The 72089-nt window shown below is 40.1% G+C and overlaps 1 protein-coding gene across 1 annotated transcript; it reads left to right on the top strand.

The window, feature by feature from the left end:
* Window positions 1-21913: 21913 nt before the first annotated feature.
* On the top strand, window positions 21914-52117 carry LOC308107432 (leucine-rich repeat and fibronectin type III domain-containing protein 1-like protein; the record flags this gene model as incomplete). Its single annotated transcript, XM_080459751.1, has 3 exons — window positions 21914-22562; window positions 31476-32515; window positions 51485-52117. 2 exons carry the CDS (start codon window positions 21914-21916, stop codon window positions 31481-31483), a joined length of 657 nt encoding a protein of 218 aa, XP_080315877.1. The 3' UTR covers window positions 31484-32515; window positions 51485-52117.
* Between the last annotated feature and the right edge of the window lie 19972 nt (window positions 52118-72089).

The following is a 72089-nucleotide window of genomic DNA, read 5'->3' as shown; positions in this document are numbered from 1 at the left end:
GACAAACAGCAGGTTTTGACCAGAAAGCAACCTGGAAATGTCAAGTTGACAGCTGGTGTATGGAAAAAAAAAAAGAAAAAGGTTTGAATAATTACTGAAACTCGTGTTGAAGAGTCAATGTCAGAGAAAAGCGGTGGAAACGGTCCGCGGTTTCTCACTGAAAACTGAGATAGTAGCCTCCATACAAACGAGGGGAAGTGAATTACTCTTCAGTGATGCAAGTCAAACTGTCCGGATATATCAGATACAGAATGAAGCACAAATTCACTTGAGATTCAACTGCTTCTGTCTCAAAGAACGTGACACCAAAACTCAGGAAGTCTGCTGACATCAGAGTCCAGTGCAAAATCTCAAAAATTACATCAGCCACATCACGACCATCCATTGTGTTTACAGAGGTGGCAAAAGTACATTCTGTACTTGGCTGGAGGTAAAGAAAAGCTGATTTACCTTTTACGTAGAAGTACTTACGAACCATTCAGTTTTGTATGACGTATTTAAAATATAACATAATGAATGTACGTATCTTAATCTAAAGATCTAAAGTTACCAGGTAAGACCATCATAAGGGATAAATCTAATAGAATCTTAATATTGTTTTTGGCTGTATCACAATGTGGAGGCTACTCCTTCTCTCCATGGCTAACATTCTTCCTCTTTGTTGGTAAATCCACTTATCAACTTAGTAACTGTAGATGTGTAGTTAATAAATAAATAAATAAATAAGGACCTCTTCACACAAGAACACCTTATCACGTAAACACATCAGCCCAAAAACTTTTTTTTTTTACACGGGTGCCACAGTGGGGAAATTCTAAATCGCCAGCTCAATTTTGAGGTGTGGACGGTCAAAGACCGTCACAGCTACAGAAAACAATGATGTCCCCCCCCCCCCCCCCCCCCCCTCCAACACTGTGATCCGCGGTGTCACATTAACCACAACAATGGTGGACTTGGTGCTTCCGATCGAGTTGCAGAAGCGACTGATACTAGTCGGTTTAATAAGGTAATATGCTGGATTTATAGAGTACCAGGAGGAGTGGGAGTCAACTTTTATATTTCTATGTGTATCTTCTACGTTTTGGGATGTATTTAGTGAATCCCAGCGCCCCTAAAGGCCTCGCATGTGTACTACATGCCCTTAGGCATTGTGTTGAGCCGTGTTCACGGTGACGCGTAGACATAACGTTTTTGTAGAACGCAGAGGAGAAAGAAAAAAAATCTTTTTAACTTGTGTGGACGGGGCCTTAAGCAAGAGATGATAATACCACTGAAAACACAACAGTGACACTGAGTACTCTGTACATATTTTCCTTTGTCTGGTTACTATTGTGAGGTTGATACCATGTCAGTACACTAGCTAACCACTCCTCACTTATGCATGCTCCAACGCAATAAAAGCCTTATGAAATATGTAGCATACACACTGTAGTGTTTACACCGTCTACACATTGAGAACATGGGATGATAAAAGGGTCAGCACACTTCCTGCTACCTAAAGTGCAGCGCAGGTCAAAGCACACAGACAGGATATTTTAGGTTTAAATGTCTGCCAGCCAGCTTGACAGCCTCGCAGCCATTTCCGACAGGTCCACATTTTAGTGTCTGTCTTGTGCCTCCGTGTCTATTTGGTTTTCCTCTTTCTGTCAAGCTGTCCGTCACTCTGCTTGTCTTCGGATCTGCCCACCGTGTCTCTGTAGCTTGCTTAAATCCATCCCTGCATCCACCCTTACCTCCATCCATTCATCATCTGACTCCGTGTTGCCACGGAATCTGGCGCTTCCGCCACAGCAGACACAGACACACACACACACACACACACACACACACACACACACACACACACACACACACACACACACACACACACACACACTACATACAGTAGACACTAATCTCACAATAATCTCTGCTCAGATTATCTTTCTGTTTGCAGGGGTGACAGAATGGGAGGCAGTGCAGACGGAGAGAGGAGGAGAGATTAGAGTTATGGGTCACTGACTTCTATCTGCAGTTCATGCAGGCAGAAGATGTTCTCAGTTGGGTTAACTGTGCTGTGGTTTTTGAAGGAGCGGCACAAGGCGTTATTAGGGAACATCCTGTGATCGCCATGGCTCTTTCTGACTTCGTGTACAAATTCATTGGATCTGTGAGTCCACGATGGAAAGAAAAATATATTTCCCTTTATTACTTTATATTTTCTGGATGAAATGATACCTAGTTCGAGTGTGTGGTTTCTTAAAAAAAAAAGAAAAAAAAAAGCAGAATTTAAAACAAATGTTTTATTTCATTAATATGCACTTTTCCAAAAGGCGGTGTGAAGACAAAATCGAACACAAAATGAGATCAGTTCAAAACCATGAGTTCAGCAAGCTTATATATGAGGACGTATCTACTTACATGTGGATCAAGAGATCCCAACAGGTGTAACAACAGTATATCTGTGAATGGCATGAGGAAATGGGGCACCAAAATCGACCTTAATATGAAACTATGAATAGATCACACATGCACGCACGCACGCACGCACGCACGCACGCACGCACGCACGCACGCACACACACACACACACACACACACACACACACACAAACACACTTTGGGTTCAGTTTCCTTAACTTTTAAAGGCATTACATTGTTAAAGAGAACCCTCAATCCTCAATCCTCAATCCTCAATCACTAAAGATTTTTTTCTTCACCCATGAGCTAAAGTCGTGTCACGCAAATACATTTTATTCTGTCTCAGATATACTTTTTTAATAAAATTGACTCTACATAAGGCAATAAAAAAACTGTATTATTATTATTATTATTATTATTATTATTATTATTATTATATTATTATTATTATTATTATTATTATTATTATTATTATTATTATTATTATTTCTACTGACCCTTTTCTTCAAGCAAAGCCCAATCCATCTCAATTTGACTATTGAAAATAACTTAATTCAGGATTAACTTCTGAAAAATGTAGATTTACTGCAGTCCATTAATCATCCTGAGCAAAAAAAGCAAACGTGCCAAAGGAAAAATAAATCTAGGTAATAGAAAATTGATTCAGAAGTGACAATCTATAGACATTTTTAATCGTCAGATAAATGGAACGACAAGTGGCATTGTTTCTTGCTTCTGTTGTTGACGTGTCATTATACATGCGAGATAATGACTAAATTAGTTTCAAAGAGATTAGGGGCTGCATGGTGGTGTAGTGGTTTGTAGGATTCTTTCCCAGCAATGACATCCTCAGCTTGATTCTCTTTGTGCCGTTTGCCTATGCTCATGGCGGTTTCCACCCACAGATTAATAACATCCACACTAAGTCAACTGGTGACTCTGAACTGGTGGTGGACATGGCCACATGGTTTTCAGCCTCGCTTTGTCCTGCGATGGACTGCAACTGTACAGTATTCACAGAGTGTGCTTTGAAAAATGTTTTTCCACCGCATTCCCCTTGATGTAATCACTGTAAAGTGCTATTTTATTCGATTTTATAGAAACATCCTGCTCAAGCTTTAAGTCTCTAAGTCATTGAAATGTTCTCATCTGTTCTCAAAGCTGAGCATTACATAAATCCTATATGTCTGTGTTTTTGTAACAGATTACTTCCCCTGTAAGACATTCGATAGCATAACTGAGTGGTAAGGATGAAGAATTTAAACTGAATGATGACTGGTAGTGAAGAATGGGGATTATCGCTGACTTTTATCTGATGTTGATTATCCTTTGACCTTTGGCCCAATGAGAAGGTCAGACCTCACCCTTTACAGTAATAAGTAGTATTGATTTATTTGATGTTAAAGGACTCCCTGAACATATGGAAGATTAACTTGGTTCAATAAGGAAGCACAGAGACAGAAAATCTATGCATTGTCATTTTATATGAGCAATTTCCCAGCCATCTTTTGGAGATTGAGTGTCAGTACAGGGGAAGAGCACCATTGCACCATTAAATAAACTGACCTACTTATGGCTGTGCTGAAGTGCTCTTTGTAGACGCCATCCCTGTGCCTGCGCTTCCAATGGGCCGAGAAACACGTCAGCATCAGTTCCACATCCAGACGTCACTCATCCGGCTGCCTATCTTGCACCCCTCAATCACTCTGCATTGTGCATCCCACTAACAACCTGCCCCCCTAAGGTCTGTTCCATATTAAGGAGCAGGATGTCATGCTCAACTCCCGTCTGCCACTGAGGGAGGTTATTTCCTTTTCCCATGCATCCCATATTCAGCACATGGTGTACCCGCACGCAGTGAGGAACAGATTATTCAACTCGATGTCTGTTCATAACTCTGTGTGATGATCATCATCTCGTTCACTCAGAAATCATTTTTGGTTTCTGAGGGCTCAGTGCAATGTTCTCATCAGAGAACCAAGGCTGCCGTGACCCTTTCTGGTGAAAATACTACAGACAAAAATGGCACTTACATTGATGTAATTCTTTTTAAATTAATGCTGGTTTTGTAGATACACCAATTATCTTATCAAAAGTCGGAAACTATAATTATTTTTGGGCATAATGGGCAAAAGGAAAGGAGTATATTGTTTCAGTGATGTTTTAGGTGACGACGTGCCACCAGCAACGTTTGTATACATTTCCAGCAACAAGCACCTATTCCAATATCTGGTGATGATGGTTGAGACAAAGCAGAAGGTGGGATGACTTTGTGATGTGTAACAATTACAAAGAGGACTTTAAGGTGCATTGAGTAAATCATAAGTAATGCACATTAGGTGTCAGGTTTGAGTTACTATCGCATCCAACTAGTATTTAACCTTATTTAACCTCAAATGAGCAGGGACTGAGTAAGAAATTGTAAATACTACTGTCCTGGCACTGTTGAACTGTGATTATTGTAAATATTAATGCTACTATGAGCATTTTTCCCCTTGGATTCATATATGTATATATACATACTGTATATATGTATTTATTTATCTATCAGTCTTTAAGAACTTGTGCAATGTTGAGCTGCTGTTATGACTGAATTTCCCCGTGTGGGATTAAGAAAGTCGTATCTTATCATATCGTATCTCATCTCGTCTTGTCTCATATCATCTTATGACATATATATATATATATATATATATATATATATATATATATATTTTTTTTTTTTTTTTTTTTTTTTTTTTTTTTTTAGCCAACAAATCAGTATGGAAAGATGTTTTACTTTGCTGACATGTTTTGACTGTGTCCGCAGTCTTCCTCAGAGCGTCGTCTGACACTTGACGTGTCGGTCAACATGTCAGCAAGGTAAAGCATCTTGTATTACTAGTTTGTCGGTGAAAAAGAAACAATATCAGAAAGTTAAAATGACAATTGAACATCCTTCAGTGTTTACCTGTTTAGTTAGTATATACCAAAAATTCTGGTTATACTCAGTTTTTTTTTTTCAAACTGCACGACAAAACTACAGATCCTGGTTTTACGAGACTGGATAGAATGATATTATACTGTTCTGGACCACTGAGATGAAAGTTGGCTCTCTGTGGAACCTGAACTCAAATGAGTTTGACACTATTAGAGTGGAGTCTCACACGGAGGTTGCAAACTCTTTACTATCAGTCTGGCATTTCTACGCAGTCTAAATCATTTTAGTGATGCCTCATTGCTCCACGATTGGGGAACTGTCATCTTGAAAGGGGTAGCTTCCTACAGGATAGACATGTTTGATCATCGGATGAGGATGAGCCTTCGCAACGGCTTTGTATTGATTTCCCTTTTAGAAAACAACTCTACCTGCAGCACGTCTGTAATTATCTCTCCAACACAAGAATCCCAATACATGCCTTGTGTTTGTATTTCTTTTTCCTTTATAAAGGGGTCAAATGTTCATGAAATATCCAACAAACACTTTAAATGTCCAAACCAAGTGATCAATGATCATTGCTCAGTGTGGGGGTAATGTTAAACTTTCATTGAAAGCATTTTAGTCATGGTTATCAATGTATTTGTAATTTTAAATGGGTTTTTTTGGGGTTTTTTTGAGACCTTTGAATCTTTGAGACTAGCAAGGTTACAGAGTACGTTAAAGGTTGTCATACCAGACATTGTAATGCGGAACTTGGATTGTTTTTCCTTCTCGGTTACACTGGATTTCAATAACTGGAGAGAGCAGCACCAAGGAAGAGGAAGGTGATACTGTTAAATTTAATGTTCAGATAAAAAAAGATTCCCTCTGTGGTTCGTCAGCAAGTTCTTGAAATATGCCATAAAAAAAAATTAAAAAAAGGAAAAACGCTGTCGGATTCGATTTGAACAGGAAAAAAGGGACATATATATTTCACCCCGTTCAATTCACTTCATGTTTGAGAATACAACAAGGAGAGCAGCAATGGACACGTCTTTTTCTATAGCGAGCGCTCTTTTCTGGGGGGGATCCCACTGTGTTCTCCTGCCAGCTGGAGCCCCCTCTAGCTTGCCTTTCCAGCACATCCCGGGCCCGCCGCAGGCTGCACTGTCAGTCAGCTGAGGCCGGTATACATTCAAAGGGACGCACATGAGAGGTTGGCGTCACCCCACCGGGTGCCAAACAACATCATCTGGCTCCCTTCAATGCAGAGAAGCCGGCTTAACTCGGAGGCCCTCTGGACTGTTTGGCTCCTCGCTTCGTAATCGATACTCATGCCAGTTAGCTCGTGGAAAAACCTCATTTTCCTGCTCAAATCCATATTCATATACTGTCAGTCGCTACCCAAACGCTCTTTGAGCAAATAAAAGCAAATAAGCAAATAAAACCTGGCTGGTAAATAAACGTGGATGCATTTTTTTTTTCCTGAACTATCTGCTGCTAACCTTGATCCCGGTGTTTCACTCTCAATTGTCACTATCACAATGGCCCGGTGCGTAAAGGAAAACCACAGTGTGTTGAGCAGTGAGTGAGGACATTGGTTGTGAACAGAAATATCCGTAATGTCACGGAGCTGGACACTCTCGGACTACGGTCAACTTTGAATTTCCTATCCATGTTCTGCACACACTGTGAAGAAAGGCGTTGAGGCCAAATGCCTCCTCATCACAGAATGTGAAACAACACATACACCCAACATGTCTTGATGCCCCTAGCGTGCTGTAATTATTTTTGGCACCCTGCCAGATAAAACACAAACAAAAATAGAAATAGAATCACAGCCTTCCGGTTATATGCCTCAGTCAAAAATATTGACTCTCGGTTTACATCCTCATCCCTCTAAACTCATAAAATATATATGGTGAGGATGACAGAGCGCTTCAAACGGGCACTTTGACATTTGAAAAGTTTCATCAACATCTTCAATCCGACCGAATATAAGCTCTGTATGGTTAAAAAAAAGTTTCAAGGAGAACACTAAGGAGTTTAAGATCTAATCCAATGTGTAGAGTGTGATCACAGCTCTTAAATCATGTCTGGGCAAAAAAGGCCCTTCGCGCAAACGCTATCTCCGCTGATCGCCTTCAAAACACGATTAAATGACAGAGGAGACTCTCCTGCTCGATAATTCTGTTCGAATTTTGACGTAGTCGAGAGGCTTCGATCTTATTAGCCGTGAAAGCTCCGAACGCCGAATCCCAACGTCTGCCTCCTCTCGTTCAAACAACATGGGAAAAAGAAAAACCCTCTCAAGAATCTCCCCTGATAGAACACCTCGAACAAGCGGAGACTGTGGTTAAAGAGGGGCTCTGATCGACAAAAGCGAGCAGATCAGAGGCGCGACAAGAACCTGCCGAACAAGACGATGGAACATATGTGGGGAAAATTCCATAAAACGAGAGAGAGAGAACAATGCTGTCATTTTTCAAGCGACATTTATCATTGAGTCGGATGGAGTGAAATCGTGCATCTGTGTCAAATTGCGCCTCCTCGTGGCTTAAGTTTCCATCTGACGGCTTCTAAACGCACCCAGACTGAAAGACAACAAATTTTCCTCTCAAGAAATGATCATTTCATGAAAATATTTACCCAAAAACCGTGGATTCTGAGAAATTGTTTCCAAAATATGTAGTTAAAATCCATCTTGTCTCCCACACTCTGACATCACCAACTGCGTCCATCAGTGTTGCATCACTCACACCAAGAATTACTCAATACCATGTCAATCAAACTGTGACCACTTGACCTGCATGTCCTGACTTTCCAATAAAAGCCCCAAACTCCTTCAAAACAAAAGTCCTTGTTCATCAAAATTTACAATGTTGATTTCAAAATGGATATTAAATGTTCATCCCAGATCGGGGTAAGCTGGTTTTAAAAATAAAAGTCCCCATTTTTTTCTAAATAAAAGTCCTTGTTTATTTCAAATGATACCAAAACCTTAAAAAATGTATATTTAGGGATTTGCTATATTAGACGTCTGTTGGCTTTCAAATTAAAAGCCCCTCATTTTTTTTCAAAATAAAAATCAGTTTTTGTTAAAACCTATAAAATGTATATTTTATCGATATTCAATGGGGCCATAAGCCATGATTGGGACAGAAGCCACAATTGGGCCGACCCTGACAGGCCAGAGGCCAGAGTGCGAGGTCCCGATAAAGGCTGCTTGCAGCTTTATTTTTTGTATTTTTTTTTTTTTTACCTATTTGCCTATAACATGTCATACATCTATTAGTTTCTCCAATGACACTTTTGTGTATTTTGTTAAATGTTTGTTTACTGAGGGAACGATATTTTAAATGTGTAATCTCCTTTTAAAATGGGTCCAAACATAATAGAGTCAAAGGAGTGACAAAGAGGTTAAAATGACAGGCATCAATGTGATTACAGATGAAACACATTGCATCCACAGTGAAGCCAAAAATACCTTGAGGAAAAACAGCATATAGACTAGAGGCCTTACCCATAAGGACATGAGAGCTTTCCAAAGGCTGGAATCTCTACATGAAAGTAACTGAAGTTTGTAATTCAGTTACTGGAAATTGCATTGTTTTAGTGACAGGAGCAGACACTACACTACATTGAGACTCGAGCCTGACATATCAGTGATGTATCCATGTAAGCAAGCTACCTTACTGACAAAGTAGCCTTAACAGTAAGTCCATGAACTCTTATGAAAGATGGTATACGTAATGTCAAATTGCTACTTTTGTTGTTCCTTCAACGACTAAACCATCATAACATGTGATGTTGTCCAATAATTTGAATTCTAAGGTCATGTGCTACCATCCAGTAATCCAGTCAACTTCAGATCCGATCAGTTTGTATGTGGTCCAGCACTAACATGAATTTGACATCCCTGATATATAGAGAGAGTATTAATAACTACTATCAGGGGGAGGTGATCAAACAGGGGCTGTTTCATTGATAACATCAACAGTCCCTCAAGGTCAGGAAACATAATCTGCCTAAATAAAGTGAATAAAGGAAAGTATTTGATGTCGAAAGGTTGATTATTTCACTCAAATGGGGCTTTGAAGAAAAAATGAATGCCAATAACAGGTGGATGGTATTTATTGACTCAGTACCATCTGTGTTGAAAAAAAACCCCAACAACAACAAATAAAAAGAAACAGAAGATATTTATGCAATAATAGAGGGTTTCAACAGAAATGTTTGAGGTACAGTATTACCCCATGATTATCACTCTTATCGCAATTCTGATGTCACAATCCACTCTTTTACTAAAGCCTAAAGACTTTGGATGGGTTTTCTGGTCAAAATCTTTTGAATCCTGCAAAACATAATGCAGTACAATCTTTTGGTTGTTGGTGAATAAGTTCAGAAGGTTATACTGGTGAAATAATTTGTTTTCACAGAATTCCTTGCATCAGTAACTCCAGAAAAACCTCATGTTTTCTCCTCATTTTATTACTTTTGGAATTGCACACAAGTTATGTCATCAGTCCTGAGGTTGCATTTTTATCCAATAAAAACATTTAATGTCATTGTGACCTGATTTATTTATTTTTTTCTAAGAATATTTCCAGTAGGAAGTAATATATTTAGGTTAAACTGTTGTATTTCTATGAAAATCACATTAAACCTTTACCGGGGAAGTCATAAATTGGGAAGCCTGATTAGACAATTCCCTTTGGGTCCAAAGAATTGTAACGGATTATGTTGACAGATGAGAACAACATACTGAGGGTAAAATGTCTGAGCAAAAAAACAATGACATTAAAAGTGCAGTTAATAGAATATGAAGGTGTTTATCATAAGGCCTGTGGGAGGGTTTAGCCCACTTAATGAACTCGCAAAGTGTAAAAAATTGCTGGCAGTACGTTAAAGATGCAGTATATAAATGAATTCTATCAGGTGGTAGAAGTGAGTCACTTTAGTACACATCTTGTCTTCAGTTTGGCAGTTCTGAGTTGTATTCTTTTTTCTTTTTTCTTTCCAGTGAGTAATCACCAAAAGCTCCAGACTCGTTATGTTCACTGTTCAATCTGCCATTTCTCGTTTTGGACGGAGGACAAACCTCATGCTGGATTTGCAATAGTGGCTGACGTCAGACGTTTGGCTCTCTTCACATAAACATCAAAAGACTAACATGGACGCTGTTGTTTTCTTTCATCTGATTGGGTTTTTTTTTTATTCAAACTTTTTTACATATTCTCTTTTTAACAGTGAAAAAAGTCATCATTTCATGCTCATGTCAATACCTATTTTTTGTGTGTTTACCGGCACATACTAATGTTATGCCGATATCATTGTGCGTCCCCGGCTGTGTGTCTTATATCATTTATGCACATTTCAGGCGGCAGTATGGTGTACAGGAACGGGAAATTGTAGATATCCAAAGAATGAATTGCGTTTGTTGAAATACATTTGAAAATTCAGTCTCCATAACGCAACCATTGATAAATGTAGTCTCGTAAAATTTTGATATAGATTATCTAGTTTGCAATGTCAAACTAATTTTAGTTCAGTGATCACATACAACCGGGTGTGATCTCAGTGTGGCCCAGGCAGCAAAAACACGGTGTAGTAATACTAAAATGAATGATGACAATGTCACCATTTTCTATTTGATCATTCACAAAGAAATAAGAGTCAATTCTGAATATGTGTAATGAATGAACACCTGATATGAAAGGCCTGAATATTCTCGAGGAACAGAGTGACATTGGTCAGGAGCTTCCCTCGTCGCACGATATCTCAACACACCCTCATCTCATGGCTTTCATGCGGAACCTGTTTTGGTAATATGGTAGCTTGCTTTACCGGTGAATTACTTTAACTACGCCGCTATCTTCTGTTCAATTATGGCTGTCAGTGGTGCGCCATGTCCCAACTCCTCTAGTGGACAAATAAGAAAATAACACGGTCATTGAATAACTGAAGATTATTTCTCTCTTTGTCATTTTCACATCATGCAAGGTCGTTCTGCCACTGGAACGGTCCTCCAAGTGGTGCTGAATGTGTGATATCCCTGTTCTATGAGATCAAACAGAAAACAAATACATATATTAGCTCCTGACACAAGTTTTTAACTCTTTGGTTTTGTATTCCAGCGAACTCCTTCCTGTCAAAACCATCAGCAAGACGCACAAATACGAGAACAGCTTTGTCCTTGAGGACGGCTCAATCTGTCTGTTATAAAAGTCCTTGTAAAAAAAAAAATAGAAAAAACTTTTTGTTTCTCAATAGCATTCCAGGTTGAAGCAAACCTAAGAAGGCTTGGTGACCTTGTAAGAACATATCAAGGCATTAACTTGATGTTTTGTAATGAGGGCCAAAGCAGCGAGAGAAGTGGAGAAATTGGAATGAAAGGAATCAGTGGTTAAGGGGGCGAAGGAAGAAAAAAAAAACACTTGCCGTTTTAAAACAAGCGACACATAACAAACCCAAAGTGCATGCAGAGGAGTGTCATGACATGGTATCCCAACACTTTCACCCTCAGCAAATCCACATAGGTCATTGAGCAGCCAGTGTATAAAGGGTTAGACTGCCATCTTCTCCTTGGTTGGCATTGGTACTGATTTTTACTGATGTGTCATCACAGATGATGGTAAAAAGAGAGAAGATCTACTCTGGCAGAGATCAAAACATTCAAAGACTTTCAATGGCCAAGTAAAAAAAAAAAAAAAACTTTATTCAAATCGGTTTACTGAAATTACTCGCAAGCTTCAGTCATATTAATTGATCCTGATTGCCGAGCAGCATCATTGTCTGCGACATTGTTTTCACCTGTCAGAGAAAAATAGAACTGAAAGATGATGAACTACTTAAAATACTCCTATACACACACCAGTCTCACACAGGATGCTATTAAACATGCACCGCCTGGAGTCTCTTAGTTTTGCTTTTTTTTTTTTTTTTTACCATCAAAACACAAAGTCCCACCTCTGAGAATAACCACCAATTTCAAGCCACTCCGGCTGAAATAAACAGGATGCAACTGATTTAATCCCATCTCAAATTAATGCATGCTGATTAATATGTCTTAGCCAAGGGAAACAGTGACAGCTCATTTCTCTGCTTTTTCACATTTTTATTTTTTCCTAAGATATCCTGCCATATGATTAGACGTTTGCCAAACATTCCGCGAGGCTTGCAAGGGTGCGCAGAAGCAAGCTGATTTGATACTTTACCGACTCCGCACACTCATTTATAGTTTTCAAATTAGACCAATTTCATGCGAGAGTCAAGCTTCAACCTCACAAGTTGCTTAATGATCTCTAGCTGATCATCTACTTCTACTATAACTCATGAGTTTAACTGGCCATCTGGAAGCTGGATATGAGCAGGAAAGGCTCCTAATGAATCAGGGTCATTGCTTTACTGCGGATAGTTACAAAGAGTTATGACAGCAACTAACTGCTTTTCTTCAGCAATGACAAAATGATTAAAGGATAATGCGGCGGTGGCTTGGTTGGTAGAGTGGGTCGTCTCTCAGTTGGAATGTTGCAGCCGTCTCCTTTTGTCCATATGTGTGTGTGTGTCCTTGAAATGAAAATGATGAAAGAATGAAAGCGCAGCTTTGATTAGGTATGTAGAGTATATTGTAGAGTGTTGCAGGGTGAGCCCCCACTAACTCTTTCTGCTTTTGTTTGATTCGAAACACGGATTTTTATTCAAACCAGAAGTTCTTATTGATTATTGGATTCTGCTAGTGCCAGATGAATTTTAGTAATCTAAAAATGTCTTTTAAATCTTTACAGATTTCCATTGAAGTTAATTGTATCGTTTTATTTCATCTTTACTTATGGAACATACCTTACTAGTACTAGTAGTAGTATTACAGTAGTACATTTTGGTGCTCACGAGTAATACTAGTGAGGTCAAACTTGCCGTACGAGTGCATCCAGGAGGATGCCATTGAATGACACATGCCTACCAGTTGGGCCTAGTAGAGTTACTAGTGCAGCGCAGTAGTTCACTAGTAAGGTTTGATTTCATAGTCGTCGGGCAAAAGTGGTAATAGTAGTGGAAAAAGAATGTTAGGGATATCTAATGAATGCTCAAATGGGTTACCGTATGTACACTAACGATAAGTTAAATTCCTAATATATGTGTCTTAATATAATAAATAATAAGACACGTCTGATCCACAGATTTTTCCAGGGTCTCTCCTGCCGCTTCCTGGTGCCTGGTAAATCAGTCGAAGCCCCCCCACCCTTCATAAACACTTCATTAAACCACTGCATTAGTGCAATCTTGAGATTTGTCTTCAACTGCTGATTTAACAACCGGTGACTTCTTACATCCGAAATGTGTCTCCGTCTCTCCGTGTGTCACACACAGACGGAGAGACGGAGACACATGTTGATCGGAGGAATGAAACAGAAGAAAGAGAGATATCTCAGGAGGTTCTCGAGGGGGGGGACAGAAAGAAAAGAAAGGCTGTAGCAATAAAACCTCAACGCATTCAGCCAACCCGCTTCACCTTAAATTACTGAGTCAGTTCCCTACGGAGAGCCGGCTTACCGCAAAAGGGCAGCAGGACAGGACCCCGAGCCCACGAGGTCCCGAAGGGGATGTCCACACACAATGATTAATTATGTGGCACTTATTTTTCTTAATTACAGTTTGTAACATCAAATCCTGTCCTCGGGCTCTTGCGAACGTCTACTCTGCAAAAAAAAAAGATAATCTCTACAAGTGATTTTATGAGATTGTCATGTTTTCAGCTGTGAATTATTTCTCTGGATAATGTCAAACACCTGTTGTTTGCAGCTTTTTAAAGTGCAATAGAGGTTCACACATCCCTCCATCAGTCCATGTTGAGTTACGTGACACAGCTCGTGTCCCTTTTCGCAGTGTGTCTAGCCACGATGGACAGGGTGTGTGTTTGCTGCAGGGACTCTTCTGTTAAACCTTTGCCCTCTTCTGTTCTGGACTGCCTGCACTGGAGGAATAATTGGCACATTAAATTATTCAAAGCCGGCCAGGGCACATTTTCATAAATACTCTCCTGACGTTTTGCTTAGATCAACAGTCACAACCCAAAGCCCTGGATCCGACTTTGTGACACAGTGCGTGCGTGTGTGTATTTTGGCCGCCCGCGAGCTGCTTGATGGACAGTATTCCCAAACAAAACGTCCTCCCATCTTCAGTCAACCTGACCGAACGCAGACAGCATGAAAATGTCATGCTCATGCACGGACAGATGTGAGTGTATGTCCACGCTGGGCATGGAAATGTCAGGAGTGGGCACAGCCACTCAAGAACATGCACACGCACACACACACACACACACACACACACACACACACACACACACACACACACACACACACACACACACAGACAGACAGGACCAAGCAGTGCGGCCCCCCTCGTCAGCCCGCTGCTGTAACAGGAGCCTCTAACGAACCTGTCACCGTACCCGCCTGAGACAAGACAATAATGACATGCGAACAAAGCAGCACTTCTGAGAGCAGGTCTATTAGCATCTATTAATGCCAATTGTGACAACAGACACCAGGGCCCACACCTCAGTGGACTTGGCCCGGTGTCCGATTTTGTATCACTGTGGAACTCATTTTGACATATATTGTAACACTCTTTTTTTCTTGTTTTTTTTTATTTGCACAGTTACATCCCCTTTGTAATTTAATTGTGTGAAAATAAAAACTATAACTGATGCTAGGTACCCCGACATTTCACTTTCCACTGCTACAGACATAAAGACCAGTATGTGCTTCATTCAGCTGTTTCCACACTGATCTCGCAAACCACCATAATCCTGAACCACCTTGGTGGGTTGCGGGGTCAGTGTGAACTTGTCTAATCAGGCGACCCATCTGTCTGGCAGGCTTGGTCGTGGGTCAGACTTTGATCAGCAGCTCTGTCAACACAGGATGTGGAAAACCTTCTCAACTTGAAGTGGAGACAGTGTTTGAAAATGCAGCTGTTGTCAACTGAAGCCCGACCACGTCCGTAGTGCGAGTAGATTGTGCGGAAAATTCAGCATATTGAAACCATAGCTCCATTGAACTGAGATGAGAGAGCTTCTGCTGCTCCTTGAGGTGGAGGCAATTTGTCTCCAATTTTGTGTGAAACACAACTTAACCTTTGTTTACCTCGCTTCCACACGCCGGCTCAAAGATCTAGATCTAGAGCATGTAGATCCGGTGTGAAAATGGTCCAGATGCTCTTCATTGGAAAGCATTTCCAGTGGCTCAGTCAACAAGTCAAATTGTGTTTGCAACTTGTGTGGCTTGGAATTTAAATGAAAAGCGTTTTGAGTTGAGGTTGGAGTGGAGCACATCCATCCACCCATCCATCCATCCATAGAAGTTGTATTTTGGATTATTTCCTCGCTTAAAGTAGCAAAACAAAATACATACAAATTATTTTTAACAGTCTCTCTAGGGATTTTGTTTTCCCCGTTTAAAGCAGTTTGAAGAGGGAAACGCGCGGTGAAGTTGTGCTCTGTAGCACACAGGGAAGGAATAACCCGGGGAAGAGACAGCAATCTACTGTAATCACTCTACTCTGTACGCAGTTGTGTTGAACGCTGTTAAGAGATGAAAAGCCAAGACAACAAAACCGACAGGGTGGGGTATGGGAAGGGGGGGGGGGGGGGGGGGGGATCATGTCAATATGAATCATCTGTAGAGATAGGTGCAAGAACAGACCTGATGGCTTTCAAAGCACATTATCTGGAGAAGGAAGACGACTCCAAACCAATTTCTCTAACAATATCTTTCCTCAACAATGCATGCGGAGATAGCGACATTACCACCATTCCTCTGCATACACAGACATACATGTGCTGTGACAGATTGCATTCTGTCACAGCACACAGGGGGTAGGAATGTCTTGCTCCCCAGTTCCAAATGGTCAGTGTGAAATCTCATTGGGCTCTCAGTGGAGATTGAACATAGTATTTTGAGAGTGGGGAGTAATTTGCAGGCATCATTAACACCATGAGACTTTGTAGTGAACGGGGCCAGTTTTTTATGTAACTGTAAATCTACGCAGTCGGAGTGGGTCTTGAATAGAAATGAGAGTACAGAATACCAGCAAAAAATAGAAACTGTTATATGATGAGGACGAATGATCATTAAGTCTCCAAGATAATTCGGAGTAATGAGTTTGCTTTGCCCTGCAAAAAATGCTTGACTGATCAGGCCCCCTGTATCCTACTTTCTTTTTTTCTTATTTTTTTTAACTGGTAATGGTTGTAACCATGCTGTACATGAAAATGTCACCATTTGTCCCGCTAATGAAAGTGAGGGTCTGTGAAAAAAAATACAGTGCGAAAGGACATTGTTTTGTAATACAAACAGTGATGTGACATTTCCAATATTTTGGGGGTTTTTTTTCTTTCGAATTTTACTTTAGCAGGAAAATCTAAATTACAGATTCGCAAATATTGAAATATTCCCTGAGATCAGATGTTTGACCTCTTTTATTAACATATCTACCCAAAATATACGCTTCAACGAAAGTTGTCATTAAATTAGATGTTTAATTTTTATCAGACAAGTTAGTTTTGAATCTTTTATTTTTACAATTTTTCCTTTGTGTAAAGCACTTGGGTTGGATTCCTTGCAGGATAACTAGCCTACCAATAATAGTCACTGTTGGAGTATTATCTTAATCAAAAAAAAGTTTAAATCATATGCAGTCATCAATCACAAAACATATCATGATCGCAGTCTTTTTGTGTACACACAGGCGGATCACATAGCGTGCCGTAATCCATTCAATTCAAACAGGGAAAATGTTTGTTTGTGTATTTAAATGGGCCCCGTCTCTTAGCTGCGTGGAGGCACACACTCATGTGTACTGTACGTGTGTTTGCATGTGTGCCTGTGAGTGTGAGAGTAAACTGAGGAGTGACAAAACATAACTGACTGCTGATCTCTTCGTGTGGTGTGAGCACAACAGTCATGCATACCCTTACTTATGTTTTTGGCGTGAGTGTGTATGTGTGTGTGTCTGAGTAGTAGAGAAAAAAGAATCCATTAAGCTGTTTAACTCTGTCTGAGTGTGTGTGTGTGTGTGTGTGTGTGTGTGTGTGTGTGTGTGTGTGTGTGTGTGTGTGTGTGTGTGTGTGTGTGTGTGTGTGTGTGTGTGTGTGTGTGTGTGTGTGTGTGTGTGTGTGTGTGTGTGTGTGTGTGTGTGGCTGAACCCATTAACTGAATAAACCATCCAATATGATTGCAGTGTCAAATGGGTTTGCTGAAGCACTCCTGCTTGGCTCAGCAGCCCTTGTCCTTTTTGTTTTATGTATTTTAAAGTCATGACACACTTACACAAGACCCAAAACTCCCAGCCACAGTTAATTATTCATTGGTCAAAAATGCTGCATCAATCGTCTTGCATCTGCAGAACTGTTGAAGTACAAAACACAAACAGATGCTGACCGATTTAACTACTCCATCCCATTCCACTGACCATTTACACCTCATCCCAACGATGTCAATGATCTCAATTGAAGTAGTTTCCAGAATAATTCCAATTTTGTTCTAAAAACCCATGTAAGTTTATTCATCCAAAATTATGTCATAGTTCTTGTGGATATCTCAAACCCATCTCATTGTAGTTTTCATGGATTTGAAAATGTGAAATTATTAATGAGCTCTCAGCATATTAGTCTGGTCCACATGTACTTCTTTCATGAGCTCCTTTTTTCTTGTAATGCTGGATTTGGAGAGACATCCTGTGTTTATTTGGTCATTCTCAAGTGCTTGTCTTTGATGCAAAAGATTCCCAAGCATCCAACATCCATAGTTCATGTAGCAAATGTTGGTGGAGTCTTGAGTTCAACGTGCAGGTAAACCTCAGGCAAATTATACGCCACCTTTCTGTAAATTATGTGATATTCTTGCAAGATATTTCCAAGTTAATCAAATTACTAATTCAGTGTGATTCTCAGTTAAAATTGTTGCAATCAGAGACATAGAGGTTCAAGATTCGAATATGGCTGTTTTGTAATGAGCGATATCAAGAAATGTTCAGATTCCATCAGCCATGACCTGGTTGACTGAAGGTAAATGAATACTTTGCATGAAAACAGATTTGTTTTAGTTTTTTTTATGATGGACTCTCAATTGGAAGTTCAGTGTCTTTGAGCAAGACACTGAACCCCAAACTGCTTCCCAGTGGATGGATTGAGTAGCCTGTATGGCTAGTATGGCTCAGTTGGTGTGCATGTGTGTGAATGGGTGAATGTGTATGACAGTGTAAAGCTCTTTGTGGATTGCTCAAGTGGTAGAAAAGCACTATGGAAGTGAAATCCATTCACCATTTACCATTTTACTCCTGTGAGGAGATGGGGACAAAAGAATGAAACGGCGTGTTTACTTGGCATTGGCTGCGCCCGACTCAGTTTTGCTGACTCATCAGTCGCAAGTTGTTGTACACCCTTAGATAAAAAGTTCTGCCCATTAGATGAAGTGTCTAGATCAAGTCCCAAACCAGGGCTGTGAATAAAGTGTCTTATTTATGATAAGGGCGAGATGTCAGTGGCATCAAGATTTACAGACGTCAGGCAGAATAATGGAACAGACTCCATCTCACCAGGTCAGGACTTCAGATGCATGATGAGCAGAAAAAATGAGGCTGCATATTGACGTCAATGTTTACCATAGTTAATTAGCACCTGACTTTCACAATAAATCAAGTGCAAATGAATCACTTTCGCATTTCACTAAGTTTAGTCTGTACTGATTCTATCTACACTTCGATTATAACATCACCTCCATGTGGGATTCTTTTTTTTTCTTTGAATAAGTCCCTTCTCTCTATCAGTCGATTCGTCCGTCCTTTATTTTGCCATGTCTATTCCCAGCTCAAAGTGGGTCAGAGGTCCTGTCACACAATTAGAGGTTCATGGAATAGGCATGTTTTTAAAACCATGGAGGAGACCACCGCACCCTCGGAAAACCCAAACATGCACTGGGATAACATGAAAACATGCACAAACAACACTGTGCAGCTCACCATGGACATACCCTAGAATTCTGCTTCTTCTGTAGCCTAAACTCCTGCAGTTTCCTTGACACAGGGGGGTTGTGACTGTGATAATTTGTTTAATGAGCCACGTAATTGTAATGTGGAATAAAACTAATCAAATCAACACGACAAAGAGCTCACTGAAACAAAACCAATTGACAACAAAGTGGGAAATGTCAACAATTGGCTCCAGTGTTGGCGTCACGCACTTGAGCGTCTCCATCCGGCTCCTGTTTCTGTCAGAGTAACACCTGCTGGTACTCTGTTAAAACTATTCTGTTTAAATGCTTTCACTCTCTCCTCTTGTGGGCATACACTTGTATCTCGACAGCTTCTAACACTAAGAGTTTTCACTAATTCCTAACTTCAGCCTTCGGATTCACTTCAAAAGACTTTGCCATCTTGAACTTTTGGTTGTCATGGTGGGGTGTCTTGATGTGATGCAGAGTTACCACCAGATGATGAAGTCACAAGTCGTGTAAACCGGCTTCCCCCCCCCCCCCCATGTCTCCATGACGATTTAATTATAATCAGTCACGACTTTTACATAATGCATTTTTGAGTCAGACCCTTGAGGGCACTTTCACACACCTCACTTTGTGTCGTGACAAACATGATACATATTCTCATAGCAGCAAAGTGTGGTGTAAGTTTAACCACTTAGTTACTCATTAAAATAGAACACAGTGTGCCAGACTGCACGTTGTGGATTCAAGGATATTTGCTTGAAGATTTTAAAAAGGGACATTATCATATCTGGCCCTGCCTCTTTACAAGTCGTTCTCCTCTGATAAACCCTGACAGTTTTCTCTCCTCAACAATCCGTGTGTGTGTGTGTGTGTGTGTGTGTGTGTGGGGATAGGGGGAGTTACATTACATATACATACAAAAATGTGCCACTCATTCCCTTTTTTGTGTTTCCGTCTTTAGTTTTTTGCAAATATCAGAAGAGAAACAAACAGCCGTTGTATCATTGTGTTCAAACACCGCAGGAGAATTTCCAGCCAGTATATTTTGAAGTTTATTATTTTGAACACAGGTGCCGTTTCCTATTATAGGCTATTTTCTTCAGTACCCCTTTTGAGAATTTCCTGTGGGAACCCCAGTGCAGCTTTGCTCACGAACCACGCTGTTACCCTTCGGCAAGACATCAGGGCCGTCAAAGTTTCTTGGTTCAATTCCTATTAGGAGCGCAGTCCAGGGATCCTTTCACATTGCTAAACCACAACACAAGGTCAGACATGCAAAGAGAGAAACGCACACACACACGCACACGCACGCGCAGAGCCGTCTGCCAAGTTGTGCTTCCTGGTGGAGGTTCAATACCATCGATGAGCTTGGCACTGAGACTCGGCCAGCCAATACTCGGCTGCCCACTGGCTTTCACAAACACAAACACAAGCATGCGCGCCCGCCTCCCATCAGTGCTATTTCACTCTGACTATACTGAAAAGCTTGGCTGTCTCCGTGCAGAGGTGGGAATGCATTAATGAAAAGAAGCCGAGCAGACGGCACCTTGGAGAATAAGCAAATGACGTCGAAGGAAAAACATAACTTTAACAATACATAGCATTAATATGTGGGTGTTTGGCAGAACCAGATATTATGTGAGTGATCCCAAGAGAAGGTATCGGTAAAAATAGGCAGCTAGCGAAGCAAAGGTGAGGCATGGCTCCCATTGATCAGGATGGCTGTTTTTCTCATTTTCCCTGATGGAAATATACAAGCAAAGGAAAAAAAAAAAAAAAAGATGTACAGTGTTTAGTTTTTGAAATTCTGACGAGAAAGTTCACAAGAGGAAAGTGTCAGGAAGGTGTTTAATCTGAGAGTCGTGATTTTCCAGCAGCTGTGAGAGTTAAATCTGTGTTTGTCAGATTCACAGACTTATGAATCTCAGCTCTGTGGGGAAATAAGGCCAGTGAGATACACGGGAATGTCTAAAGATAGTGCACGTGTCATTGTTGGAGCTTCCACATTATAACACTCAGCACAATGTAAGGAAACCAAAAAAGTGCTCTGTATTGCACATATACAGTATGTGTGCCATTTCTTTTCTACTTTCCCTGGAGGACAGCTTTCACCTAATAAGACCAGCCTTATTGTGCATTGTCATTGTCAGCATTGTTTCAAGACTCTGTGGCACGTTGTAGAGAATTATTGGCATTAAAGTTAATCACTTATTTTCCTGTCTTGATGTCTTTCCTTAAAAAAATGCACCTCCTTTTTGTGTGTGTCTGACCCACTTCTCCTATTGATGTGGATCCGTAATAAACATATTTGCTGCAAGTGAAGATTTACTTTGAAAATACTGTGAAAGTTTTAGGGTAATATAAACTAATTGAAGAAAATGGCCCATGTAACTCTGTATTGTAAGCCTGAAATAGAATTGAATGTTCAGCTGACCAGATAAATACTAGAACTTGTATGAGGTGCGATAGACCAATGATGGATGGTGATGAAAGAGTCAAGCTTCACTTTTAAAATATTTTATGTGTTATTAAGAAAAAAAAGTTACGTCTCATTTTCTTTGTATGACATGAACTGATGTGGTCTTCTCTTTTGTCTCGTCCATACAGGATGATTCCATCCAGCAGCAACGACTTCTTGGTCCGAGATCTTGCCCCCGGACGCAACTATGACCTGTGTGTCTTGGCTGTGCTTGATGACGTCATCACATCACTGACTGCTACACGTCCTTTGGGCTGTCTGTCATTCACGACCGAAACGGCATTCAGCCATTGTGAAGAGCTGCGCAGCCACTTCCTGGGTGGCACGATGATCATCATCATTGGAGGGATTATTGTTGCTTCTGTGCTGGTTTTCATTATCATCTTAATGATACGATACAAGGTTTACAGCCACCATGGAGCGGGCCACGGAAAAGGCGCCATGGCGGCAACCGCGCCAAGACCGCAGAGCAATGGGCAAGGAGGAAGCAATCAAGTCCAAGTCCTCCCTCGCTCTGCCTCAAAGATGACCGACAGCCAGGACGACCAGGCCCTAGCATCGTCAAGGGCCATGTCGCCTAGCAACACTCTGAGAGACACCGTGGCGTTGGTCGAGGAGGAGAGCAGTGGACGGAGCTCAATGACAAGGACTGACTCCTCGGCCAATGAGGAGCTGCTCTCGCCCACCAAGGCCCGCTTCTCATCCAGAGTCGCCATTGAGATGAAAATCAGACCACCATCTGTCGCCAAAGAGCCCACCTCTCCCAAGGAATTGGCAGGTAGTAGAGACGCCGGGCGGCGCGATAGACATAAAGAATGTGCGCACCAGAGCAAGGAGGAAGCATTTCAGAGGGGTGAAAAGAGGAACTGAGAAGTTGACAGGGAAAAGAGTGCAGGGAGACATGAAGAGAAGGGACACAAAGAAAGACAAGTCAAGCTGAAAGAGATGGGGGACAGGAGGTAGACAATGTGCAAGTGAGTGTGTGAAACTGAGCGAGATAATAGCCGAGAAGAGAACAGTGAGAAACTGAGTGAGTGTGAATGAGGGAATGAATAAATGAGACACAATCCTTTTGCATGGGAAAGATGGCTGGAGAGACAGAGGGGGAGAACTGGCACTGCATTTGTGTGTCAAGGTAGATTTATTACCACAATTTTTCAAGACATTTAAGAAAGGTTGTTATGAAAAAGAAATTCAAAATTAACTTAACAGTGCAGCCAAAGACTTTTTTTTTTTTTTGGGCAATTACCAGGCTTCACTTCTGAACAACGACATATAGAACAAGTTAACTCAAAGAACTCATTGAGGTTTCTAAAGAGAGTTGTCCTTAGAAAGTTTAGACAAAGAAAACACTTAAATTCCTTGAGGGAGTTTTATTTTGACATTATGCCCTCAACTAGACATTCTTAGGTACTGTTCCCAAAGTATAATATGATTTGCAGTCACTTTTTGTCTGGGTTGACATTGAGAATCCTTTTGAAATAAATGTGAGATCAACCATCACAAAACAGCAACTATTATTCACCTCATTGTCAATCACGCATCCTCCTCCCATAAACTATTTTGCTTTGAAACTAGCAACCCTGGGCTGCGTTAAGAATGACATATTCGAAGAAGCGGTGAAAAAGGATGTTTCTTCTGTATGAAAAAAAAATTCAATAAATGCTGCCTAAAAGATCCACACTTCTCATTAAAAGTGGGTAAATTTGAACCAAAATTTGATTCTAAATGCTCCGAACTTCAGCGTGTATGTTTCCAGAAACTTACAGTATGGTATCCATATTGATGTAAATAATAAAGGAACTCACTTTAAATTTCTCCTTTGTTATTTTTGACACTTTGCGAGGTTATCCCGTGAGTCAGGGGCAGGTTTTAGCTCGCAGGCCACACCTTTAAAGTATCTGAAGAGTAAAAAAGGGAAAAAAACTAAACTGTTTTAATGCTAATATTTTGATTCATTTTTATTTATTTATTTAATATTCTATTTTGACACAGTGTTTCCCTATAGAGAGACACAGAATTAATGTAGCACTGCGCACAGTGGATCTACTTATTTTAAATCTTTATACTCGAGTGGATATATCAATGTTTATGATGCTGTATATACTCACAGTGTATATGTGGCCCTTGAGGGTGCTCTTTATGCAAATCCAAGCATCTTGTTTTGCAATATATTCACTCAAAGTGTACTCAAGCCTCCCCAGTGTTAACGAAAGCAAGTCCTAGCAGACCCATTCCATTACGAGAGAACATATCACCCCCGCATCAATTCAAGACTATACACTGCAGTTGTGCATGCCATGATATGACTAGCCTATGATAGTGAAAAGGAGAATTCACCACAACCAGAAATAACTCCTTCTCTAGGGTGCTCGGTTAACTGAATTAGCGGTAAGTAGCAGGAACAGTCGGCAGAGGTCAGAGGTATTTGGGTGCGTCGACGCATCACTATATGAAGGATCTGTGGTTATGAATGTAGAAGGAAAGAAGCAAAATGAGAGAGAGAGAAAAAAAAAAACATCAATAAAACGAGCACAAAAGAAAGCTGGATGACCCTGGACAATTCAGCCGAGAAGAGTGATAAAAACAGGCCTCTCTGACACCAAGAAATTAGAAAACCAGAGTCTGTGCTGCTATTGAAAACTCATTTCTGAAGATGTTACAGTGAGTTTAGATGACAGGTTTAATTTCAACCTGGTCACAACCCAATTCTTGCACTAAAATCAGTTAATATTCTGCCGTGGGGAACGATAAGTACTGCTTGAGCTATAGGCTTTCACTCATCTGTTGGGTTTATCATGTCTAGTCATGGATCGATCTCCTCTGCCAGCATCAAAGACAGTATTTTAATAATTCCTACAGCAGTTGCTATTGACCTGATGGCAGACAGGAGCTCTGGTAAACGGCTGCCACAGCACTGAAAAAGAACGATATTTTGTCTGATTAAAGTGGGATGACTTATTTAAGAAGATCATCTTGCATTGACAATGGTAATCAAGTTGAAGTTTGTGATGTGTGAAAGCATGAAGTTGCACAATTACATAGTTTTAAAAGTCTCCTCCATGGAATGGCTGATCCAAATGTGCCTTTATGTAACACAGTCTGGCAGCAGAATCTATCAGATATTTTTTTTTTTCTTTTTTATGCAATCAAGCCTCCTTTCCATGATGCAGATCTTAGAAGTGATTTTAACTTGTATATACAGCTTGAGTGAAATGCTCTGGCATAGTGCTATAATATGGCTCAGCAACAATTTAAATTTTTTTTTCTACCTGTAATAAGCCTTCTATAGTCCACTTCCCCTTTAACACTAATCCACTCAGGACATGGAGGTTTTATTGGAATAGATACACTATTTGACACAAGTGGTTTAAACAGCTGAGTTGAAATACGTTATCTGTAGTTAATATGTCATTCAATTGGCCCCGGTGAATGGGTTGAAATGAGTTGTCATTGAGCCTCGCGCTGATAGCAGAAAAGCTCTGTGCAGAGAGCAGCAGCGTTGCCAGCAGGTTTACGATAAGTTTTAACCTTCATGAACTTTTGCAGGCTCTTCAATAAGCCTGTTACTTTCGGGCACAATGACATACGATTGGCATTGCTCTCAGCTCAAATTGTAATTATTGTATGAAATGAGCTGTACGAGCAGTTTTTAAATTGTCTTTAGTGTCACGCGTACAAAGAGATTGTGCTTAACTTAAATGCCACGCAAGACTCAGACATAGTTTTTACACGGTATTGGATACTTTTCAACACAATGACGCAGTCAAGGGTACTGTAAAGGGTACAAGCTATTACTGGTGTGAAATCACCCTGAATTACTCAAGTTAGGAAAAGTCAACAAAGACAGGCTCGGAGGGCACAATTACATGACACCCTGACAAGAAAAGACAAGTGGACTACACTTGTATACACAATTGAAAACCAAGGGAAACAAAAAAAACAGCTGCACACAGACAGGAATGGGAGAATGCAGTGTGGCCGACACACAATCAGGAAGAAAAAAGAGAAACCAAACAAAGTACATATCTAAAATCCTGACAAATGATAAACATTTTACAAAACCCATCCGTTTCGATAGATGAACCTCTTGAAACCTGAACAAAGCTATACGGAACGGCTCACCTGAACGCTGACAATATGTGCTACGTTTTAAATTATTGGGAGACGGAAGTTTCCACAAATATTTCCCGAGGTACGCCGAGCGGCGGATGGGCAAATTGGATGAACGCAAGAAAACAGTTTGGTTAGTGCTGTTTAAATCTGCTACAAGGCGGGATTTGGAAGACTAATGTGAACTAATATGAAACTTGCTTGAAGTGCTTGAACTTTATGTTGCTGGATCACAACGGTGCCACCATATGCACCAGCCCAGGCTTTTCCCCCCATAGACCTAATTAACACTTCCAACCTCACTTCAACCTTATCCAGCTGAGGTGTGCCACTCAAGAGTTCTTTCTTTAGACAACAAGACGGTGACGCATTCTAATTGTTAAGAGTTTTTTTCCCTCTTTATCTATTTTTTTTTTTTTTCTTCTCAACTCTCTACCCAGGAAGAAAAAGTTGCCACTGCCCTTTTGTGTTCTTTTGTTTCTTTGCTTTGATTCCAAGATCGTTGGCACTTTGAGGGCAACCCACAATGAGGGATAATACTCCTGTGTTTGTACAAAGGCGGTTGGGGTTTCTGAGGGTGTAACTGTGTCTGTGATCTGTTTCACTGGTTGCTGCATTGCAGAGAAAGGCAACATTGATCTGATCAGAGAGAGCGCCGCAGTGACTCAGAGAGCCTGAGGAACAGAGCAAACTGACAGCTACACAGAGAGACCCCATTAAAGGCCCAGGGTTGTCAAAAATGTGACCCAACATAAAAAAAAAAAAAAATAGGTACATTGTGGGTGATGGTTTTTTTTTCCCTTTGTTTGCTGTACGCAGACTATTTTGTGCACATTCATAGGGGTGAATTGGATGAATCATTGTGGCTGTGGGTTTGTGTGTTGGATAATATTTCTAAACGGGCGTCTTTTTGTTACACAATCACACACAAAGATACATCAGTGATAAACACGATGCCCCAGAATTTAACCTATCTTAATGCAATTTGCAATCACAAATTGTCTATTGGGAATCCGGCATTACTTGTTAAAGCATTACTATGATGCCACATTTTGGTAGTTATGCATTAGTATCCCGTTATTATTAAGAAATAAATACTCTAAAAAAGAACTTACCTTTTTAAAATCTGTCTGCTGCAATCTGCCTGTTAGTAGTTTATATAAGCTCTGTTGTTGCTGCTTTGCCTCGTCGTCGTTAGGATACAAATCAGTTTTCTTTTCTTTTTTTTTTTTTGAGAACAGGTGGGCAGAATTCTGTACGACTACGATAAACTGTAGCCTGTGTGCAATTTAAAAATATGTTAGTAACTGCTGATTCATTCAAACAAATGAAAATAACACATGTGCGCCACCATTTGACTTTCAACTAAGTGATGGAACTTCAGCCGAACCTGACGAGTGAATCAGTCATTACGCTGAGGTACAATTAAAGCCAAAGCAGAGTGATTTTTCAAGGAACTAGTTTTTTTTTTATCTCTAATCTACTGATGAAGTAACTTCGCAACTCCGTGATGGCTTTCTCAAGAGCTTCTTCGTAACCGCAGCACTTGCTAATACCTACTTCTTTCTTTGTTCGCCGCAACAACCAGTATTTCCAATTATCACTTTTGCTAAAATAGTGAGTTTCCCCACAATCAGGGTCAGACCAAGCAATTTAGAAAGGTGAACGTATTCATTTAAATGCAGATTTCATTTAGAATAAAAGAAGAGTGAATAATTATCCTCCTGCGATGTACTGGGAAATACTGTCTGGGTAGGCTGCTATACCCAATTAGCCAACAATTATACATAGAGCAGACAACATTTTGGCATCCATGGTGTCACCTTGGAGCCGGAGCTGGATCTCATGACGCTGAGATGCTGTCTGTGGATTCAGCGTCAACCTGAATACTGAGTGGGGAATTTTTCTGTCAGGATGAGCAGTAATTATAAGCTTGAGTCAAACATATTATGATTATGTCAAGCCAAGTGCATTTAGTTCAACAACTATCACGCAAACATTAAATTGGAGCACCTGCACGCCTGCCTGTGTGTTTAATAGCGATTTTGTGTTTGCGCCTCGTATTGTGTTGCAGGGGCAAAACTCTGTGCGCCGTCACATCGCGGTGACCAAAAAAAAAAAAAAAAAAAACACGTCGCTGCGAGGTTAAAAACGTTTATTTTGTGAGGTTACGACAAGCATTTAGGTTAATTTTAGGGCACGTCCCCGGGTCACGCTAATGTGAGTCTCGACAGTGACCTCACACATGAGTAACACAAGTGTGAGGGTCGGCGACCGAATCCCCGCCAGTCTGTCCGTGCACTTTGTGAGTTGTTATGTACGAGGTGTAGCCTTGGGCCGACACAAATGTTCCCGCAATGTTAGGGAGAGATCGGAAAATAGCGAAGGGTAGCACAGGGACGAGTGTTTGCCTGTGTGAAGTGCAAGTGCGTGTTCTCCCTATGGCCCACCCATGACCCTGTAGCCTGTCTGTCCTCCGTGTATTTTAATCTATCATCACTCCTTTCAGTGTCATCCTGTATGCCCAGTCTCATTCTTCACTGCTGTCTGTCTCCCTGAATCCGCTTCTCAAGCCCCCCCCTTCCACCCCCCCCCCCCCCCCCCCCCTTAGTTTTCTCTCTCTCTGCTTTTTGTCTTCCTCCTCCTTTTACCCATTTTCTGGCTGTCATGACATTTTTCCTTCCTCGTTCTCACCCATTTGATATATTCTGTGCTGTTTAGCTTCATTTTTGTCACTGTTTTTCTCTGTTTCTCATCATTTCTCTCAATGTCTCTTTCTGCCATTCTGTTTCCTTCCACTTCTCTCTCTCTCTCTCTCTCTCGCTCTCTCTCTCTCTCTCTCTCTCTCTCTCTCTCTCTCTCGATCTCTCTGATTCTCGGATGCCTCCAGCAGCAGACGACAGGCGGCCTCGTAGTGTCGAATGGAGAAACTTTAAGATCTGAAGGTTCTCTTGGCCTCATAAAGAGATCCAGCCAATACTACACAGAGTAATGACTGACACTTTCAAACTTAAGCACCCCCTGATTCTTTTTCTCTATATTCCTACGATTGCTTCCCTTCTCTCGTCCCATTGCTCCTGACCTATCCCTGCCTGCCCTGGCCCGACTCCCGTGCAACGTTTTGCCCTCTGAACCTTCATCTTTCTGCTGGTTTGATCTCATCCAACCACAGAAATAAGTACAGTTGTTTTTCATTTGTTTTTTTTTTTGCTTTTAAAGTTAGAGATTATCCTTGATATCCATGCCTCCACCATAACTCAAATCAAAGCAATGACATTTAATTTATGGCGCGTACAGCACAGAACAATTACTGAGACAGCAGCCATTAGTCAGTTAATGGATTAGTTGATTGATAACACTTTTCACACATTATAATGAAATTATTTTGATAAGCGATTTATTGTAAGTCAGTGTTAATTAATCGTAAGTGCCACTGTCAAATGTTGCTGACTCACAGCCTCTGTTTTCAGGCTTCGTGTGCCGGTAAATCCACTCACACTTCTGAGGGATGGTGGTTATCTGAGGACGGCGCCTTTAAGCTTGAGGAAGCTGTTTTCAGGATTTGATTTTTCATTTCAGAGACAATCCGATCCAACTGTAACCTTTGGCTGGAGGAAACGATGAGTAGAAACTGATTAACCAATAATAAGGATTGTTGCAATATTTTTCACTCAAATCAGGGTCAACTGATGAAGTGTCTGTGGAAACTGTTGAGTCGGGGTTATTTTTTGATGGGTTTTTTTCTAAAATAGAAGAAAAAGTAAGAAAGATTCTTGGAGCAATAAAGATGAAGGATATTCTCATCTTGTGCTTCCTTCCCAAATGTCCCCCCATGCTCTTTTGCATACTATTTATGGCCCACATTATCACTGTGTTTCCGTCTGTGTTTAATCCATAACATCCTTGTCTGTGTTCCTGCGCTCGTTTTGTTTTTTTTAAACTTCAACACTCGCACCATGCCACAATCTTTGCACGCCACCTTGTACTCCCTCTCCTCGCGATCGCTCCGTCTCTTTCATCCATCCTTGCGTGTGTAGCAAAAGTGATGGAGGAGCGGGGAGAGGAGTGGAGGGTGATTGAGGAGGAGACAGTGAAGATGTGCAGCAGGTTGTGATGGATGAATACGGTCGAACACATTAAGAAGTTTGTGCTTCATTCTTGAACTGACACAATAAGTAAAATGCAGTTTGGAAATATTCCCTCTGACAGTTAAGGAATGCTCTCCTGACAAACGTACACCTCGCAAACACCTGCCGTGGCAATAAACTGCCACAACGAGCACAGCTGCATTACTCTCCATGCTGCTGTACGTCTTCGCCTCCCCTTGTCTTCAAACTTTTCTTTTACAGATGTTTGTCTAAAGATACAACGGACAGGTTTGACCACATTTCATTAAGCACGTTAGAAACCCCCGGTGCACGTTTAAATAAGAACACCTCGAATGCTTGTAAATTGGTAATGTTCAAGGCGCCTTACGTTCTTCACACAAAGTCATTATTGGAAATACGAGTCAAATTTAAATAATTCAAATAGACTTATTTTTATCCCAGTTTGGTATCCATCATAGAATATAAAAGACAAACAGACCTTTATACAGCCCCCACAACAGTTTGATATGTTACTGTTATCATTTTGAAACGGAGCATAAGTTCTAAGTGTAATTTGCCATCATTATATTTCCATCAAGTTCAATCTTCAAAGTACAATGTATGCTCAAACAATTTCTAATTCCCCCTCTGTTTTCCCCCCACATCCTGGATATGTTATTGCATCTTTAATACTTGGAAAAATATATACAAAACTAATAAAGACAAGTTTAGCCTTGTAGCTTTCCAAAGATTCGCCTGTAAGCCGGCTGCGATGTTGTCATGAAGTCAGGAAAAATACACTTTTCAACTTTCACTTCCTATATTCCTCATGCTACAAGGTTTGACTTCATCGTCGTTCCCCCAAGGGAGGTGTAAAGTCACACAAATACAAATGTTTTCCCTGTCTTGTTTAGCTCTTCCTCAACTTCTAAATCAAGACATACAATGTGAAAACAAATTATAGCAGCCGCCACTGAGACTTGTATAAATCTGCCCCATGGTTAGGATTAAATCCAACTCAGGTTATTACACTGTATAAAAGGTGTTAAATCACCTGACAAGTTTATTTTCCCCAAGCTAAATAAAGCCATTGCTATTCACAATACTGTCCTCACCCCTGTCTTGTACATCCAAGTTCTATGAATTTGTGTTTTCCGCCTCTTCTGCTTTAATTTCTGAGTGGCGTCTGGAAATAGTTATTCACAAAAGATAAAGGCAGATACACTTATTTAATTGCAGCGGTAAAAAAAAAGGTTGTTTGGTCACATTCACACCGAACTCAGTTGAATCTAATTGTCTCAAATTGAGACATCTTTTGCATGTTTAAAAATACCACCAGATTCCTGCTTTATTGTACCCTTTAATTTCCTCCAAATATTCCTTTAGAAAGTGATATTACAGCCTGGTCCCCCATGTCCATATCGTGTGTTTCTGTTCCTTCTGCTTCGTGCCGTATTCTCATAGGTTTTCTCACTTTTTTTCTTTCCCAGAACCCTGATGATGCTCTTCTGATTGGTCAATATGGAGACTGGATGTATCTATCAGGGAGAAGCTGGCGAAAACTCTGAAGAACACACACACACACACACACAAAAAAAAAGCCCTATAGCTCATCTTCCTGTATCTCCCGTTTCCTGTACCTATGCCATTTTCTTTCCGTGGATCTTTCCATGGAGTTTTTAAATCTGTAGTCTGGTTTACATTCAAGTGCTTATCCTGGTTCTCATGTCTGGATTGGACAACCGTGTCAAGGCCAAGTGTTTGTTTGGGCCTTTCGCAGGATCAAGCTGTCAGCGTGATCATCTTAATCATTTTTACCGCAAAGATTTTTTCAATCTTCGTCATCTGCATCGATGGGAAATGGAGACACTCGGAGTCACTTAATTTATTCAAACGACATCGTGGAGAAGCCTGTGGGTATGTTTCAGAGTAAAATAAAGGAGAGAAAAACATGGATGACTAAATGGGAAACAACATTGGATAGGCATTTACGCTCAATCTGGATGTACAATCTGATCGGCCACGCAAATGGAAAAGAAATAATACCTGTGGAATGCCTGTTACACGTTTAAGGATGGCTCTTCCTGAAGCCAAATATGACTCCTATCATCATTCACTCCAAGTGGCTCCACTCTATTAATCCACGCAGAAAAAAAAGCAATTTCGGTGAACTGAACTTAGTCGAGCGAGTCCTGGCAGGGCGAAACTGGAGCTTCATCTCAACTGGAACTGAACTTGCATCTATTAATCTGAATTATATCTCTGGAAAGCACAAAACAATATATAAGGAAACTTGAACTGAACACGTTTCACACACGGACAGGACTGGATAAACCTTGTGCCCAGCCGAGGCGAAACTGGAGCTGAACAGAGATTGGAGGCAGGCTAAACTGTGCGAGACTGTCCGGGCCTGTTGTCAGAACTGGTCTGTGTGCCCTCTATCTTTTTGCTTTCTGCTGGAAGGGGACCGACAGGGGCATTACGGACCCTAACCAACCTCTCTCACATCTCACCAGGCCCACTTAAACAGGTGAGTAATCTGCTAATCAGCCTGATTAACCTTTCAAAACAAAGAGCCAATTGAGAAGCGTTTACAGCCAAACACCTCGACTCATTAGTTTGTGAGGCGCGGTAAACCTGCTTACAGTCACCTTGGCCGAACCACCAGTGCCGGGTCTTGCCCCTATAGTTTGAGGCACACTTACATGGTGCCGGGTTTAATTCCGCAGTCGTCTGTAACCTAATGAGGGTAATGCTTTAACGAGCGCCCATCTAATTGCTGTCAGGTAGACAATTAGAGAAGCACACTGGCTAAACGATCTGTTTTGTTACTACCCTCCATAGACAATATCACAACGGGCGACAAGAAATGCAAACCCCCTCCCCCCCGGTTGATGTTTCAGTGTCTGAGTCACTCTTTATCTTGTGCATCTCTCTCTCTCTCTTTCTCTCTCTCCCTCTCTCTCTCTCTCTCTCTCTATCCATCAGCTGTGTAATTTTTTTTTTTTCCTGCCCGCCCGAGGCAGTGACTGAACACTGGTGCAGAAAATAATATACTCGAAGAGGATCTGGTTATGAGTGAACAGCACAGCCTCAGGGATAGCCTTTGCCTGTACAACAGGGGGTCAGCGATGTCTTTCTTAGTCAGTTAGCAAAGATGCTGATGTCTGATGCCGTGCGACTAAACCCGCCCAGACCCCAGGCTGCACAGCTTTTCACTGTGTAAATCAAACGAGTCTTTTATCGCAGGCGATCATTAGCATCGCCCTGGAAATCATAGATTGTTGAAATTTAGCGGACGTTAAAATAATCAAAAGGTATGGGTGGCAATCAATGTTATCCATGTGCAGGCGTCAGTTTTGTTCAGGCTCTTTAAATTATCCCTACAGACCAATGATTTAGTGAATATTAAGCGACTGGTTGTCTCTAACGTGGTATTGATGTGTGTGTATGTGTGATTGTATGTCTACATTTTTTTGGACTGGCTACCTGTCCAGGTTGTATACTGCCCTTCACCCAAAGTCAGCCCTGATTGGCTTCACCTCCTGCACGACCCTAAGTTCGATCAAATGGGTCAGCAAAATGAATTCCGTATCTGGCCTATTAAGTATTCAAGACATTACACGAGAATTTCATTCTTTGAGACCTCTTGTTTGTTTTGGACAGTGTTGTAATTCCCAAGAAATACAATTAGAATTGATTTTATCATCATTTATGGGCTAATACCCTTTCTTGTCAACATTATTCACTGTGACTGCAGTTGAGCTTAAAGCACAATTGTTTCCAGAGTTGTTTTTGTACTGTTGTTGGGTAACTACTTGCCAGCGTGCTTCACTGATTGAATTTCCTTAAGAATATATTTCCTCCTGCAAATAGCCCCTGGTTCAATCACATAGTCCTGAATACAGCATAAAACAAGATATTCCAAACAATTCCACATTACTTCTTACATCTTTGGTACCTGTATCAACGCTGCTGCCCTGGCCTTTGGTTCTTGACACAGAAATATGGGTGTAATTCAGTGGATCACACCAAACTAACCTGTTAAACAAAAAAAAAAGTCCTCACTTTGTTTTGCTGCTATTCACCCGACTATGAGCAGGATATCTAGAAGAGGTGCAGCAACAAACAGATCTCAAAGCCCCATTTATAACATTAATGGAGTAATTTAACACACTAATTTCTGGTGTGTTTAGACTGGAAAGTGTAATAGAGACATTATTTTCTCGAGTGACTGATGATAATGAGAAGTTGCAAGACAGCTTGTAATGACACCGTCTCCAGTTTTAATTAACATTTCAGAAACAAAGTGACACAAGAACTTTCATTGTTCTTTCGGATGAAGCAATAGCAATGAATCACGCAGTGTTTTACAGGCGGCACGAGACGCAGAAGGCTTAACGGCAGAGTTTTCGGTCCTCAGATGCTTTCTACTCTGGAACTACACACATCTCTGCAGTATCTCCATCTTAGCTGGTGACAGAGTCTACACATGAAAGAGAGGGAAACTTATGACAAACTTAAAAAGCAAACGTAGTGTCTAATTTATGTTTCTGTCTTGGTAATAAATTTTAGATTCCCTTTTTTTTTTTTTGTCTCCACTTGTTTCTTAAGCTGGGATGAAACAGACTGCATTTCCCGCCGCACATTTTTTATTTATTTTTTGTGAGATAAGATCTTCATAGTTATATTAACGACACTTTCAGATTGCACAGCGGGATCTGTTGCTCAATATTGCCTTAATTATTCCATTGTTGCATAATACAACATTATGGATAACAACAGATGTATTCTTGTTCCCTTGTGACAAAACTCTGAACGTCAGATTGATTTATGACTTTGTTTTTCTCATGTGACAGGCATCAATGCAATTCTCAACAAAGCCGGCAGCTTTGATTTATCAGAGCACAACATACCCAGTCCAAGAATTTACCGTTTGGATGGATGGCTTCTGCCTACAACAGTGGTCTGCAACTTTTGCCACCAAGCCACACGGTTTTGCCCACTTTGGATAGACATTAAGGAGTATAGACAATGGAATCAGCGTTTACAACTCCCTTGGTATTGCACTCTGGCACCTGAGATGCCATATTAATGATGGCTAATGTGCTAAATCAATAGTGTCTCTTGTATTTTGTGTGTGATAAGGGCCCATTTGAAAACCGGTGTACAAGAAACTGATAACTGTTAAAACCCGCATAGGTCTTGATCACATGTCGTGGCATAAGAAGCTAAATTCACAACAAAGATCACAAAATGATTGATACTTTACTGCAGACAAATGAAATCAGGCTCTGCTGAGCATTTCATTCAGCCCCGTCTGCAATTAAGTGTAGCGGTCACCGAGACTTGTTAAGAGGCTATTATCTTGATTGAATTGCGTCCGTCCTGTCTAATCACAAAAGGGGGGAGCATGGTACGAGGAAGCAATGCCCACACTGATTAATATTTTCGTATCTATATAACACTTTGTACTCAGTGGGGAAACTAATTTAAAGCAACGGTTCAACCATATCCTAATAACAGAGGGATGTATTCCTTTGCGCCTGACAGGGTTTGACATCCTTTCTTCTCATAACAATAAGTCGTAAACTATATTCGATATGTGGAAAATACAAAAAGTACAAGAAAAACTAGGAAGTGGAGGTATGTACCCATATACTAGTCATTAAAATGGCATCTATAACATCTGCCGTGTGGCTAATCGCTCGCACAATTCACAAGTAAGCCATACATTTATAACATCATTTTCTCAATTACATGTGAAACGTTTAAACTGACTATTATTATGACTGACTATCATGGTGTGCTTTATTTTAAAGGCCATATTTACATGACAATGTTTTCAAGTGAAAAGAGAAAACTTTCGCATTTTGGCCTTGCTCGGAGCCACTGAAATCACAACTTTTTGAAAATAGCTCATAAGGTGGAACTTTTCGAAAACACTCCCACTCATCACCGTGGAAATAAATTCAACTTGTTTGAAATGCTGGTGCTGTGCCTGCGCACCATGGCTATAGTAAATCTTCTGCACGTGGGTCGGTGGAGGGACAATAATAACAATAGAGGCCAGTCGGAATCTATATTCTCGTGGGACTTGGTTGTTTTATACATTAGTTAATAATAATAATAATAATAATAATAATAATAATAATAATAATAATAATAATAATAATAATAATAATAATGCATTGGTTTTATGTAGTGCTTTTCTTGCCACTCAAAGACGTTTTATATTGCATTATTCATTAACTACGTACACTATGTATCCACAGCTGCCCTGGGGCAGACTGATGGAGGCGAGGCTTCCATTATGTGCCATCGGCCCCTCCGACCACCACCAACCACTCACTCTCACACTGCCGAGAGTTGTTAAGAGTCACCCGTAATAGGAATCCAGCTTTGTCACCTGTGTTGGAGCCTGATATATTACAATATATAACGTTCTTATAAAATCTTTTTACACTATTGACCAGTTGTTACATTTTGGGTTTTGCTATACTTTTTCTAATTACATTTCGGGCTCAGCACTTTTTATTACATTTCAGGTTTCATTACATTATGTGTTATTCGAATCTGGGTCATTGTTATACATCAGGCACTAACACGCCTGCCTTTACAAATGTCCATGAACTTGCCATTGTTGATATTTATGGTGTACTGTTCTCTGCATGCATGTGTATGTTTGGTTTCATTACAAAAACAAACAACAGCATCCACTAGTGGCCCTACATGAAAACTACATCGCTTTAAGCATTTCTGCCATTTCAATGAAAACAGACTTCATTTTCAAGACGGTTCAAAAGGATGCATTTTCACTTGATGTGTTGTTGGGGCCAAACAGAAGGATCAAAAAGGCCAATTAAAGCCATGAATGAAGCATGTATATACAGGATGAATCATTTTCTAATGACTTAAGTAATATTCTAAACTTGTGACAGTGACAATGGACTGAGTTTGTTCTACCTGATCAAACAACATCCCTCCGTATCCATTTATGAGAGCCACTCCTCTCAACCAGTTTTCTTAAAAGAGGCTAAATGCTTTGCGAGAAACACACACTGCAGCTGTTGTTGTGGTCTTACGGTACGGTAGACACATTTTCATGTAGGTTTCTGCTATCTTGGCTGACGGGCCATGCTGTGACTTCAATTTAGGCTGCACGTCACATCTGGTTGCTGATGTGTCTGTGATGAAGCGAGATGTGGTCATGCATACGTTACTGCATTCGTAGAAAAGTACCAAAGACCCTGTCAAACACACTTACTTGTCACTCTCTGCGGAGTTCTCTGACACATCACTGTTTGTTGCTTTGCGGCAGTTCACGGCAGTTTTAGGTTGTCGGCTTTAAACTGTGAGCATGAGAGACAATGTAGCTGCAAATGGAAAAGTTAGATGGATTTCATAGATTGGTGACAAGGTCAGCTCTCTTTTTCTTTTCCTTTTTGTCTTTGGAGGGGTGGAATTTGGGATTTTCAATTTATTTTGACAAATGAAGGATACAAACAACGCATATTTCATATGTTATCATAACACATAATGTTGGATTAAAAAACATTGTATAAAAGGGGGAATCAGGTGACTATGATCATTGTGGTGCACTGTTGTACCACCTTTTGCAAGCCTGATTCATAAAACCAAGAAGGTTTATTTGTAATCTGAATGGCATGCGTCCTTGATGTGACAAGGGAATGCCGCATATATGTGTTTATTCCTTCTTTGTGTTGGGAATGTGTGGATGGTGATAGAAAAAAAAACTGGAATTCTACAAGGGCATTGCTCAAACAATGGCTGAGATATGGCAGAGGGTCAAAAAAAACAACCTGAGAGATGTAAAAGGAAATAAAGCAGGAAGGAAGGTTCAATAGCGAGGACAATGGGAGAAAACAGACGGGGACAGATCGCACAGGGACAGGTGGTGGTGGTGGAGCGAAGGGACACGGTGTGAGAACGTAGGGAAGACTTGGTAAAAAAATAGAAGAAAGATTCAGCGGGATCATTTTAAAATCTGCATTACATGTGACGCTGTGTTGATCTTATCGAGCTCCTTGGGAGTGAGGGATGGCGGCAAGAATGAAACGGAACAGAGTGGCTGTAAATGATGAGTAGCTGATTAAAGAAAGAGGAGTAATAGAACAGGATGATGACAGGAGAGAGTGAAGGTTGAGAAGTATTAACGAGGGAATATAGGGGAAACCAGTAGAGGAAGTGAGTGGGATGTGTGGAGGATTACTTTGTGCGTGCTGAGCTTCAGTGGCATCGTTCAATGAGGTGTTCCTCTGCTCTTCAGAAAGCAAACACTGGAGTATGAATAATAGATGACACAAAAGACATGCACACAATGCATGTTTATATTTGAGGTTGTTTATTGTGTGACTCCTCTTCCTTTTTTTCTTCTTCTTTTCATCCAAAGGCTGAGAAACCTTTTGTTGACAGCACGACATATGGTTTGCTCTGTTGAGCAAACGTGTCAACACGTGGACATTTATTCATCCAAGCCAAAGGGATCTTTGTGAAAACATTTGCAAACCTACCACGGATTTCTATTTTGGTACATTTGCCTTGATGATGGCCTCACAAAGGATACCCAGAAATTCACGGAACATTATTTTCTTTCATACTAAGTAGTTATCCTTTGATACCCGATAAAAAAAAGATTCCATTATCAGTGGTAAATACAAGCAATGGAAAACTAAAGTTGCCGCATTTAGAATATCTTACATTGAGATGTGTTGTTCATTAAAATATCAATATAATCTTATTTTTTTGTGATTCGGTCAATTGTTCAGTCCTTTTATTTTGCTTCAAACATGATTAATATAAACAACATAACGAGTACAATGAATACTAAAATAACATGATCGATGTATGGGTCGTACACTGCAATTTTTCCGATAAAAACAATAACAGCAATCATAACTCACTGAATTCTCAGCCGATTTTCGAGTGGTTTGTGTTGCTACAAATGGCAGACATGGATGCTTTTTTTTCCATTAAAATGTGACCTATAACTCTGAATATAGCAGAGTGAGATTGCTTGTTATATACGCTCTCGTGTGTGTGTCGGTGTGTGTGTGTGTGTGTGTGTGTGTGTGTGTCGATTAAGTTTATTTCTCTCACTCTCCACTAAATAATCAGTATTTAGAGCTGAAGCAACGTTTAGTGCAGCTTCTCGCGCGCACACACTTTACAACTTGATGTGACAACCTGACACGACAGCCAATAAATGATGGTTCACATTTTTGTTCAGTGCGCTGCCAGAGCAAACCCGACACCCATTGTTATCAGCTCACTAATATCTAATATCAAATCTGTCAACAGCTTTGCTCCTTCTTACCCGTCAGACCTGATTCGGGGTTAAAACGCAGACTCGCTCTCTCAGGTGAGTGAGAGTGCCAAAAACCAAGCGGAAGCTCAGAGGGGAGTCATTGCCCCGAAGTGGTTGGATGACTCGTCCCTCTGTCCATCAGACAGGCCTCTTCCCTGTCTTGTTTTTAAAACGCCTGATCTCTTTGGCCCTTGACACCATGTGAACCATTACTTATCTTTTAATGCCTTTTGATATTACCCATGTTTTTATCTGTTCAATGTGTTTCAACTAGGTTTGCTTTATATGTATTGTTTGTATCTTTGATCTACGTTATAGCATGTGGATTGAACACTGTGAACGTTTACATCTTGTTTATTCTCCCGTATAGCTCTTTGGTTAATTTACAGTGTTTTAGACCTGAAGATCAGGGTGTTATAATATCGACATGGAGAAAAAGGTGAACATGAAATCATATGTAAACGTTCACATGATTTACAAACTCAGCTTTTATCGTTGCCACTACTCTATTGCAAGCTTAGGAAAGTGTCATCTCACTGGTTGCTAGAACTCAACAAATTTAGATTACAGTAAACTTATTCTTTATTATTATGATCTCACTATAATCTGATGTGTCTATGATCGTTTCCCTGGTGCTGGACTGTGACCCATCCAATATGGTAGCAACACATAGGCCCCTATGTACATATATATATATATATATATATATATATATATATATATATATATATATATATATATATATATATATATATATATATATATATATATATATATATATATATATATATATTTTGCCCAAATGCGTAAAATAAGCGCTTTGCCTCTCATTGTTTCATCGACATAATCCTACTGGCTAATGTGCCTTTTGCAAACACTCCATTTTAATTTGAATTCGAGTCACTGAACAGGAGAGAAGAACAGGCTTACAAAAAGCTGAATGATTTATCCTGATTAAATCCTCAGCATGCAAACTACCTAAAATGGAAGGATTGTCCTCTAATCATCAAGGGCTCTTTTTTTTTTTTTTTTTTAACCAGGACAAGTAATTAGGACCACCACAGGGTGACTGTGTTGTCTGCTGTGCTGAATATTCATTCAAATGCTTCACGTGAAGCACCCTTACCAAGGTATTTACAAGACACCCCAGACAATACCTGACTTTGTGTTATCCACATTAACAGGAGAAAAAAAAGTAAACCATGTACACACTACGACCAAAACGGGACAAGAAACTGAATCATTTCTAAAAAGCAACTGCTGATGGGCGTAAAAACAGTTGCAATAATACAAAGAAATGAAACCAACATAGCGAAATGTAGTTTACACACACACACACACACACACACACACACACACACACACACACACTGTATAAAGGTTTTGAATAACTTAAATCTGAATTTCCAATCATGACTCGTCAGTGTTTGAATGTCCTGATGAAGATCGTTTCAATGTATATTATGTGGTCATTCGATGATTGTACTTCTCTTTATCTCTGATACATCGCTCCATAATCGTATTAATCTCAAAATAAACGTGAGTTTCTAGGCAGCATAAATCCTTAAATCAACAAAACCCACATAATTGGAAAAAAAAGGACACATTCACAGAATAGTTTATTGACGCTTCTGTCAAAACAAGTATAGTGATTATACATCTGAATGCAGGACTAAAAACCGCAGCAGAGCTAGGAACAATGAAATCATAAAGGGGTTTTTCCACACTTGAGTACAGAATCTGTTAACTCACCTGGAACATCTGGAGCAGAAAATTCTCCTCACCATCCTTCATAGCTACACTATCTGCCTTCTACAGCAGTTGTCAGCGTCATGCTTGACCTTTGGTTTTATGTGTCACGCACAAAAATACAACATATTTCCCAGAGCCTCTCCAGGCCAGGTTTTTAATACAAAAGAAGCATGTGTTGTGATGTTATTGAGAGATCATACCTGAGGGATTTCTGGAAATCATCGCCGAGGCCTCCAGGAGTGAGTTTTACTTTGAATCTTTGAGTTATTGATGTTTTTTTATGAGTCATCCAAATGAAAAAGTTGGCATTTCAGGCTGTCGTCCACCCGGGAACAGGATCTGGAAATCGGTGAATACTAAACAACCACGAGAAATGTAGCTTGTGCAGGACTCAAATCATATTTTCCTTTCAGGGCAGAGCTGAACGTTCAAAGCCACTCTTTTGTATGCAAACATTTGAGAACCAAGGGGATTTGTTCTGCAAAGATCTTGCTCTCAGGATCCCGGTTTGTGAAGGTCAAAAAGCATATTCTGCTGCTTAAAAGCACTACTGTCGATTTGTGTATTCAATAGAGGTCTGGCTGACTCCACTTATCAGGCGTCACAAGAGTGATTTTCGAACATGAATTTTAAAGGTAAAAAAAAATGTAAGAAAAAGAAATGTGATTTTCATTTTCATCTCAATTCTCTCTTATAAATCTCTTTACACTTCGGTACAAGGTTAAATATATAATGTACTGGATGCTGCAGCATATCGGCATCATTTCTTTACGATGGTTGACTGTTTAAGACCTGAATCAACATTCACGTCTATTCATTTAAGATGGTTGAAAACCTTCTTTTCACAGATGAATCGGATTGTTCATTTGTGTATTTCTGCACGCCGAAATCCATTTCATTCGACATCCATCGTAAAAATATAATTAAATAAAATAACTGACTAAAAAAAAATGATGTAAACGTGATTAGATGGTTTCTCCCCTTCAGGGAAAATTGCCTGTGTCCTGCTCTAAATTGGTTACGTGATTAAATCAGGCAACATATATGTGTACCAAATGGATTTCTTGACATGGTTAAATTCAATGTTGTTGTATTTTTGGTTTCAAAGCACATGTTTTAAAAGCACATACATGCAGGGTGCGATTTGCTGCGAGGCTTTCTCTTTATATCCTCTCCTCTGGTAATATCTTTGTTGTTGTTTTTTGCAGGAGGAACTGGATTATTCTTGCCCTTGGAGTGATTAAAGCGACTTCACCAGCAGACTTGTTAAAACATCAAATAAATCTCATATAATCTTATGAGAGTAGGGCTTTCACCTTGCACACATTGAGAGTAAAACTCACATGATTAACTCTAGACTCATGGCTCACTCCATTTGCCTCCCACCAAGGAGTACATTTTGGTTGGGTGCCAGATTCCCTGTATTTTCAAAATAAAGATAAAGCTGTCTACAGCTCATTCCAACTCAGGAAAAGGGCAGATGACGGGTGGTTCGAGGCTGTTTCTTCCACCATTGTAACATCAATTGCAGTCTTACATCCGATTTTGTTTGCATTGAATCATTCAATCACACATTGGACGCGTTTTTGTCAGCAGCACTAAAATGGATTCGGTTGTGTTTTCGGAAAGCTAAATGATCATTAATCACGCGGATTCAAATGAGAAAGCAGTGACTATTAATAACACTGTTAGAATTGTTCATGATCGCAGCCGAAAATGACATTTAGCGTTGCACAGACTCCTAAAGTAAGCTGTCGCAACCAGAGTGGCTGTGAATAGAAGCCGCACGTGTCTGCTGTAAATCTGCACCCCACCTTCTCTGCATCTCATCAGCAGGACGGGACTGTAACTGTGTGATGAATGTCACACCTTCAGGTTACAGTTTCAACCAAATAAGAATAGGAGCCACAGATGGGGCAGCACTCTTCTGCAGGTTATGGAATGATGAAGGAAATTACAAAGTACCTTGCACAGTTTACATGTAAATGGTCACAGTTGTGTGACCCCCAATACCAACAGTATATGTATTATTTTATATAATTATGTGTGATAATTCCTTAGGGTTATAGGTGTAATTAGCACTGGTTCTGTCAAGGCTGGGTTACAGGGGAGCACGACTGTAGGGAGGAAAGGTCCAGTAATTAAAAATTCTGCTTTATTTTTGAGCATTTCCTCACAGTACATACTTATTACACAGATCAACCATAACATTAAAAGTATTGACAGTTGAAGAGAAAAAGTCTTGGAATTTGCTAGTAAGCGGGCGATGTTATGCTGAAGGCACGCATTTTATCCTGAAATTTGTTACAAGCAGAAAAACTGGAAAATATGGAAAATATAAGGACTGGACCAACGTTGGCTGAGACCCCGAGGCTGGACATCTGGGTCAGAGCATCAAAACCGTGGCCTCTGCGGGGTTTTTCCCTTTCTGCATCTATTAAAAGTGATCTAAGGAAGGGAAAGAGGTGGACCTGTGACAGGGTCCTGGGTATTTAAAATGCACTGGTGCGTGTGGAGATTGAAGGTTGGCCGCAGTCCAATCCAACAGACGAGCTCCTGTAGCTCAAACTGCTGCGGAAGTCAGTGCTGGTGCATTGCATTGCAGTTGGTTGTGTTTGGAGCAGCCAGGCGGGGGCTTACACAACAGTGGGCAGGTGGTCAAAATGTGATGACTGATCCTTGGATACATCTCTCAGAAAATGCCAAAAGCAGTTTTTCACAGTCCTAGGATCATGTTGTGCACTTTCCACGTGCTCTCAGTGTCACTTACAAGGTAGTCGTGATGTGTAGTCCATCTGTTGATGAAGCACTGTTGATAACAATCACAACAACAAGTTCAACCTAAAGGTTGAAATATTTTCCATTAATCTCTCAGAAGAAAACCATTATCCTCCATGTTTTGCCCTTTAAACGCCAAGTGACCATATTTGGTAACTAAAGCAGCCATAAATCTAAATCTAAACTGAGGAAATGTAGGAAGAAAAAAAGTTTGTGCAAATCATTGGTGTTATTTTTGTTTATCCGCTTTGCATCAGCAAAGCTTCTTTAAATATACGTCTAATTTGCCATAGTCAGTGTGTTCTTGAAGAGAATTAAACCCCCCTTTTTTAACAAAAAATGGGTAAAATACGTGTGATTTCAGTCGGTTCGAAAGCACTTCGCAAGAGATCTAATAGTACATTTGACAAGTAGTGGTGTCTTTACGCTGACTTTTAAAGGTTTTAATGAAAGAAATATCCTTCAACAACACCTTCCATGTATTTGTATTGAGGGGGAAGTGAAATGATGAAGAGACTTCAGAAAGATTGCAGTCTTGTAGGTTTTATAAATGTAAGTGCTCGGCCATGCCCTATTGGTTTATTGGCGGATTTAAAAGCTTTGGGAAAATAATGATGGTGAAGTAATAAAGTGAGCATTGAGGGACAAGCTTCGCATTAAAATGTCAGCATGAACAAAAGCCCTGTAGTTACTTTTATTCATTCTTGGTTGTTGCTGCTGCAAATTCGATGTATGTCAAAATTTGGACAACCGGGCCTTTATTTCTCATTAAAGTATACTTATTTTTTTGTTTTCAGAGGCTTTTAACCATCATTTATTTGTCACACATACCGTGATCTGTTTAATTGCGCATCATTCAGTTTAAATGAAAACCTAAACACATTTTCCATATGCACCAGAGGCCTGCACATGACACTAAATATAATTTCATTAGACCCATATATCTTGTGAAATGCACTCTCTGATGTTGTCGTTTGCTCAACATTAGCTTGGTGGAGGCAATAGTAGACATTTATCCTAATAAGATGAAAAATGTAAAAAATACCTGATGTTTTCCTAGTGGGGACCTGCATCTCAATACTCCTCTTTCTTCCCACAGTACAAACAGATCCTTCTTATGTTAACTTGTTCATAAGTTACCTTGTTAACCTGCTTGGACTGGTGACCGTTCACGCTGTGTAGGCTCCAGTCAACTAACGACTCAAGATAGAGAATAGATGGATGTGGAAGTATGATGAAAATGTATGCAAGAGGACAATATCACTTGCACCAACACGCAGGCCGTCTTTGGAGAATGCTTTCATGTGTCTTTTAAGATTAGAATTCATTAATATGTTGCTGCAGATTAAGAAGGGCGGGCACCGATGTTATCGCTTGATCCAATGCTGAGTTCAATTTGTAGCCTTCCAGAGAGCAAAGGGTGTCCCCTCAATAACCTTGGATGTTATCACATGCTACAAAGAGTGCTAAGAACCTCCCGCTAACTCATCTTCCTGCTATGTCCAACCCTTCGCTATTTAAAATAAAAAATATATATTGTTAATCCATGATTGAGAATAAAAAGGCAGATCCATCAAGAAAAACACAATTAAGTGCTGGGTTGATGTGTGCAATAGTGAAATAGGGCTCAATTATCAACTTGAATTGCCGTTTATTGGTTTTGTGTTCAGTTAATGAATTTTTCCACTGTTCCAGGCTCTCGGTGGTTGCTGAGCCTTGAAGTTGCATTAAACATTGCTGCTGATAACTGGGATAGTCACCACTTTGAAAGCTTTACAGCGTTCACGCGACAGTAACAAACAAGCAACATGGCCGCCTCCAGCAGCTCGCCTTTATTGCTGCTGACAGCACACAGGAATAAGACAAATCAGCTCCTCAACACACACATCAGCCAACCAAGCAGAGTATGAAACACAGTTCAGGAATTATAATTCACATTCACACTGGATTTACACACATTTGCAGTAATTTGTTCCCCACTGATAATGTCTAAAGATTGTCATAAGCATTGTTGGAAAGCTTTATGGTTACAAATAGCAAGTCTGTTGCATTTAAGTGGTGAGAAGGAGAATCATAACTTATGCCTCAGACACGAGCAAAAAACGAGATGAGAGAAATTCAACGGTGCAAATACTGAATGAAATGGTAATGACATCTGACTTGCTCGTGTTCGTTTGTGATGTTCTATCACCAGAAGTGCTAACTAAAGGCAGTTTTGACCTTGTGCTCGGAGAGTTGCAGCTTACTAGTAATCACAAGCTATTTTATTTTGAAAGCGACTGACGAGTTCTGAGGCTGTTCATGAAAATACCCACTTTTTCTCGATTCGGATATTCTTCAGTAAAGTTCCCACCATTTTACATTTCCAATTTCAAAGTGATCAAAATAGTGATCAAATCCATTTTATACCAAAAATTGTATAAAATTCATCCCTCCATCTTCTTTTACACTTTATTCTGCACAGGCCTTTATAATAGTCAAGTCCCGCAGCATTTTGGATGTTTGTCTACATGGCGTTGCTGCATAATGGCACTGAAAAAATGTACTTTTTGAAAACGGCTCCTAAAGTGGAACTTTTCAGAAATGCTCCAACTCCAATGTAGATGGGGAAAATGCAACTTTTTTAAAATGCTACATGGAAACAGGGAAAAACTTTTTCTGAAACATACCATGGCTGTGGTAATTAATTCTTCCACACATGCACAAGTAGATGGACAATAGCAACAATGTTTTCCTCCAGAGCGTCATGACTCCCAGTCCATATTCTCCTGGGACTTGGTAGTTTTATAGTTGCGACTTATCGTAAAAAAGAATTCAACTTCATCATCTGCCCATAATAATGTCTGTGTACTCGCCATCCTTACTGTGTATAGCATATTGTTGTCTGCGCACATGTGTGTGTGGTTTTAATACAAAAACAATCTACAGAATCAACCTGTGGTCCAACAGAAAACAGCGTTTGCAGGTAACCGGAGACCGTATTAAAAACCGTGGAAATCATTTCTGACATGAAAATGCAAAAACATTATTGTGTAAGCGGAGCCTTGGGGTCCCGGTTCACCGGACCCCAGTGGGGTGCACCTCAGACAGGTCAGTAGTCAATGACCAGACAAACCCAAAGAGACAGATAGTCGAACGATTAACTTCTACAACTGACTTCAAACTCGTGTTTTTGAACTGTGAAAGGAAAATGAGTATCCAGAGAAATCCCCCACACATGCATAGGAAGAACATCCAGCCATAGGGCTTTTCCACCAAAAAGAACCAGGTGCTGGTTCAGGGCTGGTGCGGTGAAATGCGTACCGCCAATGAACTGGGTGTTTTTCCATCATCAATGGAGCCAAGTGAGAGCCACGTCATTGCGTCACTGATTTCACCAATGTAGCGCTCATATCGGTACGAGGAGACGGACTGTATTCATCGGTTTCGTCCGGGTCGCTCCATCTCGTCTGGCCTGCACCTCGGATGCAGACCAAAGAGCCAGAAAACATTGCGTCTCCTCGTATCTCTATTGGTGTTTTTTTTCACATCCTTCTTGCCTTAGTCTGGAGCCCCGGAGTGGCCATACAGAAAAAAGGAAGAAAAAAAAGATTGCATGAATGAGCTTGGGGCTTATTTTTCAACATTTTGGCGTTACATTGTGAATTTCTGCTCCTTTCACTTTATTTCTGGATGTGTCTGAATCAAATGCTTCAACATCGGGGAGGAATGGAGGTGTACGATGATAGAACGCGGCTCTAAAGCCATTTCCTATGGCAACCTGCGTAAATACACTGATTAAAGTTCTCTTTCACATGAAGCCATTAAAAGGCTCATTTTATGGCTAAAAAAATCCAAGCTTTTCATTTAAGTGAATTACATCATTCATTGTAAAGGAGTTCTGTGTTCGCTGTAGATTTCACAATGCCGGTACAGCGTCTCTAGGTAATGATAACTCCGCCCCCTGCTGATGACGTGTCAGGCCCCGCTCTGGCCCCGCTCTGGAACCAGCAACGATGTGGGGCCCGCTTAACATCTGTTTAGACCCTAATTGACCAGGGCTTTGGTGGTGGAATGACAAAGAACTGGTGCTAAATCTGGTCCTGCCCCGAACTCCCATCTGGTGGAAAAGCCCCCAGAGAAAGTCCCAGCCGGGGCTACAACGGGTGAATATTCTCATAGTGAGATGAAAGTGCTAATCACTTCATCATTGCTTGGCCCAACACGTAAACAATAAAGGTCTATTTTTCTGAAATTGTTGTTTCATTTCTCAATTTTTGCAGATGGATTACTTCCCGCACAGCTTTAGCTTGGACATTAACTGTTCTGTGGTACACAGAGGAAACAAGAGTGTTTCTCATCACTCAGCATTACAGTGGGTAAAAAGTTAAACATTGAAAGGAGTGACTTCCTTTCTAGATCGCGCCAGTGTTTTCTGTTCAATCAGACAAATTACATGCAAACTGTCCTCTTTTTTTGTTTGTTTTTTTAATTCATTGGATACTCAGGATACGATTCACATGGGAGGTGGGATCCACTCCTCTAATAAATGTATTTGCACTACAAAAACATTTTATTGTAGGGATGGATAAAATCTGTCTTGCCGTCTCACAGTGATTAAAGCTGCTTAAGCAGAGCGGGGAAAAGAAAATCTTGTGTCGAGAGTAAAAGTCTTCAATGATTGTTTTGGCTCATATATTCATTTTATTATTATTATTATTAAAGGTGTGCTGCATAGAGGTCATTGCTTTGAAAGGGGAACCCCACCTGGTAAATCCTTATATATAGGCCTACAACTATCATATTTATCACATCTTCTATCAATTTAATTATTCTGCATTAGATTCAATTCACACACGTGTCCTTTAATAGTATCAATATTCTAAACTAATTTTATTACCTTTTAACTTGTTTTCATTAAGAATCCCCTTTCTATTCAAATATCTCCCTCTTTATACCACCTATTGTTTTTCAGCCTTCTGTTCTAACTTTTTTTTCCCAACAATATGAAAACAATAATAACACGAGAATCAAATAAGATGCTTTGATTTCAACATCTAAGAACATATGTTGAGTGCGTGACAAGTCGATCATTGTTTATTCATCAGCATCCAGTTATTTAACACCTAACGCGTAGCCTTTTCCGAAACTTGCAGCTTTCATGCTAAATTCTACTCGTTTGGCCAAATCAATTTTTTTTTTCCAATTTGCTTTTATTTGTCAGAGGGCTGGAGGCAATTGTTTCATCCCTTTTACCAATAACACATAACAATCCTTTGCCGTTTCTGCCAACTTCTAAATGAGCTACTTGAAAGTAGTTCCAGGTTTTCCCCCCAAGAGGGCCACTTACAACGTGACAGCTAATCATTTTAGCGCGCTCGCATTGCGGTTCTAATGAGACAAGTGGTCAGAGATTTGTTCAATTTTAACAAGGTGAATTGTGGGTTGACCATTAGCCCTCCATTACATTTCCCCCAGAAATCTGTAGGCACAGAGTCAAAGGCATTTAATAATTTGTTTGAACAAGGGAGACTGGCGGCTGACTTCCCATGGTTTGACACACATTTCAAGATTCAAGGTTTTTTGTTTATTTTCAAACACATTGATTTTGAGTAATATATGTTTTGTTTTTTTAAGTATGAACAGCTTTATTCTTCAGTAGAGACATGACACAAATCAATTAAAGGTTGACCAGATATGAAGAAAAATCACATACTTGATTTTAAAAACGGTGGATATCAACGGTGCAAAGAGGCTCCGTTTACACGACAACGGATACGAGTGTGCCCGCGAAACTTTCGTCATTTTTGGAACGTCCGTTCACACGACACCAGTGTGCAGGTCCCCTATCCGCATGCACATCCCACCCCCATGATAAATTGTCTTTTCTGCTCATGCTCAAGGAACAAACATGGCGGCCCGCGTAGTGGTGTGACTCACGGTCTATATTGTAGATTCATTATCGATATCGGTAGTTTAATAGTTGAGATTCAGCCCTGATGGCATCTGATTCGTCATTAGTCTGTATGAATGTCGGGTTCTCTCGAGTTTGATCACGTTGATAACGTATTGTTCTCTGCACATATGTATGTGTGGTTTCATTACAAAAACAAGCAACAGCGCCCTCCCGTGGCCCGGCATACTATCTACATTGTTGTCAGGGTGTCCGCTGCTGCAGTGTAAACGCAATACTGTTTTTTTTTTTTTTTAACGGAGTAAGTGTGATCAGATGAAACGTTTTCAGGTATACAGGGCCTAAGAATAACAACGATCAGAAGTTTCCAGGTTTACCAGGTGTAGCCACCTGCCGAGTTTGTGACTTAGTTATGAAGGTTGTACGTGCAGCACTATCTATGTTTGGAGCAAGATCGATGGCACTAAATAATACGGTTTGGAAATGGTTTCATATCAGTGCTGCACAGGAAGCAGCTGTCCTTTAGCGAGTTAATGTGGATGAAGAGCTCCTCATAATCTTAAATGTGATCTGCTGCCCAGGGGAAAGACACAGTAAAGCGGTGTTTAGCTCTGTTGCTTCTGAGCAAGAGGTTTCGCATACAAATCCAAGGCGGACTCCGTCTGTAAAGCCTCGGCTTGTTGTTCCTGCGTCTGCTGGGGATTTCTCTGTTAAATTCAGATTTTTTTTCCAAAAAACATACACATTTAGGTTAATGAGTGACCATTGGTCTGTTGATGTGTGTAGTATTAACGCAATGATTGGCGAGGCAGAACATGGAAAGACACAATCAGCTTCTGATTTGATCCAAGTAGACGATGACTTACTCAAAAACCTCAAATCTGCTTCGTAGTTTTGATACTGTTCTGTGTTTCGATGTTTGTCTTTAGACTATAGCCTATCGCCTTGCAGAACACAATTTTTCTGCACAACTTAGGCCTGCTTTTTTGGGTTTTTTTTTTTTTTTTTCCACAAATGCAGTCATATTATGGCTGTGTAAACGAGCTGTTCCTGATTCCTTAGTTTAGCCTCAAAACAGATCTTCATCTAAACATGTCCACTTTTTATTTATTTATTTAGCCATATGGTGCTTCACTTTTTCTTCTTACATGGAGAAGAAGACCTCATGATGTGGCTGTGAGAAAAGAATATTACTTTGAAAAATATAACCTCAGCCTTTACCCTATTAAATGAATAAAGTGCCCTGCCTTGTGGGGACATGTTGCTTTTCCTCGCAATATGACTATGTTGTAACACATACATACACACACACACACACACACACACACACACACACACACACACACACACACACACACACACACACACACACACACACACACACACACACACACACACACACACACACACACATAATTATTATTCAGGTAAACATCACATTTTGCTTTGCCAGAGGCTGGAAATATGGAATTCACAGGTGTTGATAATCTATGCTTTACGATTTGAAACTGTCACATCCCTCATATTTTTGCATGAGGAAATTAAGTTGATGTTTTCTCTCTCTTGTGTGGAACTGAATATCCATGCTGTGAATGTTTCGGGGGCCTAGTTTTTCATTCGCTACAGTTGTTAGTAGGCCATTAAGTTTTAATCTGTTGCTTTTGAGACGAAGACAAAATGTAGGCAAAGACTCAAAGTGTGCAAACTAATTTATCCCCCCCCCCCCCACTTTCTTTTGTGTTTTTCAGACCCACCGACAAGGAAGCCACACGTCTGACGTTGAGAGAGACAAAATGAACCATGATGAGGAACAAAAGTTAAAGTAGCAGGGTACCAAATCACATCAGTCATTATTGATATCATCCGCCATTACTCATCTCACACGTCACTGTTACTTTCAACACTGAATACATTTCAATACACTGAAGAGTTGAGGTCCACACTGCATAGTCAAACCTGAGGAGAAATACTGTTTGAGTGTAGAAACCCACACAAGCTGCATTGTTAACGTCCGCACCACATCTTTTTTTCATCAACGCCCCGGAGTGCGTTTATTTTGCAGGCATGGTGATTTGATAACAGGTCTCATTTCACATAGTACTCACTTTCTTGACAGTTACATCATCATGTGTGTCTTGACAGATGCGTATTTGTATTGATCAACAGACTATGCTCGGTGCATACGTGACCCACGGATATAAACAAGCTGTGTGTGTGTGTGTGTGAGCAAGTAACTGCGCTCACTACTGTTCCCTTGTGTCATCGTCACCATCATCGCCACTGTCATCGTCATCATGATTGTTACAGCTCCCTGCAGATGTTTAAGGTGGTAGAACGGGAAATGGACGGAGAACCTCAAACCAACCCAGAAGAAACACACCAAAAAAAAAAAAAAGAAAGAAAAAAATAGCAAAACTGAAAGAAATTATTCGTCTTCACTTTTCCCCCCTCCTATGTTCCTCTCACTATTTCTTTTGGGCTTTATCTTTTGTATGTGTACATAAAGCAATTTCAAATCTTATAGTTTTGTACATGTAATTTTTATGGTGTGTGGATATTTTCTAAAAAAAAATAAAATAAAACTAAACAAAAAAAAAGAATGACTTTCTCCTGGACTGCTTACGGTGTCTTTGTGATTGTTTTCATTTTATCCATAATCTCTAATTATACTGTAGTACTGCACAAGACATGACGTGGAGCTATAATTACCCAGTTTCAAATTGCCATGTATAATTCTGTAGATACAACTGATGTTAATTTTCCTCAGGAGCTGAAGACAAACAATGTTACTCACGTCACTTGGGTAGGAATAATGAAATGTTTCACTGATAAATGTTTGCAATTGGATGATATTGCAAATGCAGGATGTAAAACAGAAGCCAAAAAAACTGATCATGGAATTCTGCTGAGTCGACAAGATAAAAACTTTTGAGTCTGGAGAAAATGATGTCGATGCTAAACTCTGACCACTCAAAGCCATTATTTCATCAAAGCTGCAGTTTTTGGTTCCAGGGGTGGCTGACCTCATTCTTCCCTTTGGAATTTTGATTATTTCTGGATATTGAGATATAATCACTTCCAACTGCAATCAATGATCAGCATTTTGAGAAGCAGCCAAGAACCTAAGAACAGTCATACCGACTTAAACCCACAAGAAGAAGAAACGTGCATCAGGATTTGTTACAAATATATTAGACAGGATCTTCATAAACTATTGCGCACAATAGAAACGGTTTAAATGACACCTAGACCATATCTATCTGTTCACTATATCACCATCCTCACCCTCTAAAGAACAAGAAATCAATGTGCCATTGACTGAAACCCGGGGTTAGTTGGTCAATAGCCTCACAGTGTGATTGCACCATGAATGCATCTGATTACACCTCATTTATAGGTTGATGCACCCAATAGTACTGAGGCGTACATATGTATTTATTTTATGTGCTTTGTAAAGAATGTACATAGGTGTGACCTCATGGAAATCCATCATGAAGACCTTGAATAGACGTCTTATTTTAGCACCATTGGACACCAACCCCAAACATGCTAATGTTACTAAGAAGAAGTGGAAGTGATGATGTGGCCCCCACACTGGGTCTGTCTGGACATTGTGGGGTCTGGCTGCGGTTAAAAGACGGGATGAAGAGGCGACTTCACCAGGCCAGTATCTACAAAATGCCTTTGGCTAGTTCCTCAAAGTTGGTTGCAGAGTTACTTCAAAAACTGCAGAAAAATACTGTTTGTTAAACAAATACTTGATCATCCTTCATCGTATTTATATTTTGTTAATTCATTTTAAAAAAACACTACTTTTTGAAGGCATTATTCCTTTGCAGTATTATTTTACACAAATGCCGAAAACAATTGCACAGTGGTGTTGTAGGGAGGTGATGAGGCACGCCTTGTGTCTCATCAGGGTGTGATTGGCTCCCTCCCCTAAATGGGAGGAGCCAGAGAGACACCGGAACAAGGAAGCAGCGTGAGAGCATGCTGCCGAGCATCTGAGCACTGGGGAAGACGAAACCCGGCAGTGTGGCACGGAAGAGGAGCCGGCCGGCCTGAGATGGCGGCGGCAGTCGTGTGCCTGTGTTGTGTTGGCTTGAACGATAAAATGGTGAGCTGGAAGGCTGACTCGGTTTCTCTGTGCCCGTCTGCAGCCAAGAAACCCAAAGAAGTGTTTTTTTTTCTGTATGAAAATAATGAGTGTGTTGGTTTGAAACTGGCACAATGACTTGTTCAGAGGTTTGCACATCTGAAAACTGCAGCAAACAAAAGTATCCATATATTTCTTTAAATAAAAAGAATAAAAAAGTAAACAAAAGAACCGTGCGTTGATTTATATGCAAATGTTTGAATTCTCAAAGGAGCTGTGGGCAGCCATTCGGTGTGCTTTAGTGGCCTGAAACGGTGGCAACTAGGGTGGGCAACAAGTGGTAGCTCTTGCTCTCCTCGCTGCAATGTTGCGCCATTCTAGTGTGGTTACTTCTAAAATTGTGCTTCACACCACTCCCTCAACAAAAACAAAAGATATAGAGCCTGATAGACCCTTTCATGTTACCTTTATAAAGTCACAAAAAATGGCTTTGGGTCAAACTATTGTGTGAAAAATGATGGGGGATGAAAACTTTTAGAACGTGAAAACACTACTTTTCATGTTTGTGTTTTGTCAGAATTGTTTAAAACACAAATGTACACTTGTGTTCTGCAAGTCTGTCATATAAAGGCAACCAAATTTTATTTATCAAGCAACATTCAGACACAAGGCAATTCACAGTGCACAGAGTATAAAAACACTTTAAACCCTCTCACATTCTCTCTCACACGCTCTTATCTTTTTTTTTTTTTGGATCAACTTTACTTTGCGTTTTTTCCCATATTAGTATTTGACATCCCAAATATCACAAATATTATATCTTCTCCTCAGAGAACCCCACTCGTCCCGCTGTTCCGGGTGCCTTCGAAAACGACGGACCTGCTCTTTGCATCCAACATAGAAATAACAAACTGTACAAGCGGAGGAATCGCTGCATATAAAGCTGCTATAACTGTTCTCGATGATGACATCACAGGCATGCGTGTGACACAAAACCTTGGTTACACCAAGCTGTGTGATCTTCTTAAGGTAGGATGACACTTTACGAAATGCTTGTCTTGTGTTCCCACCGGTTATTAAGGCTTCATAGAAATACAGTGTCTATCTCTAATCCCATCTCTCTTATTATTATTGCCTTTTCCTCCTCTCCCCCCAACAGTCACCTGGCTCTTCCCTCGTTCGTTCCTCTCCAAACTGTTTGTCTCTCCACCTCCCTCCTGCTCTGCGATTGTTCTCATCTTCAATACCCGGTCCCCTCTACACAGCTCCATTCGGTTCTCCAGATCTTCTCCATTTTTCACTTCTCGAACCGTCGGTCTTTGGCAGGCTGCCAGCACCAGATTAGCGCTCCATATATCTGTCTCGCCTTTCTCCGTTTGCTCCTGTCGCCACCTGTTTGCTCTATCTCCGCGCCCGTCCCATTTTCCTCTCTTCTTATGTCTTCATATGTACAAAAGGAGCCACGGGATGTAGAATGGATGTGGTATAATGAAAGGAAAAGTCACAGAAGCGGAGAAGGAGAATGAGTGCTCGAAAATTACTGCAACGCCATGAAAGACAGAAATAGAAGAACTCGGGAGGGAGGAGGATGGAGGAGAGTGAACACACTCATCCCATGAGCTATCAGCAGCTTGAGAAAATGTGGCACCTGGGGTCTCATTCCGGGAAGGATCCTAATATTAAAATGTGATTCATGTTTCACTCTTGGAGCTCTATAGCAAGGAGAGGATTTGATTACACCAAGAAATCAACACAGCAGCGTCGAAAACATCCTTGATGAGTCATTATCATCATGAATTAATTATTAAACGGTCACCTTTTGCGCGAGCACACGTTTGAAAGTTTCCCCTCAAAGAAGTATGAATAAAACAAAAGGCATTTTATTCTGCCAACACCCAATCATAATTACCATGCCATTGTGTATTAAAATAATCAGTTATATTGGTGAATTCATTAATTATACCTGAAGTCAACGTACCTTCCAAAGGATTAATATGAATGGAAAAGTGTTGGTGGACTCAAGTAAATTGTTTTCCTCTCATTAATATGGAAATATCATTCAGCAAGCTGCTCCAAATTTAATCAGACCGGCATCTTAACATGAGTAACACTTCATATACAAATTGAAATCCATGTTATGTTTTTGATTTATTGTTAACCGGGAAAACAATTAGAAAAGGCTACTCATAGACATGTTGTGTGCTTGCATAGTGATAAAGAAAAAAATAAAAATAAATTCTACTCCAACTTTGGTCACAATGTCCTTGGTTGTGTGAATTCTAAGTATGGTTGGGGGTAAACTTTTTCTCTCTGATAGGTCAAATACAGAAAGGAATAATAGAGATTGGTGAGTCTCCCCACAAAGGAAGAAATGCCTGAAACAGTGTAGCCTTGGATGAAAAGCCTTGAAACTCTTTGGTACACTCAAAAGCGAAACCCTAAGAGCACGCAGAGGCTTAACACATACACATATCCTTCCAACGAAAATCAACATGCATAAAAATATAAATTCTAATAAGTACTGCATGTTCGGAGCGCTTTTTGAAATGTAAATGAAAAGCACTTTACAGTAAAGACAATGAATGGAATAATACATACTTAAGCTGGGAGTTACATAGCTGACAGGCACAGACAGAGCAAGCGTGGTTAACTTGAGCGTACATGGCTTTTATTTGCACATAATCACGTACAGGGAGGCCCTCAGAGACGCATTTGCATATCGCACAAACATCTTTAAGTTTCTTTTAAGAAATGCGCTGTGGGAAAGTGGTTTTTAGGCATGCCTGAGGGACATTGACGCATCTCAGTCACGTTTCTGTCCACGCCGGCACGCCACTGAGAGAGTTCTTGTCAAGGTCTTCAGCGACATCGATTGGAATACAGACAGCGGCAAACTTTCAGTCATAGCTGTAGTTGATCTAAACACGTCACGAAACTGTCTGGAATCACTGGTTGAAACTGACACGAGTTTGAAATCTAAGTAAAAGACAGGGTCTTCTTTATATCAGTAGGTAATTTCAAATCTGACCGAGAAGATGGATGCATATGTTGTGATGGGAATATTGACATCTGTCAAGAATTAAACAAAAATGTTAAAACAAAGAAAAGAAAACCCTGATGGTGGTAATGATGATCATAGGAAAATGAATGAGATGGACAATGAATAACCATAAGTGATGATTATGTGGTTGCTGTTATATCATACTGCTTAAAGGGGAACTTGATTTTTTTAAATATATGTAAAAAGGGTCAGATAAACTACGTTCCTTCTGCTCCCATTCATTCAAATATTGACACAATTGTAATTGTGGAAGGAAAAAAAAAAAAAGTAAATTGCATGAATGTGCTGTTGAATAAAATTAACAATTTCACATCGAACTGAGAAGTGAAAATGCAGAGAAAATACCAGAAAACTTGTGGCCAATGACTCTGACGTCAATCTTATGAGCTATAAAAACGGTAAATAGATTTCACTTATAAAAGCACTTTTCTGCCACCCAAGCAGCCCACAATGCGCTGTACACATTCCCGTTCACATCACATTCACATACCAATGGAGGCGGCTTTCCATGAAGAGCAATTTGAGATTCTCGTTCAAGGACGCTTTTGACATGGGGAGATGGAGTTTTTAACCTGCAACTTTTCGATTGAGAGACGATCACTCTGCCAATCGGTCCACAGCCAAGTCTCTGAGAACTATAACCTGAAGGATACAGGAAGAATTAAAGGGGTGATGTATCAGGAGGATTCAGAGCGACTGATTCATGCATTTATCTTCAGTAGTTTGGCCTCCCATAAACATCTCTGCTGGTCTTCATGGTCTATCTGACCAGTTCAGCTCATGGCTGCTCAGTCCTCACAAAGGCCGAGCAAATCAAACACATCAGTTTGTTCCTCAGAGTTTCTGTGACGATTCCCTGCCATGCAGAGAATTGACTTCAAAATACTATTATGCGGCTCCAAAACTCTGAATGGTTTCAGCCAAAAATACCTTTCAGGTTGTTGCGTCATTGCTTTTTGTTTGCAGAATCAAAGCAGATATTGATTAACCAAATATTCGAAAAAAAATAAAACAAGTTCTCAGAAAACTGCAGTGCAGTTCCAACACTGATTTACTTTAAAACGACACCGAAGACCTTTTTGTTCGCTGCGTTTCAGTGAAGTAATTATTCATTCCCACTTTATCTTTAACTCTTGTACTTTTTAGTTGCTTTTTTTTTTTTTTTTACTTTTTAATTTTTCATGGCTTGTATCTATTTTTTTCTATCTCCCCTTGTTTTTAATCACTTTCTTATCACTCTGCAATCCTTGCTGTTCATTTATTGTTGTAAAAGCACTTTGAATGTCCTTCTTTCTCGCTATACAAGAAAATGTTGCTTCTGGAGTTTGCTCTGCACACCACATTTGTATCTCTTTCTTGGATGACAAGAACCATTTTTTTTCCTGTGTATTTGGAGCCTTTGCCCGCCCTCCCAGCCCGCTGATTGTTTTCTGTTTCCCAGATAATGCTTCCCTCTTTGGAAGTAGACCTCAGGAATAACTGTAAAAGAAAACATCAGACGACATGCGACCAGCATACTAGAGATAGATTCAAACCCAGGGTGTCGGGGAAATTCTCATTTGCAAGTGTTTAAGGTTTCATCCGCTTTCATACCCAGGGGGGTCCGTGGCTTCGCCAAGGTGTGCTGTATGCATTTGAGGATTACCTTTTTCTCTGATACCATCTACTCAGGAGGAGCCTTGCCTATTTCTTTTTGCGGTTCACGCGCTCCATTTTAATTTTAGGGTGCAAAATGGTTTTGAGAATTGACAGACGCAAACAGAGGAACGCGGGGTTGACTGGAGCCTGAATTTCTCTAATTTGCTGATATCCACGAGGCAAGCAAAGACTACTGTGGCCGTATGTTGGAGAGATAAAAGACAGGAGAGGAGTGCAGAGTGGAAATACCTCAGGGTGAGATTTACATCGTCCCCGAAGAGCTTGTGGGATGGTTGGAAACCATGAGAAACATTCTCCTCCCACACATTTGCAATATGGCATAGGAGGGGTGTCTGTATTGCCCATTACCTGTAACTTTATGAAACAAATGATCCGGCGTACATAGCCACTGCACGCTGTCATTAGCCAGCTGTGCAGGGGTGAGGGAGAAGTAAGTAGCTTTTTGCTGCCAGTAATTTTTCACCCACTGCCGAACGTATTAATGAGCCCAAAACATGCAACCAGTTGGCTGTGCACTGAGGTTTGAGATTATTTTATCACAGCCTGCCATCATTTGCATATGACTCAATAACGATAAACACAGTGGATGGTCCTGTTAATTGAACTCCTCACTTCTCAGATCAGAGGGTGCAGATTTATGAGTGTAAGTCCCGCTGATATCAGATGGCCACAGGGACCTAATAAACTAAAGGTCATTATCATTTAAAGCAGCGATTGATGGCAGGTACAGTGTGCTACATTCATATTCACCACAGATCTCGGCAAACCGCTTCACTGGAATGACTTCACGATGCAAATAGAATCCCATTCACTTCACAAACACCAGCTCTAAAAGTCTAATTCTAACTTTAACCTGACTGCAACCACATCCTGAAAAACACATGCACCAGTGTGAGGCCTTGCAGTTTTGACCCCACAAGGTAGGTGAGGTTCTGTCGTGCTGTAGTACGAGACTGCTCTGACTCCATGACCCACTATCATTATCCCATATTGAGAAAAACATTTAACTTTCCAAAATCACTGATTTAAAAAGGGTGCAGTTTGAACATGAGATATAGAAGTTGAGAAATTTGATTTGGACTTAAAACTCTTCGCTTGGTTTATTTTGTGGAACAGACTCACTTTGTGTTTTATACACAATTGTGAAATAAAATCAATCTGAAGTGAGACTTTTTATGCCTTCCTCCATGTCACTTCTGTTCTCAAATAGTAAAGCTTCTATCTTCATTAGATCTCCTGTCCTGTGTTTCACCATGCTCATACATGAACACATAGTGTGGGTCTGAAAGACACTGAAAGACAATATTGCCAGCTACTCTTAAGTAGTGTGACTAGACAATACAACAGTTTTATCAGATACTGATAACACGTTTTCATTGTCTTTTACCTCTTTACTGTTATGTTGTTTTTGACTTCATGAACAAACAGAAGAACAGTCACACAGAGAATGCATAGAGAATGAAGTATATTACTTTAATTATGATGTACTCCCAGTTTCTGTGAGGCAAGCGGCAAGTATAAAATTACACACAGTTTTAATACTTCCATTAGTCAGAGATCAACTTCAAAAATCGAATTACTGTGCACACACACACACACACATGCATGCACGTACACACAGAAAGGAAAGCGTCACAGCATTGTCACGATAGTTAGACAATGCTGGTAAAGTTAATAAACTCTGTCACATCAATATGAATAGAAATAAAATGTACACGGCCTGAAATTAAAATGTAACTGAGAAAAACGGCTGTTTTACTTCTTGTGAAATTTGATTTTGTATCAAGTTACATTTAATCTACTTAATCTAATTATGTGGACCCAACCTGTTGTTGCCAGTTCATCTGGCCCTACAATTAATGCAGTCTAATGATAATTTTAAAAATATATAAAGTGACCTCTGTTGCTGCTGCCAAGTGGTTTCTATCCAATCAAATAATTTTCAACCAGCTTGAACAAAACTATTCCCACGAGTTGGATTTTTGTCTTCGCCCTGAAAAATTCCTTGAATCAAACGGTGAACTTGTTGACATTAAGGCACATGTTTGCATGCAGGCTCTTCATGCTTCATTATTTAGTCCACATTTGACTTTTTCATGTGTGAAGATGATGAAGCGAGATGAGTGCTGGTGATAAGTACCTGCACATTTTGAACAGAGTACCTCACCATTCCTTTGGAGTGTCTCTATGGTAACAGGGGCTGAAACAGTGAGAGGTTGATGATGTTCCACCTCTGTTTTCATAAAGATTCACTCCCTCTCTCTTTGCTTCCCTGTGCCCGTGTCCCTCCACATGACGAAAATCGCACAATAAACCGAGGCTCCCGAAGTGAAGCGACACGAATACGCCACGAGAACACACGTGTCCGAGCGGACTGATCCGTCAGGTGTCCTCATGTTTTCTATGTGCTAAAATAGGAAAGAATGACTCACTATTGCTGCTTTACATTTTCCTCCAAGCCTTTTTGCCGAGGTGCAGAGCAGAAGTAATGAAAGACTCACTCATTTAGGTCCATGCTGAGACAATGTCAAGGACATCAAGGTTTTTTTTTTCTTCAAGATGGCAGCTCTCAGCATGAAAACTGATTGATAGATAGATACTTTATAAAACATATTGTACATCAACTGTGTTTTTCTGTATTGGATATGGTGATTACTGTTGGGTAGAAACTTCTTGAATCTGGTTGTCCTTGTTTTTAACGCTCTGGATCGTCTGCCTGACATCAGCAGGTAGAACCAGGGTGTGTATAGTCCTTAATGATGTTGTGCACCTTTACCCTATTGCAGTGTTACGTTGACACAACCCGGCTCTGCTAGGGGAAGAGGCGTAGGAAGTAACAATCACCGGGTGAGTTTGGGTGGAGTGAGGGTTTTATTAGTAGTTCTTAGGCTTACAATATTTAAACAGAAACGCAAGACACAACAAAAATACAACAAAGGAGGGCCAAACTGGTAATGCCCAATACTAACTATACAATGATTGATGTAATAGAACAAAAAAGGCAGCTTCTCCTCTAAAAGGCCGTTAACTAAAGTTCCAACTAATGCAAAGTTACTAAACAAGTGACAAAAAGGAAACAAACAAAAGGCCTAAATAACTCAGTACAAAACAGCTGGTACCTTCGCCAAACTACTGGACAAAGGCTGTGGTCGACTAAAGTTGAATTAAAATTCACACTCTCAAACATCAGAGTGGAGCCAAGTTCAAGAGATCACATTAACTAGTCCAAACACATCTCGACACCTTCCACATCATCTGCCGCGAGGAGGCTGCTGGAGCTGTTATATGGCCTCAGCTGGTGGGTGGAGCTGAGCCAATCAGCCCTCATCCTCCAATCAGAGCGCTCCACATCAGGACAGGAGGAGGAGGAAGTCTGTGAGGGTACCTCCTGTCAAACAGCGCACTGTAACAAACACACACACACACACATACACACAGAGGCGAGGAAATACAGCCTGTGGGTTGTAACATATGTACATGCAGTGAAGTCATATTGTTCCTCTGAACGAAATGTTAGATTTTTCTTTATACAGAGAAACACAAGAGCTTCACTGCCTGTACTGTTGCGAATGATGGAATGCCACAACCCGGCTTTTCAAGGTAAGTCATTCTCATTGAGGATTTCTGAACAAAGCAGCATTGTGCGCAAGCGAATGCGTCCCCTGTGTTTCCTAGACTGTCAAGCAGGGACAGAATGACTCACTAATTTAGATCATGTCTAACTACCTGCTACCTGGTTGCACACAGTGGTTTAGTCACTCTGAATGAAGGCTTGATGTGTGAATTTGTTCCTGCCTAATGGGTTGTGGGTCGCAAATGAATGAATCACTGACTGATAAAATATACAATGGCTGCGGTGAAACAATCAAAATCGATGGACTTTTGAGAGACAACCTACTTGTTATTGGGAAGGAGGCAGAGGTGATGAAGGCAATTGTTTGTAATCAGCAGAGCCCAGTATTTATGATAAAAAGCACCTCTTTGTGTTTTTCATTTCATCTTCGGCAGACACCCACCAGATGTGTTTTAATGAGGACGGCTCACAGTGTGAGATAACTGAAAACTCAGCTCGTTCCTTGGATTAGCTCAGGTTGGACGCACACCACGAGGTCCCATCAAGTTTAGTTCAACTAATTAAACCCAAAGTTACCGTCGTCCGCGAGCCCAAATTTTACAGATGAACGGCTGTGGGAAAGCCACAAAAGGGAACAAGATGTATTCTCGAAAAAAAAAAAATAAAAATTGTAAATTTGTACATAGAATTGCATAATTGGGGCTAAATCTCGTCAAACCGTGTAATGTTTGTCCACATTGACAGGCGATAGCAGGGGCTTGCAGTGATCTGAATCTGTATCTGAAGAAACAGCAGGGAAACCTGTCCAACCAGTGGAGCTTGCTGATTAGTGTCACACTTCTGTGTGCACCACTGTCACGGTATTGCATTACATCTGGTGTCACACCTGCACAACAGGACGTCACATAAAACAACCTGCATCATTAACAGAATTGTGCCCCATCTCCTCTTCGGATGTACAGCCGTCTGAGAGAGAGAGAGACGGAGAGAGAGACAGAGAGTGAAATAAAAGATTTATTTCTCGTCTGCAGCTGCTCATCATTTCTTTTAGTATGTTTGTGATGCTTGTGATGTAACTTTGCGACGCAATGACTCAGTGATCAGAAATGAGGGTTTTCTTTTTGTGCTGTTGCAGCGGCGTTTACACAAACACACACACACACACACACACACACACACACACACACACACACACACACACACACACACACGCACGCATTAAAATGAGTCAATCTGTGGAAAAGCCAGGTGTGGCTGAAATCATATCTGAATTCAGGACCATCACTGACGTTCTGTTACCTTGTCTGAACAAGGATGTTGAATACACTCAATATTTGGCGGGGGGGGGGGGGGGGGGGGGGGGGTGGGGGGGGGGGGATGCTGCTGGAGCACTAGTTGACTTGAGTTGAGAACTAAGCTTGCGACCAGATATTTTTCTCGTTCAAACTGACATCTAAGCCATTGGCTAAATTACGCACAATTCACTCCAAGCACACTGAAAAAAGAAAATAGTTGGACCAACTTAACTGAATTGCCTCAATTGGTAACATCTAAATGAATCAAGTTCCTCAAACTTAATCTAATTAATCCACTTAAGTTAAATAATTGTAATTCTGATTCATTTAGATGTTACTAATTGAGGCAATTCAATTAAGCTGGTCCAACTATTTTCTTTTTTCAATGCATAATAATATAATAGCCATTCATTTTAAGCAGTTTTAATGAGAATCAGAGATTGACATAATTTTGAGAACACTTAAAAACTAAATCAAGCTATTCTTTGTTTAGGGATCAAATAATATTTGGACATCTATAAATTGATTGAACGCTACTGAAAACAGTGTACTGGTCGAATCCAGCTGTCGGCACTAGAGCTTAACAGTTAGCTGCAACTCTAAACGTTGAAGCTCTATAAGACATGCAGTGAATGTCCAGTTTAGAATTAATTTACTGTTACAGAACGTTCATAGATTCATAGTGCTGTGGCTTTCAGGGCGGGATCTCTGGCTCAGGCAGTTCTTCCATTGCATGTCTCTGTATGAATACTCTGATGCACGATCCACCAAACTATCTCTCTCCGAAACATAGCAGAAAGTCATTTCTCTCACCCTGCACATTTTGATGCCCAAGGTTTAACCACTGGTATGGCTTAGGTCCCCTTCACCTCCATTAACAAGTTTAATATTTCAGTGTGCAAACACACTTCATATGAGGACACTCTGTACAAGACAGACAGGCACAACGATGCTGAAATGTCTCTCTCATCATACTTACCTTAACTTTTCACTCGTGTATTTCCCCCTCTTATTTATGTTGTTGTCTGTCTCTCACAGTGGTGTCATTAGAAAACTCATATGATGATCACTACCGAAATAATCAATATTTCATTCTTGGTCCATTTGAAGGACACATGAAACTGAGGTGTCAATAGAAGACAATAAAGCAAAAAAGCAGATTGTAGCAGATTGTCAACAACTCCCTATTCATGCTTTTTCTATACCACTTTATCAAACAGGTCAGACACTTTCACACACTATCAAATAGGTTTGCTTGAGGTGATCATTGACAATCAGGGGTAAAATACAAAATTGCAGTTTTCTTTTTTTTTTTTTGTTGTTTTTTTTTACATTAGATTCTATAACTACAACACCACATTTGCCCAATCGGAATGTCTTTGGACTGTGTTGGAAATGACCATGTTTGTCACATTCCGATACCAGCTAATTAAGTGAAGCTTGATGTCACCTGTCAATACATTTGGTTATCAGTGTTGTGTTAGTTATAACAGGTGATTGCTCGCCCAAACGATCTGACATTCAAGGCATCATGTGTATGAAAGTTTTCTAAATAGTGGACCATAAATTAGAGATCAGACACTGTGTCTGTGACCATACTACAATGTGCAATTCAGAAATTCAGACATTCAGAATTAAACTAAATTGTTTGCTCTGAACATTTCACTCTGAATGGCCTTGGATGTAAATTGCAAATTTCACCAAGCACTGTTCGTAGGTTTAGTTCAGAAATGATGAAAGGGCTCATTTGTGCTGTAAAATTATTCCTAGATTTGGTATGCAGCCTTGGCCCTATACTAAATTATTATTAACTTCTCTTTGCCGTTGCAGACTTTGATGCATTAACACAGCACTTAGCTGGAAAGGGTGGATGATAACGTGAACATTTTATCGAGTATAGTAACATAGCTTGAAGTGTGTGTGTGTGTGTGTGTGTGTGTGTGTGTGTGTGTGTGTGTGTGTGTGTGTGTGTGTGTCAAGGGAATCTTAATGTAAAGTCCTCTCTGAGATGCTGCTAAATAAATAAACAAACAGAAGGAGTACCTGTATAGGCGCACAACTCAAATAATGAGTGAAACAGGTCTACTATCATGGCGCTGACAAGCCTGAGCATGTAGTGTACAGCAGGGACACAGAGCTGGAATCATATTGCGCCTCCCATTGATCCAACTCCCTGGTCCATCAAGCTTTCTTACTTTTTTGGTTTGATGCTGGATTTCCTGAAGTTTTTCCACGCAAAATGATATTCGCTATAGGCTGTTGGGATTCATTGGCAAAAATAGAGGCAACTTCTCACACTATATAGATGCTCTAAATCCATTTTATATACTTGATGCCTTAATATATTGAATGCAACTGATGATACACTGCTGGTTTTAGATTTAAGTTTATTCTAAATGTTTAATTTATCTCCATTACAAACACAAATAATTCCTTTCTAAAAACATGGTGGAAAGAGGCATCCATGTCTCCCCCAGATTATTTATTCCACTTTGCCCCCCTGAAGATCTACAGCGCTGAGAGGAGGCCTGCTCCATACTTTGAATGTCAGTCGGCAAATAGTTTATGTATGCATTGAAACACACGGTAACAAAATAAAAAGTCCCTCTTGAAAAATTGTCCATGATTATACATCGGTTTTTTTTCCTTCCTGTGAACTTGGCTGAAAGTCCCTCCAGCACCCAAGTTCAACTCACTGTGCACTTAAGAGAAGTTCATGCTCGGTAATAGACGTGCTCGACTGTGCAAGCGCTTCAAAGGAATAAAGTTCAAACACAATCCAACAACTTATGTGAACAAATACGGTCAGAATGATCAGAATTAAAGAAAACATAATTCCATGTGAAAGAAAATGGTGACAAAGATCTTGGGAATTAAGCCGCCACTTCATGGTCTAAACGGCAGTGAAGCGTTGAGATTGATATACGGATGGCAGACCGCAGATACAGTCCTTTTATATAAAGATAGAAAGATCAGAGTGAGTGGTGATGGCAGATAAGAAATGACGGCCCTTCATGGCGCACGCACACACACACACACACACACACACACACACACACACACACACACACACACACACACACACACACACACACACACACACACACACACACACACACACACACACACACACACACACACACACACACACACACACACACACACGCCCAAGCCTGAGATGACTTTAGCCACAGGCACTAACGTCTCAATCAGGTCCCTCCACCGAGTCTAATCTCTGCTCTGATTGGCTGACCGGATTGTTTATCTGTGATTGGATCATTTCGATAAAGCTGTCCTCTGACGAAACTCTGATGACTTGTGAAACTTTCCTTTGTCATCTTTTTTTCTTCTTTGCTTTCATCTTTCTATTTCGGTCACATGAGTTAAATGTTGGTCCTGCTCAACACTGCTCGTGTAAACGAAGTAGCAAACAAATCGGCTGCAATCTGAGCAAGAAAGTTAATCTCAGAGATTTTTTTTAACCTAATGCATGGCAGGTGTGTTTCAAAGCACAATGAAACAACGCTGAAGTTTCATACCCATAAAGATGAAAGAGCCAGCGGTTGTTGCCGCTTCTTCATCCCCTCCTGAGAAACTTGCAGGGGATTGCGTTGGACAGCAAATTACTTTCAAAGCTCTGCCCTCTCTCTGCCTTTGCTACTTTCCATTAACAATAAATGGAAGCTGGCCTCTTACTGTCAAAATCCACTATGGCCCAAAAACAAACACCAGCGTCTCTTCCTGTCTGTCCTCACTTTCTATCCATCTGTTCTCTACATAAAGTTAAACCCTTTGGCTGTCCCTTCACAGAAGGAAAATGCTGTTTGCACACAACATAAAGGAAAAACAGTCATAAGTGCTAAGTTTTCTACTTTCAACAACGTCATATTCAATACACAACACCTAATTCATTTAATGTTCTTGCCTAGTCTCTGGTCAGAAACATTGTATTTAAATAAGAGAGATGGCTTAAATTAGTTTTTTTGCTGTTTTTTTTTAAATATGTTCGGTGCCTGTCTGCCACCTTTGTAAGTTTTGCTGTTGACAGAAAGAAATTTCACCATTTGTAGCCATTTAATAAGTGAAGTGAGCCGGAGAGTCTGGCACTGACAGCTTGGTTTGGTCACATAAAAGTCTGTACACCCAGCATGCTTCTAACCCGTCAGTGATCCTACACAAAAGAGAGTTTGCTCAGTGAGTTTAGACACAGACACAGCTCATCAATATCACAAAGCGTTCGCTCACATAAATGCTCAGAGAACTCCCAAGGGGAAACAACCAATAACATTTTACTTTACGCAGGTGGCACAGTTGTGCAGTGTGATTTCACTGCAAGAAAGCGCTGGGTTTGAACCCAATGGGTCACAGAGCTTTTTAATCCAGAGTTTGCATGTTCCACAATAAAATATGACTTTATTCTAAAAAGAAAACATATTTAAAAGAATAAATACATACATTTTAAAGACTGCCATTTTTCTGATGCACTATGACTCGCATGACAAAACTCCTCCAAATGTTTCTAGATATTTGTTAAGCTATAGAAGTAAGCTATAAGACTACATATTTTTAAATTGGCACAACTTACCTCAAATTGGACAAATCATCCAAACCTGCTGTCTAAAAGTGCAGATGTGGCATAAGATAAATACCCCCCCTCCGACTGGTCCTATGAGAAACTAATGCTTGCAGATTTTTCCTAGGTATGTATCGATACATACCATATTCCATCAACTGGCATTGGACGAATACAGTCGCTACTTTGGCTGGAGTCATGACAATCAGTGTCGAGGGGTTAACTGCATGCTTCACTGTGAAATCTAATCCAACCACCAGAAAATGGGGTCGTATTTCATCATATGAACCTATTTTTCAATATCAAAACAAATATTTTTTTAGTCTTACCTTCAAAACAAAAAAGATTTATTTATTTATTTATTTTTTCATGCTTGTGCACTTTCTCTCCCTCTCCTTCTGTTAGCAGATATTACAGTATATCATTGCAACTTTGTTCATGTAACTTATCATGTTATCTTATCTGTTAGTGGATATGAGAAAGATGATTGTTTATTTATTTATGTATTTATTTAATTTATTTATTTGTTCATTTGCTAAACTTGGAGAGAAACAGCATTCACTAAAAGCTAAATGGAAGTTATAAAAAATACTCTTTGAATTTATATATAGTTTCTGTGTGTTGTGTCTTCATTCGTTTCATGGTTTCCCATGAATAAATAAGCATTACATGCTTCAGTCAGAGGTGGGAAAAAAAAAGAAGTGATTAATTATTGATAATTGGGTGATTAATTTTTCTTTAATTGATTGACGGCGCAATTTTCTTGCCATGTGATATTTATTTTTCTCATCAGATTGGATGGGAAGTGGCTTGGACCGAGGAACCGGATTTCAAACAGTTGCTTGGTGGAATTGATGCCTGAGCTTTGACTGAGTTGCTCAAGCAAAGTAAAGAGACTTGTTTCAGAATCCACTTTCGCGTTTTGTCCACTGTAAACTTCAAATTATTGTTCTCGATGTTAACGGTTTACAATGTCCGGCCATAAATGTGCAACCAACAGATCAATACCCATTTATTCCTGCATGCATCTTCTCTAACTGCTTCATATGACTTTAGGCAGAAGTCTGGATCCCGGCTGGACAAGGTGCAACCCCATCACAGAGCAAATGCACTCTCAGAAATTTATGTTTTGGGACTGTTGAAAGAAACCAGAGAGCTCAGGAAAAACCCCATGTACACACATCAGCAAATTAAAGCCTGAACCCAAACAAGAGATAATATTTTTGTAAGGCAAGAGTGTTAACCACTACACCACCCTGTATGGATGGAGAAACTAAATAAAACAGGAAACACCGCAGCCCCCCCCACCCCCGTCCCAAACAACAACAAAAAAAAACCCCGATTTGATTAAGTGGGAAAAGGTTGGGAACACAGAACAAGAGGAGGGTTAAGTGGCTGTTGCAGAATGAGGCTGAGAGGTAGAAAAGCAACAGAGAAGAAGAAAAGAGTGTACGTGACTCAAGAACTCCTCCAACAAAACATGAGCTGAAGAATCCATCTCAGCTCAGCGTCAAGGACACTTACACAGCTTCAATAGCAGAAAATAGAACATGGTTCTTGCTGATGAAGAAATGGAAGAAATTGCCATGGTGATTAAATAACTCATCTCGCACTGGAAACCAAACCTTTCGAAACTCGTGAAGGATGTTTTGATGATGTTAGTACATTAGACAATTAATTGAGGAAGACTATAACTTGCATTAGCACAAAGGCTCCAGCAGAGTTTAAGGACATGAAAACTACTGGAATGTAGACGATTCAATACGCCTGTAAAAGATTGTTAAAAGATAAAGTGAAAAAAAGATAATTTTTTTTTTTGAAGAAAAGAAGAACTGTTGTTTGTTTGAAAACTGGTTTTTAATTGTTTAGGCAACGCCATTGAATGCTGCAAGATATCTTCAAGGATTTGATATCAGGGACTGATTCTTACTGACCAGAGAGCGAGCAGTGGCAAGCATAAACACCATGCAGGATGCGACCTTTACATGGCCTGATGCAAACCATGCATTGGATGTGCGCGGAAGACACATACAGCAAATTGAAAAGTAAACATTTTTCTTTTTTGTTCAGCCAAGTGCAAAGCATGGGACAAGGTCTTTGAATGTAATCAATAAGCTGAGCACCTCAATCCCTAAAATACTCGATCCTAGACGTCTGTCTGATCTGCTTATTAAGCATAATTTCCCAGAGACAGTCATAGTAGTTCCAAACATGCTCTTTTTGACATTTTAGTATGTACATAGTTTTGTCTTCAGTCCTAAAATGAGACCTTTAAACTCGGCACCACAAAATGTGGAAGAGGTAAACACTTTTTGTGAGAGAATTAATCCGCTGCTGTTAAAAGTTTGGTCAAGATAGACCCCGTACTTTCTTTAGCAGGTTGGCATGGCAACATATCTTATAAACAGCACAATTTAATTCAACAAGTTACTTACATTTATCAAATTGAATAAATATTGAAAAAAATACACAATTTTAAGCTTTTTCATTTCATATGGTAGATATAAATTGGTTTATATGAGCTATGAAATAACAAACAATCGATGAACCATCAAATCATTTCGGTTTGGTCAAGGTCAAAATAATCAGAAAGAGACCGAGTCATTTTAATAATATTCACACCGCAGAAACGTATTGTCTCACTTAGGCAGTGACGCTGTGTTATTCAAGAAGCAAAATCAGGTCAGTCTGCACTGAAAGGTTCAATATCTCTCCCTTCATGTGAGAACCACTTGAGGAAGCATTTCAAATAAATCATGTGATTGAATTTCAAGTTTTTTTCCCCCTTCCTCATTAGAGTAGGACATTTTATTCTCCAAATGTTACATTAATTATACATCTTCACACCTTAGCTGCAAAGTTACGCATCCTACCCTCTCTGGGAGTTTGAAAATAGCTTTGTCTCACATAGAAATACGAGAAGAGAAGCGAGAAACTTTTTTTTTTTTTTTTTTTTACTTATATGTCATCATATGTGAGCTCTTTGGATTACTATTGTTTTATATTTCACAAATTCAACCAAATATCAAACCTCGTATCTTTGACACAGAGATCTGAACAGCTGGATTTTGCTGCTGTTTGATAGTCGCAATAGTATCTGGCTGTAGTGCAGCAGAAAGCTGCATGTTGCAGGAGAATATTTCAATATGGCATCAAAGTTCACACACATATTCTTAGTTGATGCTGACATTTTGCCAAAAAAAACAAAAAAAGATAGGGAGGAATAATAATTGAAATCCTGATACTATATCTCACTCTTTATATATTGGTGTATTTGTTGCCATTGATACAACTTATAATGCATTGTTCTATTAACCATAACTATTTATGGTACCTTGATAATGTAGATATTCTAGTCGTGAGACAGTGAAGTGATCTCGATGCCCGTGTTTGTGTTTTTCTTGTTGGGTTTTGTCTGTTCATTTAACTTTCATTGCAACATTGAGGGGGTATCATGTATCTTATAGCTTATATCACATTATTAATCTGAGGCACTACTTTTGAAGCCAATCCGTATAGAGAGGTTTTGCTCATCATGAAATCAAATCTTTTCGGTCCTTTCCGGGTCTACCATCATGAACCATTGTGGAAAAACTGGATCACTGTTATAAGAAATTAATGATAAAACCTCAACCTTGTTTTGTTGCATCAGTTTCATTCTTCTGTTCAGTTCATATCAGATATCATCTCATATATGTTCAGATTTTGTGGATTAATTAAACATGCCTATATGTAGAAGCTGGAACTAAACATTTTAAATTGTGCTATCGTAATTGCACTCTCGCTCTTTTCCCTTCACTTCAAAACAAGGCAGATTAAGCACGTTCACGGTAAACTTCCCGCTGTGTAAATATTGCCATGTCACTTGATTATGCAGCTGCGGTTGTTTCGAGGAGCAACGCTGCCTTTCTTTTTCTTTTTTTTTTGAACACAACAGATGAAACGCACAAGATGAAAGCGAGACTGAAATGACGGAGGAGGGTTGGAGGAAAAGAGAGGCGGAGTACAGGCAAAAGAGGAGGGCAGAGGACATGTTAATCAGATGTCAACGTACGGCCATGTGCACATACTGTATTCTAATGAAGGAGCAATTCA

This window comes from Lipophrys pholis (assembly GCF_963383615.2).
Source record: "Lipophrys pholis genome assembly, chromosome: 3".
Lineage (NCBI taxonomy): Eukaryota > Metazoa > Chordata > Actinopteri > Blenniiformes > Blenniidae > Lipophrys > Lipophrys pholis.
This window is presented reverse-complemented; position numbering and strand designations above follow the sequence as displayed.